This window comes from Medicago truncatula, chromosome 4 (genome assembly GCF_003473485.1).
Source record: "Medicago truncatula cultivar Jemalong A17 chromosome 4, MtrunA17r5.0-ANR, whole genome shotgun sequence".
Classification (NCBI taxonomy): domain Eukaryota; kingdom Viridiplantae; phylum Streptophyta; class Magnoliopsida; order Fabales; family Fabaceae; genus Medicago; species Medicago truncatula.
Genome location: NC_053045.1, coordinates 35,969,371 through 36,041,459, shown reverse-complemented (window position 1 = coordinate 36,041,459; position 72,089 = coordinate 35,969,371). Strand labels below are relative to the sequence as shown.

General features: G+C 34.2%; 7 protein-coding genes and 1 long non-coding RNA gene across 12 annotated transcripts in view; 6 read left to right on the top strand and 2 right to left on the bottom strand.

Moving 5' to 3' along the window:
- The first annotated feature begins 18,509 nt into the window (after positions 1–18,509).
- LOC25492796 (putative disease resistance RPP13-like protein 3) lies at positions 18,510–21,542 on the top strand. Its single transcript, XM_013601034.3, has one exon. The coding sequence runs from the start codon at positions 18,517–18,519 to the stop codon at positions 21,394–21,396; it is 2,880 nt and encodes a 959-aa protein (XP_013456488.2). The 5' UTR covers positions 18,510–18,516; the 3' UTR covers positions 21,397–21,542.
- A 2,288-nt stretch (positions 21,543–23,830) lies between these two features.
- LOC25492795 (uncharacterized) lies at positions 23,831–25,792 on the top strand. The gene has a single exon (XM_013601033.1). It carries the CDS (start codon positions 23,831–23,833, stop codon positions 25,790–25,792), a length of 1,962 nt encoding a protein of 653 aa, XP_013456487.1.
- Positions 25,793–30,378: 4,586 nt separating this feature from the next.
- On the top strand, positions 30,379–30,951 carry LOC25492793 (probable E3 ubiquitin-protein ligase ATL45). The gene is made up of 2 exons (XM_024780651.1): positions 30,379–30,396; positions 30,514–30,951. The coding sequence occupies exons 1-2, from the start codon at positions 30,379–30,381 to the stop codon at positions 30,949–30,951; spliced, it is 456 nt and encodes a 151-aa protein (XP_024636419.1).
- Positions 30,952–33,312: 2,361 nt separating this feature from the next.
- On the top strand, positions 33,313–36,443 carry LOC25492792 (V-type proton ATPase subunit E2). Its single transcript, XM_024780977.2, has 6 exons — positions 33,313–33,414; positions 33,676–33,776; positions 33,931–34,087; positions 35,260–35,462; positions 36,204–36,303; positions 36,420–36,443. Exons 1-6 carry the CDS (start codon positions 33,313–33,315, stop codon positions 36,441–36,443), a joined length of 687 nt encoding a protein of 228 aa, XP_024636745.1.
- A 491-nt stretch (positions 36,444–36,934) lies between these two features.
- On the bottom strand, positions 36,935–47,429 carry LOC112421290 (uncharacterized). 4 transcript variants are annotated; one of them, XR_005645836.1, is made up of 4 exons: positions 47,123–47,429; positions 46,963–47,010; positions 39,053–39,115; positions 38,427–38,828 (listed from the first exon to the last, which is right to left on the bottom strand). It is a non-coding gene; the product is annotated as an uncharacterized lncRNA (long non-coding RNA). The 4 variants fall into 4 exon arrangements; XR_005645837.1 differs by having other exon boundaries at positions 38,427–38,825; XR_005645835.1 differs by lacking the exons at positions 38,427–38,828; positions 39,053–39,115 and adding an exon at positions 36,935–37,348 and having other exon boundaries at positions 47,123–47,424.
- Positions 43,549–44,449, top strand: LOC112421289 (glycine-rich protein 2). Its single transcript, XM_024782405.2, has one exon. It carries the CDS (start codon positions 43,639–43,641, stop codon positions 44,263–44,265), a length of 627 nt encoding a protein of 208 aa, XP_024638173.1. The 5' UTR covers positions 43,549–43,638; the 3' UTR covers positions 44,266–44,449.
- A 5,824-nt stretch (positions 47,430–53,253) lies between the features above and the next one.
- On the bottom strand, positions 53,254–57,466 carry LOC25492791 (auxin transporter-like protein 5). The gene is made up of 8 exons (NM_001425028.1): positions 57,078–57,466; positions 56,795–56,980; positions 56,492–56,604; positions 56,060–56,243; positions 55,828–55,925; positions 54,501–54,708; positions 54,170–54,427; positions 53,254–53,807 (listed from the first exon to the last, which is right to left on the bottom strand). The coding sequence occupies exons 1-8, from the start codon at positions 57,240–57,242 to the stop codon at positions 53,547–53,549; spliced, it is 1,473 nt and encodes a 490-aa protein (NP_001411957.1). The 5' UTR covers positions 57,243–57,466; the 3' UTR covers positions 53,254–53,546.
- A 13,830-nt stretch (positions 57,467–71,296) lies between these two features.
- The window catches only part of LOC25492789 (thaumatin-like protein 1b), a 4,080-nt gene continuing 3,287 nt past the window's right edge, over positions 71,297–72,089 (top strand). For both annotated transcript variants that reach the window (XM_013601027.3, XM_013601026.3), the window contains exons 1-2: positions 71,297–71,540; positions 71,636–71,977. In XM_013601027.3, coding sequence (XP_013456481.1) covers positions 71,480–71,540; positions 71,636–71,977 — 403 coding nt within the window. In that variant the 5' untranslated portion in view covers positions 71,297–71,479. The remainder of the gene's footprint in view (positions 71,541–71,635; positions 71,978–72,089) is intronic.

Genomic DNA, 72,089 nt, shown 5'->3' with positions numbered 1-72,089 from the left:
ACTCCATATTGATCTTTTTGGTCCAGTTAACACTGCATCCTTATATGGAAGTAAATATGGATTAGTCATTGTTGATGATTACAGCAGATGGACTTGGGTAAAATTCATTAAAAGTAAAGACTATGCATGTGAAGTGTTTAGCAGCTTCTGCACTCAAATACAATCTGAAAAAGAATTGAAAATTTTGAAAGTCAGAAGTGATCATGGTGGAGAATTTGAAAATGAACCATTTGAACTTTTTTGTGAAAAACATGGGATTCTCCATGAGTTTTCTTCTCCTAGAACTCCACAACAAAATGGGGTTGTAGAAAGAAAGAACAGAACCTTACAAGAAATGGCCAGAACCATGATCCATGAAAACAACTTAGCTAAACATTTTTGGGCAGAAGCAGTCAATACTTCATGTTATATTCAAAATAGGATCTATATCAGACCTATGTTGGAGAAAACAACATATGAACTCTTTAAAGGAAGAAGACCCAATATCTCTTACTTTCATCAGTTTGGATGTACTTGTTACATCTTAAACACTAAAGACTATCTGAAGAAATTTGATGCCAAGGCTCAAAGAGGAATCTTTTTAGGTTACTCTGAAAGGTCAAAGGCATACAGAGTGTATAATTCAGAAACACAATGTGTTGAAGAATCTATGCATGTAAAATTTGATGATAGAGAGCCTGGAAGTAAAACTTCAGAGCAAAGTGAAAGTAATGCAGGTACAACTGATTCTGAAGATGCATCAGAATCTGATCAACCTTCTGATTATGAAAAGTATACAGAAGTTGAATCTAGTCCAGAAACTGAAATGACTCCAAAAGCTGAGTCTAATTCAGAAGCAGAACCTAGCTCAAAAGTACAGAATGAAATTGCTTCTGAGGACTTTCAAGATAACACTCAGCAGGTTATTCAACCTAAATTCAAGCACAAATCTTCACATCCTGAGGAGCTAATCATTGGAAGCAAAGATAGTCCTAGAAGAACAAGATCACATTTTAGACAAGAAGAGTCATTAATAGGACTGCTTTCAGTAATTGAGCCTAAAACTGTTGAAGAAGCTCTCACAGATGATGGATGGATATTAGCTATGCAAGAAGAGCTAAATCAATTCCAAAGGAATGATGTGTGGGATCTGGTACCCAAACCTTTTCAGAAGAACATTATTGGAACAAAATGGGTATTCAGAAACAAGCTGAATGAACAAGGAGAAGTAACCAGAAACAAAGCCAGACTTGTTGCTCAAGGCTACAGTCAACAAGAAGGCATTGATTACACTGAAACATTTGCTCCAGTTGCAAGATTGGAAGCAATCAGGTTACTTCTATCCTACGCAATTAATCATGGCATAATATTATATCAAATGGATGTCAAAAGTGCCTTTCTTAATGGTGTCATTGAAGAAGAAGTGTATGTTAAACAACCTCCTGGGTTTGAGGATCTTAAGCATCCTGACCATGTTTATAAACTTAAGAAATCACTATATGGCTTGAAACAAGCTCCCAGAGCTTGGTATGATAGACTAAGTAATTTCTTAATTAAAAATGATTTTGAAAGAGGACAAGTTGACACAACACTCTTCAGAAGGACTCTTAAGAAAGATATTTTGATTGTGCAAATATATGTTGATGATATAATATTTGGTTCTACTAATGCATCTCTTTGCAAAGAATTTTCTAAGTTAATGCAGGATGAATTTGAAATGAGTATGATGGGAGAATTGAAATTCTTTCTGGGAATTCAAATCAACCAAAGTAAAGAAGGAGTATATGTTCATCAAACAAAATATACAAAGGAGCTTCTGAAGAAGTTCAAGCTAGAAGAGTGTAAAGTGATGAACACTCCAATGCATCCAACCTGCACCTTAAGCAAAGAAGATACTGGAACAGTAGTAGACCAGAAGCTATACAGAGGTATGATTGGTTCTCTGTTATACCTCACTGCTTCTAGACCTGATATTTTATTCAGTGTATGCTTGTGTGCAAGATTTCAATCAGATCCTAGAGAATCTCATTTAACTGCAGTTAAGAGAATCTTCAGGTATCTGAAAGGAACAACTAATCTTGGACTCCTGTATAGGAAATCCCTAGATTATAAGTTGATTGGATTCTGTGATGCTGATTATGCTGGTGATAGGATTGAAAGAAAATCAACCAGTGGAAATTGTCAATTCCTGGGAGAGAATCTGATATCCTGGGCAAGCAAAAGACAAGCAACTATTGCTATGTCTACAGCAGAAGCAGAGTACATTTCAGCTGCAAGTTGTTGCACACAACTACTTTGGATGAAACATCAGTTGGAAGACTATCAGATCAATGCTAACAGTATTCCCATTTATTGTGATAATACTGCTGCTATTTGTTTGTCAAAGAATCCAATTCTACATTCAAGAGCCAAGCATATTGAAATCAAACACCATTTTATCAGAGACTATGTTCAAAAAGGAATTTTAGATATACAATTCATTGATACTGAACATCAATGGGCTGATATATTTACAAAACCTTTGTCTGTTGAAAGATTTGATTTTATTAAGAAAAATTTGAACATGCATTTTGTGTCTGATTGAAAAAATTGCTTGCCTCTGAATAAGAAGTTTGGTTCTGAAGTTTATTCAGGAGCATTTTGGTTCATCAGAAGCTCTTAACTGAGGTTCTGAGGAAAATGTGCTTCTGAAGATGACGTCAGCACTAAAACTTCAGAAGAGTTATTCTTTGCTTCTGAATAGCTTGGTTAGTGGGAACGTTGGTAGTTACTTTATGTAACAGCTGTCCCATTACCCAAAAAGTAGTTTTCTGAAGAGTCTCTGACGTGGTCTATTTGTATTGGAGTATAACAAAAAGGGCAATGATGTTTTTATTCGCTTTTTAACATACTTTCACGCGCCCCCAATTTGTCATTAATGCTGTGTTTGTTTGTCCCTTCTGAATTACAAACGTTTTAATAAAAACACTAAGTCATTTCACACACTTCTCACTTCACAACAAACACTTTCTAATTTCTTCTCAACCCTCTGTGTAAGTAAGCACATTCTCTCAACCTCTCAAAACACCTTAGAACCCTAATTCTACTTCAAATCAATGGCATCTTCAAGTTCTGCCGGTGGTTCTTCATCGAATATGGATATAGATACTCCTGCTTATGAAATCAAAGGAAGAACTATGTCTATTGAGGAATGGGAGCTTATCATTCAAGCGGAAAATCCTGTGGATTTCACTTCTCTAACTCACCATGGGTGCGACTTGGTAAGATTCTACAAGAAGCAGAAGCTAATGAGTTACTTCAGTCTTCTCAACGGTCCTACTTATGAAGTGCTTGTCAGACAATTCTGGGTAAGAGCTTCAGTGTTTGACAAAGTTGCTGCTAAACAGGAAGAAGCTCAGATGATTCTGGTTGATCCTACTTTGGAGGGAAAAACCAGAGAAGAAATGGGTCTACTCGCCTTCACTGGGACTGAGATTAGATCAAACGTCATGGGGATTCCTGTAACAATCAATGAGCAAGTGATTGCTCAAGCTATGAGGAGAGATGCTTCTGGGACATACGATGGAGAAGAGATTCCTAACCCCAGAACAAGCCCTTGGAAGGAAATAGTAAACAACACTATCTACGGATCAAAGGATGCTAAGCCTTACAGCACCTTAAGCATGGAAAAGAAAATGCTGCTGAAGATCCAGAATGAAAACATTTTTCCCAAAGGTGGAGGAAATGATCAACCTTCACTTGGTCACAAAGTCTTTCTGCATCACACCATCTCTCAGGAAACAACAATGAACGTTCCCAAGTATATGTTTAAATACATGATCAAGGAACTCAAGAAGAGCCAGATGGAGAACAGGAAGTTTGTTCCCTATGGAAGGCTGCTCTCCATAATCTTTCAAGAAGGAGGAATCCTAAGTGCCCTGAAAGACGTGGGTATTTATGATAATCAGAAGCTGGGAGCAGTCACAGGAAAAATAATCAATGGGGCAACTCTAGTCAAGATGAGGCTAATTTCAACATGCAGGAAACTAGATACAGATATGCATGAATCTGATGTCATATCTGATCTAGTCACTCATCACATCCCCATCTGCAAGAAAGATCCCCTGGATGTGCAGAGGGCCTACATCTTGGACTACTACAAGAGCTACAACAAGAAAATCAGCCTGAAAGATATCCCAGAAGAAATGTATGGTGGTGATCTGCCTGTGGCCAAAGGCAGAAAATCTAAAAAGAAGCAGATCACCAAGGAAGAATACCTTGCTGAAGATGCTACTGAGGTGGGTGCTCAGAAGCATAAGAAAGCCAAGAAGGAAAAATCTGCTATGTCCACCATTCTTGAGGAAGTGGAGGATTTGGATGATGTCCCTCTTATTAGTAAAAGGACAAGGAGTACTCAAGAAACAGCAGAACAGCCTGCTTCTGAACAAACTGGTTCTGAACAAGCTGCTTCTGATCAAGCTGCTTCTGAAAAGCCTTCAAGTCCCAAAAATAAAAGAGAAGCTGCTCTTCAGACCATCAAAAGGAAGAGGTCTAATTTAACAAGAAATCTGAAGACAGCTGAAGGAAGAAAGGAAGAAATGTTGAAAGAACTGGAAGAGAACTGGGATGAAGACTCAAGCCCCAAGAAGGCAAAAAGGACTGCAACTTCTGAGCCCATAGTCATGCCCAGTTTCGAAATGACTGAAGAAATGAGGCAGTATACTAGGGAGGTTTCTGCATCCAAGATAGCAGAAAAGAAAAGGATGAAGATTTTGTATGAAAAAGAAAGGGATGAGCGTCTCAAGGCTGCAGGGTATGTGCCTACTCCTGTCATTGCTGCTTTAGCTTCTGAGTTAGAGCAAGAAACTGTTCAGTATGGAGCAACTCTGCTTTCTCAAGCCTTGAAGAATAAGCAAGCTTCAGGAGCAACTTCATCAGAACCTGTTTCAAAAGCTCCAGAAGCTCAGTCCTCAGGTAATCCATCTAAAGCTCCAACTAATACTCAGTCTCTATCTCTACCCTCTTCACCCTCTTCATCATCCACAGAATCAGATGACCAACCCCTTAGCCAACATATAGACAAGCTTCTAAAAACCAAACCTACCAAACTAACAGAATTTGGAACACTTGACTATGAGAGTACTCAAATAGAATTTTCAAAAAATAGGATAAAACTGTGTGAGAAATTCAATTTGCCTACTACTCATCCACTATATCCAGATATTCCAGAGCCTGTTAGTGTACAACAACCTGAACCCAACCAAGAACCTAACCAAACTCCACAAAGAGCCTCTGAAGTAGTTTCAGATGCAACTACTTCAGAAACCCCCCAACACCAAGAATCCTCAACCCTTCATAACTTAGAAAAACATCTAGGTGGTGAAATGCAACCAACACCCACTAAGGCCTCTAAGACAGTTTCTGAAAAGACTGTCTTGGAAACCCAAACAGAAACCCAAACCATCCCTGAGCAAACTGTTCAGGAGCAAACTGCTTCTGAACAAGTTGCTCCTGACCAACAAGTACCTCCTGACCAAACAACTTCTGACCAACATATACCTTCTGACCAAACAACAGAACAACAACAACAACCAGATTCACCCACTATAATAGACTTAACCTCTGACCAACCTTCCACATCAAATACAACTCAAACTGAACCTTCACCCATCCCTGACCATATCCTGGAGTCTGAGTATATAGAGGAACAACTGATCAGACTTAGTGATGAGATTCAGGCACTGATTCTTCGCAGAACAGTTCCTGTACCTCCTATTCACTATTATGATCAGTGGATGGATCTACAGAAGAGCTTTGATGAGCTGCTGGATCAGCTTAGAACTAAATGTGTGTCATCTCACTCTGCTATGCTGAAGAAGCTTTTGGATGATATGCATGAAGCAGCTAAGGAGAAAGAGCTGAATTTTGTGCCTATGCTGGACATCACTCCTTTCTATCCAGAAGAAGAGTACATCACTAGGGCTGCTAGAATTCAGGCTGGATATAAAAGAAGAATGAGGGAAAAGGATGAGCTACTTCAGAAGAAGGATGATCAGATCAAGTATCTCTTAGAACAGTTGTATAAGCAAGCCCAACCTTAGTTGCACACCCAACTCTAGCTTGTTTTTTACTTTTGTTCTTAGTAGCTGTGTCTTTGTATCTTAATCTTTCTTTATATATATTATCATTGTTTCTGGATCTTGTGCTTTTTCACCTTCAATATGTTTTACAAGCTTTGACTCTGATGATATTTACTGTTTTTAATGCTGCTTGCTCTGATACTCTTTCTTTTGTTTCTATTCTTTTTGTTGATGACAAAAGGGGGAGTAAATGTATAGTATTTTTTTTAAGGCACTGAGCCCTACTATAACCACTTCTAAATTTCTTTTAAATACTTCTGATTTGATCTTATAAGTATTTTATTGAAATTTAATTAATAAGAATAGAACTTAGGGGGAGCTTACAAACCTCACCTTAAAGATCTATTAGACTCAGGGGGAGCTTACAAACCTCTGTCCCAGTAGTCAACTTATTAATTAGATCAACAACAATTGAACATTTTAAATACTATTGTTTGTCATCATCAAAAAGGGGGAGATTGTTGGAACAAAATGTGTTTCACAATGAACCTTATTAAGTTTTGATGATAACAAGTGTTATCATGGTTTTTGGGTGCCAAGCCATTAATTGGACTTGAACCTTTTGACCGTTGATATCTCTCTTTTTTCTTGGGAAGGGTAAAAGGAGAAAAACCTTAAAAAGTTCTAGATTCGGGGGTCATTTTCGCTACGGGAAGGTGTTAGGCACCCGGAACGATTATGGTATTCCATAAGAGCCGTTCTCCTAAGTTGATTTCTACGCTTTATTTTTATTGTCTACTTGTAGAAAAGAAGGTGTGATTAGTGAAGAATGGGGGTGAGAAGAAGTAGAATTTGATTTTATTTCGGCTTGGAGGGGTTAAAGTCCCTTGCCTACGTACCGTTTTACGGGATCAAAACCGGCGTAGTTCTTGCTAAAAAGACTTGTTGTTTTTTTGTTTTAATCGTTTGATTTTAAATTTTGAAAATGATTTTGAAGAAAGGGATTGAGAGGCTTCATGAGCATTAGAGTATGAAGAAGTGAGGGTTTGTTTAGTGATTTTGCAAAAAAAGTCTTAATGATTAGGTTTATTTGAGAATTTGATTAAGAAAATAAAAGGGAAAAATTGTTGGAGTTTTGACTCCATTTTTTATGAAAAATATTTGAAGTGAATTTGTTTGCATATTTTTTGGAAAAAATTGGATTTTCTCTAAGTGTTTAAACCTAAGCGTTTATCTAACCATGCAATCCTAGCCATACATCTACACATACAATCCTAGGCATACATCTAGGGTGAGTGTGTGCGTGCCGGTGCGTCATAGTGTCCATAGTCCATATTACAAAAATTGTCTAAATACATTCTATGGCCCCTTTGCCAAGCTACAAACCAATGATAACAAATTACACCACCAAATGAATTAAGACTTGCAAAAATAAATGCTAAGCTAAAGAAAGTGGAGGAGATAGTGAAATGCTATGAGTGAAGTCACATAAGGAACAAAATGTTAGTGAAACAAGGAAAAATATAATGGGAATGATGAAAAATGCACCAAATGAATATGCAATAAAAAGGGTTAAAACATGAGAATTTATCAATCACAATATGTAAAAATGCATCAAGAACATATATGGAATTTTAATGAGCAAAAATTAAAGAACAAAGTAAAGGAAATAAATGCAAAAATAAGCAAATAAATTCTAATACTTAGAGGAAAAATTAAAATGATGGGGAAATATTTTTAGAAATTTTTTTAGAAGCATAAAACACCAAAAAAAAGTGTAAAAAAGGTATTTAAAACACAATTAGAAAGCAACAAAAAAAACTCAGCAGGATTTAATCTGGACCGTTGGATGAATCCAGAGGTCCAGATCAAGCCCTCAAGATCACATCACAGCCATTTGATCAAAGATCAAAGGGTCCAGAAAAAAGCATAAAAGATAGTGTAAAATGCAGGAAGCACAGTGACCGTTAGATCAAAGATCTAACGGTTCAAACAGAAGATATACCATATTTCACACAAAAAGTCATGCACAGGATTCAAAATCAAACACACAGCAGCCATCAGATCTTGGAACAATCCAGATCTGATGGTTCACAGAGCGAGGGAACACAACAAGAGCACGCACGCGCGTGCGTGGGATCGGAGGGAGTATAAAAAGGATTTCTCTCACAAAAATCTCACAATTTCTTTCCTCTTCTCTCTCTAAGTTAAACTTAGAGAGAGAAGCTCTCCCTTCTCTCTAAAACCAACACGGCGGAGCTGATGGAGGAGGTGGCGGCCGGAGCTTTTTCCGGCGCGGTGGCCGGCCGGTTTCCGGCGGCGGCGCCACCGCGTCGGAATTTTTTCTTTTTTTTTTTTTCAAAATTTTTTTATACCAAAAGCTTCGTCTCCCCCTCCTCTACACAAATCCGGCACTAGTTTTAGCGAGAAAGGTTCGGTTCGGACTAGATCTACATTTTTCTTTGAAAATTTTTTCACACTTTTTTTGAAAAAAAACCACGGATCTAGATATCCTTTTTGCTCTAGTGTCCGAATCCGGCCTTAGAATTTTCAAAATCCGAACGTACAAGCCTAGATCTACAAATCTTGATTCGTAACAAACTTTTCACATGTGTATATGCGCGAAAACGAGGGGAAAAAGTGTTACCGTCGTCGTGAAACGGAGAAAAAAAAATCCGAGCCTCCTCTTCTCTCCGCCGCGCGCGCGCGGATTTGCTCCGGTGGTGCCGCTTTTGCTCGAAAATCCGGTACGGATTTGGTGTTGGTGTGGTGATTCGCGGTGGTTTTGAATGATTCCGGTTCGGATTTGTTGGTTTTGAGTGAATCCGGTTCGGATTTGTTGATTTTGTGAAGATTTGTTCTTGGAGAATTTTTGGTGATTTTCTGTTTTGGATCTAACTGATTTTGGAGAGAGAAAGAAATTTCTGTTTTTGTGATGTGACTGATTCTGATTTTTTTATTTGGATCTGACACATCTATTTATAGCCTGCCATGTGTATTTGTGGGCCAATGAGAAAATGCCATCTGGACTGGGACTGAAGTGTGCGAAAATTCTGAACAAAAATGCCCCTGGGACCTTTTCTGCAAAAAAAATAATAAAAAAGGACTGGACAGCAATTAAAAATGGACAAAAAATAAAAATTAAAAAGTTTTGGACTAAATTGTGATTTAAAAATAAAATTGAACTAAAAAAAGTAATTTTGACAAACGTAAAGTGAAACTAAAATTAAAATCAACAAAAGGACTAAAACGAACCAATTACAAAAATGAGGTATTTTAAAATACCTATCTGCCGAAATTTTGATAGGAAAAGACCAAAATGCCCCTAGGGACTAAACTGACTCAGACTGACTCAGATGCAATTTTTGAAATGATTTTTTTTTAAACAAAGGCTCAATAATGATTTGTACAGACAAATTGAAAAGACTCAGGGGCAAACACAGGGACTAAAATGGGTTCCACTGCAGGAAATGACCAAAATACCCTTTTTGCATGGTTTTTGAAATAAAATGCAAGAAAAGTAATGCGACGTTTCAGAAAGTTCTTAAATGACTTGTAATGCAAGAAAAGACAGACAGAGGCAGTAAAATACGTTTTAAAAAGAGAGTAAAGATTCAGAGAAAAATAACAGCGAACCGACAAGTATCAGTGTTTAGAAAAGAAATTTGAACGAGTATTTTTAGGTCCAAAATCAGGGTATAACAACAAGGTATTAAAAATTGTCAATTGGTTATTACTAATAATTGTTCAAGTGTACAGGACCAAAGGCTACTCAAGTTATTTCAATAGGTCTTGGAAGAACAATGGAAAGAAAAAGAAATTCTGAGCATCTGAAGAAAACTGCTCCTGAAGCTAAACTGCTCCTGAAGAGATGACGTCATCAGAAGCAGAAAGTCATCAGAAGCAATATCTTCACCAGAAGCTACATTTGATCCTTTAATCAAACTGAAGATTCAAAGTAGCTGATTCTCAATTCAGTCTTATCAAAGAAGAACGAAGAATTGAAAGGGAGGTATCAACGGATATATGGATAGCACTGAGCTCTTGTCTCTCGTTAATAGAGTTGACAAAGTACAAGTGTACAACCACTACCTCCACTACTCTGTTTTCTGTCTACGCTACAAGACAAAACAACAGCCATGCCTGCAGAGTTGTACACTCAAGATGGGAATGAATTTGAAGCTTATTCTTCAAAGGACTACACCCAAATCAGGCAAAGGATCACTGGTGGATAATCAAAGGATTTCAAACGACTCTTTAGACGTGCTGATTATCTCAACGTCTCTTTCACGCCTCTATATAAAGGAGTGAAGACTTGAAGATAAATAAGAGAGATACATAAGTTTAAAAGCGCCAAAACTCTGTCAATTTGATTCTACAAAGCACACTGAATTTCTGCACTGATTTGATACATCTTAGAAATTCAAAGTCTAGAGTCTTTTCTGTATTGTATTGTGAACACCACTGATTGTATATCAAGTGTTCAATTCAAACTCAATTCTCTGTATTTTTGTTTGATTAGAAGTCTCTCGCCTGCGTGCTTGAGCATTAGAAGTCTCTTGCTTAGTGCTTGAGCATTGGAAGACTCTTGCGTGTGTGCTTGAGCATAGTTTTGTGAAGTCTCATACTTAGAAAGTATTGAGCAGTTGTAATCTTGTGATTATAGTGAAATCTCCTTGGAAGTGCAAGGGGGACTGGACTACTTCCGTGTTGTGGAAGGAACCAGGATAACTGCCTGTGTCTTTGTCTTTCTTTTCTCTGCTCTGTTCTTTTCCGCTGCAATCTGACTCTGATCATTTCATCAGAAGCAATCAAACTGCTTCTGAAGTTTTATCAGAAGAAGTAATTTTTTAAGAGAAAAAGAAAACACAATTCAACCCCCCCCCCCCCCCCCCCCCCCCCCTTCTTGTGTTTTTCACCTTCAGAGAAGACAGGACAGACTTCAGAAGAACCAGGCGGCCACCAAGAGATAAGAACTTATTATTCCAGGACGACAATCTCTCCACAATACGATCCACCACTGGTTTCCAAAAACTAAGTTTCCCACTATCTCCTCCAATAGGCAACCCCAAATACACAAAAGGAATCGAACCCATTCTACAATTTAAGACACCAGCCGCCTCTGAAAGCCAAGATGTGGAAATATTAACACCCGTCAACATGCTTTTGTTGAAATTAACCTTCAACCCCGATACTTCCTCAAGGATAAGCAAAACAGCCCGAATCGTACGCACATTCAACCAGCTTTTCTCACCCATTATAAGAGTATCATCAGCAAATTGGAGATGAGAAAGCTTTTCCGCCCTTTGAGACCCCACACCATACGGTTGAAAAATAGAATTAGACACAGAAGCCTTCATAAGAACATCAAAACCCTCCGCCGCCAATAAGAACAAAAACGGCGACAAAGGATCCCCTTGACGAAGTCCCCTCTGGATAGGAAACTCCTCAGTCGGACACCCATTAACAAGGACAGCAGCGGTAGCAGTTCCAACACACTCCCTAATCCATTTTCTCCAAAGAGTAGGGAAATTCATATTCAACATCACCGATTGAAGATAACTATGATCAACCGAGTCGTATGCCTTTTCAAAATCAACCTTAAACAATAACAACTCCTTATGCATGCGTTTAGCCTCATCGACTACCTCGTTTGCAATGAGAATGCCATCAAGACTTTGTTTGCCACGGACAAAAGCAGACTGAGTGTCCGACACCACAAAATCCAGAACACTACGAAGACGATTAGCTAGAACCTTTGCCAACACTTTATATAATACCCCGACGAGGGATATCGGTCTGAAATCAGCTAGCCTTAGCGGACAGTTCACCTTCGGTATCAAAGCAATAAACGTCGAATTAATACCCTTAGTCAACTTTCCATTCCGATGAAAATCCCCAAAAAACCGCAGAAAATCATCTTTCAACTCAAGCCAAAAATCTTTAATGAACCCCATATTAATACCATCTGGTCCAGGACTCTTAAAACTATCACAGTCCCAAACCGCCTGTTTAATCTCATCCATCGAGAAGGGCCGCACCAAGTGAGCTGCTTGACCATAAGACAACTTCCTAAAATTAAGGCCATGAACATCCGGTCGCTCGATAACCCGAGCACGAAATAAACTAGCAAAATGATCATGGACAGCCATTCGAACATTCTGAACCCCCTCCACAATCGCCCCATTGACAGTTATGACATGTAAAGAATTTCTACGTTGTCTTTTGGACATCATATTATGAAAGAATTTTGAATTTGCATCACCTTCCTTTAGCCAACTCATCCTCGCCTTTTGCCAATTCATACTAGTAAAAATACGTGACATAGAGTGTAAATCAACCGACAACTCGCGAAGCTCCCGAGACTCATCCTCCAACAAAACATCTTCCTCACCTTTAGCATCAAGGAAAGAAAGTCTATCTTTAGCAACCGCTATCTTACCTTCAATATTCTTAGAATGTGTAAGATGCCAATCCTTGAGACAAGATTTAATCATTTTAAACTTCATCTTTAAAACATGGCCGCCCCAACCATCTATCATAAAAGCATTTAACTTTTCACGAACAAAATCTGCATAACCATCAAACTCAGACCAGCACTTCAACAAACGGAGGGGTCGAGGGCCCCAGTTCAAATCATCCACATAAAGAACAAGCGGGACATGATCAGATAGACCACGCTGAAGAGCCACTTGAATACTATTAGGCCACGAGTCATACCACTGAACTGACACAAGAAACCGATCAATCCTGCTCATGGAAATACCATCACCGCGGTACCAAGTGAATAATCTTCCACAAATAGGTAAGTCTAACAAAGAGCTACCCTCAATAAAATTATTGAAGTTATCTGCATCCGAGTGTCTAAGAAACCCATTACGACCTCTCCTCTCCTCCTCCGAACGAACAGAATTAAAGTCCCCACAAACACAAATATTTGCATTGCCAACATTATGAATAAAATTAGACAACCGCATCCATAAATCCTGTTTCGCATTAGAATCGCAGGGTGCATAAACATTAGCAATAATAAAATCCTGACCTGTGGCGATAAGCTTCCCTTTAATAATCAAAACATGACGGAAACTCATCGTACACCAAATGTCAACAACAGAAGGATCCCACATAGAAATTAACCCTCCAGAAGCACCCACAGACGCTTGATAGGAATACCCGCAGCAATCACTACCCCACAAAGACTGAATAGAAAACCCGTCAACCGTACGCAACTTAGATTCTTGCAAACACACCACAAAAGGTTTTTTATCTTGCACCAAACGCCTCACTTCCGCCCTTTTCTCAAAACCACCCAACCCCCTAACATTGTAAGAGATTATCTTCATCTCCACCACCCACCACCCCCACTCCCACCACCGCCAACGACCCTACAGCCCCTCCTTAACACTCCCACCGTCCACCTCCATACCCGCCTCCATCAAGCTCCCTCTTACCGCCCTCAACTCTTTTCGTCCCTCCTTGGTTAACAAACTCAAACCAATATTACTATCACCCTTAACATTAACACCCAACGTCTTACCTATATCCCTCACATCCTCCGCTACATTCTCCTTTTTATCATGAAGAACAATCCAATGCTCCCATTCTTTATTAACAGAGACATTAGAGGAATTTGAATTAGACAGCTGTATAGAATCCTGAGATCTCGCAAACTTCTTACGGTTCCTTTTCTTTAAGACCTTTAACACTTTCTTTCTATCTTTCAAAGGAAGCCGAGAAATTCTTTTAATAAAACCAGCAGTGTGTTTAAGGGCTATCGTCGCTTGCTTTTTCTTTTTAAAATTCGAAAAAGATCTAGAAACCGCTACTTGTTTCTTGCTGCCTTTACCTGCACCTGAACCGACACCACAAGACTTTGAATGAGACACCTGATTCACCTTAGAAATAACAAAGTTTCCATCGCCTAGCTTCTGCTGTAAAGGCTGTTCAGCTAGCTGCTCTAGCTTCTCAACCACGGCCTTGCTGTCTTTAACGGAACAGCTTGCTGCAGCTTGAAAAGAAGCTACATGATCTGAACACCCTTGCTGCCAATCAACATTAAGATCATCCACCAATGCATCAATATCATCTTGACAATTTTCCACCCCATCCAAATCACGAAAATTCAAAGAACTATGCTGCGGTGATACCCTTTCGTCGTCCAACAAAAACACATCCTCGCCTAGATAACATCCCCACTCTTCTACCAACTTGATCTCATGTAACACACCATCTATAGAGACCTCAATCAAAGAATTAATAATGTCCAAACTAGAAGTCGAAATAAGGACACGGGCAAAATCAAAGCGTTCCTTATCCACCGTACAAGAATCCGACCGAATAAATCTTCCATAGCCCGACACACATAGTTTGAAAAACAATTCATTCCAAGCATGTACTGGCGTACCATAGACCCTTAACCATGCTCCCCGTTCATAATTAACCTCGACTGGCGACCATTTATGCAAGTCTCCAAACAACATCCCAAAAAAGTGAATAGCCTCATTAAACACATTCCAAATATTCTCATCTCCTAAGCAATGAAGGAACACCCTGTCACTTCCCAACGGTGTTACCACCACATTCACGAAACCTGCATCTTCCACCCGTTGTTGTAATGAAAGAGAAGAATCACCCGACACAACTCTCGCCACCATGCCCCCAGCCGCCCATAAACAGTCCTCCGGATTCGAGGAATAGCATAATTGTTTTACACCGCCACTCTCCTCTGCCTTCCTCTCCTTAGGTTGCCACACCGAACCACCAGCCACAGTCTTCCTAAACTTCTCCTCCTTCCCCACTACTCCCTCATCGTCACACTTCTTTTCTTTTTTAATAATTTTCAACTCATTTTTTTCCTCCTTCTGTACTTCTATACCATCCATCACACCAACCTGCACTATTTTTTCTCCCTCATCTAACTTCTTCTCCACCGCCTCCTTCCTCACCTTCACATTCTGAATCCCCTTACGCAAAGTAACCACCACCGGCTGTGACACACCCCCCTTCACATCAATCCGATCCATCTTCCTAACAACCTTAACTCCCTTGTCAAAGTCCGCAAATCTGTCAAACCTAGCTTCCCTAGCCCAAACTCGGTAATCACCAATCCAAATGTTATTCAAAGCTACCCCTAACTTGGCTCTATTTTTCACATTCAAAAATCTAACAAAACCATAAACCTGTCCTCTTGCATTGAGACGTCTGGCTAAATAAACATCCGAAAGAATTCCACATACCTCAAAAAATTTGCGTAACCGAAACAGAGGCAAACGATCAGGAATGTTGGTGAAGTAGAAGGTAGCTTTAAGATTACTGAGTCCATCATCAGACAGAGCCAATGCTGAAGAGCCTGTGTCACGACGTGAAGAACCCAGTCTACCATGATCATGCAGACGTGAACCATTGGAAACGTTGGAAACCCTAGCTGGCGCGAATGAATTCCTGTGATAATCCCGGTCATCCGTTCTAGATACCTGACGTCCCAAACCCTTGCTCTGAACCCTGCCTCCAAACCGCTCTGAACCCCTTGACCTGTCCCGTCCTCGATCCTCCGGTTGTGTCGCTTTCCGTTTCCGAGACCTAACTACAGACCAATCTCCCCTATCCCCCCCAATATCTGCCTCCCAGGCTGGACCCCTATCCCCCCCCAATGTATCTCTCAGTCGGCGAAAAACTCCGGCGCGAATGCCACCGTGAATGGTCTTCGCGATGAAGCTCTCTCCGGTCGCTCTCTCTCCTGTCTCTCATTTTTTTTGTTTACAATTTATAGAGCTTAATCTTATTAAACACGATTCTTTTTTTTTTTTTTGGTAGATATTAAACACGATTCTTACCACACCAAAAACATATTTCATGAATTAATTTAAAATTCAATGCAATTAAATTTAATTGATTCTTTTTCTATTTGAAAAGTAAATATAGAATATCATCTTTAAATAGACAAAACGCATACTTTATTAATCATCTCTATCTCTATCACTATCTACATCTACAATCTATATCTATAATCTATATCTATAATATAAACAATTGAAACCTTTTTCATTCACAAGTACATGTGGCAATCTCTAGGATCATATACATTAATGTTAGGGTAATTAATGATAGGCTAATTTTTTTGAGCAAATAATGATAGGCTAATTAATCAATTAAAATCTGCATTACAATCAAATATACATAATTTGACTTTGAAGAGCCTATAAATGGTAGTTTAAAAATATCATGATTACAATCAAATATTTTTTTGAAAGACATATTATTTCAAATCTCCATTAAAATGATTTTTTTTTGAAGGATCCATTAAAATGATTGTAATTACCCATTATTATTTGGAATAAAATGCATTTACTCCATAACATAAAAAAATTGTACTACCTCTAACGTAAAAAAAATTGTATATCTATAAAAGGGACACTAGCCAAAATACATTATACACCAACAATCGATCTGAGTAATATTTTTTTCTCCTCTGTGTAATACCTCTGTTGTGCCATATCATTCTGAGTAATATTTTTTTTTCTCGTAATACCTATGTTGTGCCATGATTGAGTTTATTGGTTCTTTAGTTTGTTGACTTATACATTTGTGTATTCTTCTTAATTTATTTTAATTTAAAATTCAACCTACACCGGATAGAACTTGAAAATTAGAAGTGTAGAATTGGCATATCTAGGGGTGTTTATGGGTTGGGTCAACTTAAAAAAACTGTAAAATCCATCCAAAAAAACCAAAAAAGTGGGTTGGGTTGGGTGATTGGGTGAATATGGTTTTTAAAAATGATAAACCCACAAAAAATTACGGATTTTGGGTAAAACCATACCCAGACCCAATAAACCCACTTACCCAATAATGTTCATATTTTTATTTTTATTTTCACAGGGAGGAAGTAGAATAACAAAGGTTTTGGTTATAAACTTTCTTTAAAAAAAATGGTTATAAATCAAGTCTAATTTAAAAAATTGACACAACAAATCCTCTCTATATTGAAAATTAAAGTCTAATTTTTAAAATTGACACAACATATCCTCTATATTGAAAATCAAAACATGATATAATTGCAAATTATGATCTTGCACTTTTTAATTATTTTGATGTTAAAGCAATTTTACGTTATCCAACTTTAGTTTGTTGTAAGTATTTTATGATGAAATTTGTTATTTAATATTATAACTTATTATTCTATAATGCTAAAATTAGTGAAATAGGTTACACAATTTTTTTTTAAGAAAACAAAAAGTTGAGTAATTTTTATGAAAAAAATAATTCGGGTAACCCACAACCCAATCCAAACCAAATCGATAACTAGTGGGTTTGTCCAAACCTACCCATTAATATAATGGATGGACTTTTTACCGCATCAAAACCGGGGTATCTTATATAGTTCGGATCTTGGGTTTAGCCAAATAGAATCCAGACCCACCCACGAACACCCCGAGGCATATCTACACCGGATAGAATTCAGTCGTGAAGAAATCAGATTTTCATATACGAAAAGAAACATGAAACGGACTAACGTAAATGTTGGTACCTCGCAATGTACAACAGTAATATCACAACATAACCATTTGCTTGTATAACAAAATTTAGACAGAAACAAACAAACATTTATTCAACCAAAAACAACTTTTTAACTCGTTATGTCTCGGATTTTGCATGGTTTTTTTTTTTTTGCTAATGTTTATGCAAAAGCTGTCAAATTTCAGTTATACAAATAACATATCTGATAATTTTAGGATGAGAATCCGGAGGACTATATTTGTATTGTTATGAATAATTGTAACATGGATGTCCATTTCCTCTACGCCTTCAACATTTTTTTACAAGAATCTAGAACTTCCATTACTGAATGGTTAATGCATTTACATCTTGTGTTAATGTGATCATTCACATACTTGTAACTTGGTTAATTTTATAACAAGTTATCAATACTAGACTCTATTATGCGGGCGACAACATTGTCAATACTAGACTCTATGTAAAGAACACTTCTTCTTCCGCTCCTCCTCCTCTTCTTTGATATAATACTATAATTCATGATTATGTTCCTTCATATCATATGTTCCATTTAAGTCCCTCACAATTTTCTTGTGGGCCAATTCAGTTCATGACAAAAAACAATACTAAATTAGTTCCTCACATTATCATACGGAAGACAAATTAGTCCCTGTCTTAGTTTTACTTTTGCACTGCAGTGTCACCATGTATCAGAAAAGCAAAGGAAACTTCACTGATAAAGACATATTAATTAAAAAAACTAAAAAGTATTGATGAGATAATTAAGTGGATGGTGAACTTTATTGTTGTTTCCTAGTAGCTAGAAATCAACATGAGTCTCTACTTTAACCAAAGTCTGGACCCAAGTCTTCGTGAATTATTGAGGTGCAATTTTCTTCACACTTTCCTTACTATTTCCTGATTTCACACTATGTACAAAACACACACTCATAGGATGTTATATAACAGCTTTGTTTTCCTTAAAATGAGACAGAACAGAATTGTAAACAATCACCAAAACATCATTTTTCCTCTTACACATATGGCAGATAGCGTGGTAGCGTTCCTTTTGGAACATTTATCACAATTGTTGCAACACGAAGCTAATTTGCTGTGTGGAGTGCAAGACAGAATCATATCCCTCCGCAACGAACTCGAAATCATAAACGCATACCTGAAAACTTCCTCTAGAGGGAACAGGAACAACAACAAAGAAATAGAGCAAAAGGTTCTGAGTCAGATCAGAGATGTCGCTCATGTAGCTGAGGATGTCATCGACACATTCATCGCCAACATTGCCATGTACAAGAAGAGAAACATGCTGGGAAGAATGCTTCACAGCGTCGACCATGCAAAGTTGCTTCACGACGTAGCAGAGAAAATTGACAAGATCAAAACAACACTAAACGAGATACACGAAAACAGGATCAAATACTATCAAGAAAGCAGTGATCAATCATCGTCAGCAAGAGAAGAGGAAGAGAGGATACAATCACTGCACAGATTAAGAAGAAACGTCGAGGAGGAAAATGTAGTTGGCTTTGTCCATGAGTCTGAGGTAGTCATCAATAGACTCATAGTGGATGATTCCTCTTCACCGCGTCTCAAAGTTGTTTCAATCATTGGTATGGGTGGATTGGGGAAGACAACCCTTGCAAGAAAGATCTACAACAGTGAAGAGGTGAAGAACCACTTCGATTGCCGTGCATGGGTTTACGTTTCAAATGAGTGTAGATCACGAGAACTTTTGCTTGGACTTCTTCAAAATTTGATGCCCAACCATATTAATAATGATTGTAGAAGCAGCAGCAGCAACATCAAAAAGAAGGGTAAAAAGAAGCACAAGGAAGGTGTGAATAATTCTCAAGACATCTCTAGCTTAAGTAATGATGAGCTGAAGAAAAAAGTTTGGGAATGCTTCAAGTGGAAAAAGTATTTGCTGGTTCTTGATGACTTGTGGAAAATACAAGATTGGGATGAGGTAAAAGATGCTTTTCCTGATGGAAACAGAGGAAGCAGAATATTGATAACTAGTCGTTTGAAAGAAGTTGCCTCGCATACTGGCCGAGATCCTCCTTATTGTCTTCAATTTCTCACTGAAGAACACAGTTGGGAGCTCTTCTCCAAAAAAGTGTTTAGAGGAGAAAAGTACCCTTGTGATCTTGAATCTTTAGGTAAACAAATAGTTAAAAGTTGTGGCGGTTTGCCACTCTCAATCTTGGTGTTGGCAGGGCTTTTGGCAAATAAGGAAAAGTCACACAGGGAATGGTCGAAACTGCTGGGTCATGTCAATTGGTATCTTACTCGAGACGAGACTCAAGTCAAGGATATAGTACTTAAACTCAGTTTCAACGACTTGCCTTCAAGATTGAAACCATGCTTTCTGTATCTAGGGATATTTCCTGAAGATTATGAAATATGTGTAAGGCAATTGTTGCAACTATGGGTTGCTGAGGGATTTATTCAAGAAACGGGAAATAGAGATCCAAATGATGTTGCTGAAGACTACTTGTATGAGCTCATTGATCGTAGTTTGATCCAAGTAGCACAAGTGAAGGATAGTGGAGGAGTAAAAACATGTCGCATCCATGATCTTCTTAGAGATCTCTGCATATTAGAGAGCAAAGAGGACAAAATCTTTCAAATTTGTACAGATAGCAATATTTTAATCCCTACAAAACCTCGCAGATTGTCGGTCCATTCCACCATGTCTCACTATGTTTCTTCAAGCACCAACGATCATTCATGTGTTCGTTCTTTGTTTTGCTCTGACCCGAATTGCTTTGTGTATAGCGACGAGTGGAAATGGCTTACCAAAGGCTTCAAATTGGTTCGTGTGTTGGATCTCGATGGAAAGTATTGTTTTAAGATTCCTTCAAACTTAGGAAATTTTGTCCACTTGAGGTACTTAAGAATAGACTCGCATTATATTAGAAGTGTTCCGGATTCTATTTGCAGCCTTCAAAATCTACAAACATTATACTTAGGACCTTCAATCAGAGTCACCACAATTTCTTTCCCCTGTGGAATAACAAAGCTCAAGCATATAAGACATTTGTATACTTGTGGTCCTATCAAGCTACGTGGTGATTGTTCGGAATCAAATGGGGATGCTATGTGGAATCTGCAAACCATCTCTTCCATTGTACTCGATAAAAGAACAACATATCTCATAGAGAAAGGAAGTTTCCCCAAACTAAGAAAATTATGCTTGCAAATCTCCTCAAACTTTAAGGGCGATGTGCCCAAAATGTTGATAAGCCTACAACATTTGAGGCATTTGAATAAGCTAGAAATCTACTTTCAGGTGAAAGATTGGCCACACTCGCGATGGGAGATCAATTGTAAGGCCGAGGAAGTGTTACAAAGTCTGAAACATTTGCGACACCTAAGTATACTAAAAATTAGGAATGCCCTCGACCTTTTTACTTGTGTGGCCATGTTTCCTCCTAATATCACCAAGTTAACATTGTCATGCATTAGTTGCTTGAATGATGACGGGATAAATGCTATTGGAAATCTTACCAAACTCCAAATTTTGATCTTAACAGGAGACAATTGGTTTTTAGATTTTTGGCCTTCAGATTCACTGTTTGATATTAATTGTATTGAAGATGGGTTCCCACAATTGAAGGAGTTTCAGATGGGAAATTTGCCTGTTCGAAACTGGAAATTAGCCAATGGTTCGATGTCACGCCTTCAAATCCTTGTTATTCATCACTGTGATAAGTTTGATAGCTTGCCAAGTGAATTGTGGTCTTTGACTACCTTAAGAAAAGTCTGTGTTCGGAAACCCTCCGATGCAATGGCTGCAATGCTGCAAAATTTGGAAGTTAAGAATGGATGTGAGCTCATTGTAGAATAATTAGAAGTTAGAACTACTGCTTGTTTCATTCAAGTTTATAAGTTGTTAGCAAAACTTTCACAATTTTTTGTGTCTCTCTCGTAGTCAATGGTACAGCAGGTGTTAGTAAACTCTCCTAACAAATTTTTCAATGCATTGGTTTCACATATTATCATGTCCAATTATTCCAAACTCATTGAAAATTCAGTCATGTATATTAACATATCCATATTATCATCATCAAAATTTATGTTGAATAAGCAAGAACATGTGACCGTATATATGTTGTAATTGAAGTTTCACTTTGACACAAACCCATTTGATTCATTTCTAATTGGTAAAAATTTCACTATTTCCTTTTAAGTGTATGTTTGGATTGAATGCGAGTTTGATGAAATTGGTAAAAAAAACATAAGCATATAATTCTATTGACATGATGTGAACCGTGAATTGTACGTGCTTATTGGTTCGCGTTAATTATGTGAATTGGTTTGCACAAATTCCATTATAATTCGTGGAAATCGGCGAATCGATGAACCAATACAAATGTGTAGAGATCGAAGAAAGAGGAAGAAGAGGTTGAGTAGAAGATAAAAGATAAAAGATAAAAGAAAATATTTGGCGGAGGCGGCGAATTTTGCAAGAAAACGTCTGTGAAGTTTGAAGAAAAAGAATTTATCTTGCAAAATAACACTTAAAAAAAGAAAAAGAAAAGGTTAAAATTAAAAAGTGTTTTCTAAAAAAATTTATTGATAGCTTATTACTCTTTTTTTTTTATTAATACTTCGTTAACTTTTTTTTTAAGAAACTTCGTTAACTTTTCAAATTCACCACAATTTTTTTTATTTTTTTTTATTACAAAGAGGTCTTGCAAGGCAACCACAAAATCAATAAATTAATAACAATTTTCTTGTATACTATATTAATAACTTTTAGTGCACATTATCTTAGAAATTGTTCCAATTTATTTCTTAAAAAGTTGAAATTTAATTTTTCTCAATAAATATTTGCTATTTATGGAAACCTTAACATATGTCCTTAGGGTATACTCCCTTCCAATCACGTTTATAAGGAAAAAACATATATTTAAATCTTTAAATAATTAATATATGTAGTCTAGGTTAGCATGACCCGTAACCTTTTACTGTCTGTTTTTTGTGTCATATGTTACATGATCCCACTTATTTTACAATTTTTATGCATTGTCTCTCTACTCAACTCCTTAATTTTACCTAGCCATCAACATCTTTTAATTTCTAATAAACTTATTTTTTCCCTAAAAGAAAATTCCTAAATTTATATTATTCATTCCCCCTTATCTTCAAATTATAATGTTGCTCCCACTCTTATATTTTTATCCGTTAACAAAAGGAGAATTTATCCACTTGAGTGACACCAATCAAAATTATTGTCTTTCACTAAAAAAGATGAATGATATTTAAATAATAAAGATGAATGATATTTTTGTCCAAATAAAAATGGGAACTTCTACGGTACACCCACAAATTAAGGTGTACCGGTACTCTCGCTTACATTTTTATAAATTAACTATCATTTTTTTATGAAAGAAATAGGTTTTTGTTGAAATATATATTTTAGAAAATATCATTTTATAAGAAAAAACATCATTTTATTTTTTAGAAAAATCATACTAAATTTTCTACATTTTATTAGAAAAAATAATCAAAATTCTCTATTATGAGTAATAGGAATTCAGAAAAATCAAATTTTATTGTGTTGACGTTTTTGGTAAATAAGATTTAGTTATTATAATTATAGGTGATAGAAAATATTTTTTTTTCTACAAAAAGTAACTCATTTAACTATTAATTTAAGGATTTGGTGTACCAATACACTCAAATTGTTGGGTGCACCATAGAATTTGCCATAAAATATGTACTTTTGCTAACTTGGACATTCATGTTTTTTTTTTTGTTGGTTTAAGTTAGCAAACTCATATATATATAATAGATTGCATCTTTCAATTATATACACATCTTATGCTTAAATAATTTTTCAATATATTTATTTATTTGTCTTTTTAATCTTCAATCAAAGAAATAATTAAAAACTATATCCATGATACGCGAGTCTCCTCCGAAGGTACGTGCGTGTATTGCTTTCACCAACGTTTTTGGACCAACCAATTCTACCTCCTCTATACATAACCAAAACAACTCTATGACTCATTTTTTTCAACACAAAACTTGGAGAAAATTCTGTTAAACCATTCCCTCATAATTTCCTTTCACTCTCCCCTGCCGCCGCCACCACCACCACCCTGCTCCTCACCACCACTCCCATGTAGAATGCATACACATTCCCACCACCGCCCACAGCCAGAACCTCCTTGGCCCCACATACAACAAAACATTTACACATTACATTGCTTCCCTCAATACTAAAAGTTTGCATAAACAAAAGACAACAACAATAACAACGTATCACCGCCACCATGTCGAGCATCGTGAAGGAGATCCTGGCTCGGCCGATACAAATGGCTGACCAGGTATCTAAATCAGCGGACGAGGCACAAAATTTCAAACAAGAATGTCTAGAATTAAAAACCAAAACAGAAAAACTCGCAGGCCTTCTTCGACAAGCTGCAAGGAATAGCAATGACCTATATGAACGTCCCACAAGACGAATCATCGATGACACAGAACAAGTCCTCGACAAAGCCCTTGGATTAGTCATGAAATGTCGTGTAAACGGCATAAAACGTCTCTTCACCATCATTCCCACCACCGCCTTTCGCAAAACCTCAATGCAGTTAGAAAATTCCCTTGGAGATATTCAATGGTTGTTAAGAGTCTCGGCTTCTGCAGAAGAACGCGATGATGAATATCTTGGTCTTCCTCCTATAGCAGCTAATGAACCAATTCTCTGTCTCATTTGGGAACAAGTTGCAATTTTGCTTTCTGGTTGTTCAATAGATGAACGTTCTGATGCTGCAGCTTCATTGGTTTCATTGGCACGTGACAATGATCGTTACGGAAAACTAATTATAGAAGAAGGTGGTGTTCCACCTCTTCTTAAACTTCTTAAAGAAGGAAGACTTGATGGACAAGAAAACGCTGCAAGAGCAATTGGATTACTTGGTAGAGATCCAGAAAGTGTTGAACATATTGTGAATTGTGGTGTTTGTTCGGTTTTTGCGAAAGTACTCAAAGATGGTCACATGAAGGTTCAAATAGTTGTTGCTTGGGCTATTTCAGAACTTGCAGCACATCATCCAAAATGTCAAGATCATTTTGCTCAGAATAATGCTATTCGTTTGCTTGTTAGTCATCTTGCTTTTGAAACCATTCAAGAACATAGTAAGTATTCTATTACCAACAAACAAAACATGTCCTCCTTACATTCTCTTGTTATGGCTAGCAACACCAACACCAATGTCCCTAACAGAAGCGATAATAGCAAAGGTGCTCATGAAGATTATAAGCTTGTTGCTCACCCAGGTACTAATCAAACATCTAACCAAATGCATAATGTCATCTCTAACACAATAGCCATAAAGGGAAATAATAGTAAGGATTCTAAAGAAGATAATGCCAACGATGTTGAAAAGCACAACATCAACATCAACAGCCACAGCCACAATAACCACAATGTATCTATAGCGGGGACGAGTATCAAAGGGAGAGAATTTGAAGATCCTGAAACAAAGGCACAAATGAAAGCAATGGCAGCTAGAGCTTTATGGCAATTGTGTAGAAGAAATGTTACTATTTGTCATACAATTACAGAATCAAGAGCTCTTTTGTGTTTTGCGGTTTTGTTGGAAAAGGGTACTGATGATGTGCAACATTATTCAGCAATGGCTTTGATGGAAATAACATCTGTGGCAGCAGAACATGCAGAATTGAGACGTTCTGCTTTCAAACCAACTGCCCCTGCTGCAAAAGCTGTGGTGGAACAGTTTCTCAAAGTTGTTGAAAAAGGTGACTCCGAGGATTTGCTCATACCTTGTGTTAAAGCTATTGGTAACTTAGCAAGGACTTTTAGAGCAACTGAAACAAGATTCATTGCGCCATTGGTGAAGTTGCTCGATGAAACAGAACCGGTGATTTCTACGGAAGCATCAAAAGCTCTCATCAAATTTGCTGAGACTGATAACTATCTACATGAGACTCATTGCAATGCTATTATAGAAGCAGGTGGTGCTAAGCATCTCATTCAACTAGTTTACTTTGGGGAACAAATGGTGCAAATTCCTTCGTTGCTTCTTTTGTGTTTCGTTGCGCTACATGTTCCTAAAAATGAGACTCTTGGACAAGAGGAGGTGTTAATAGTACTTGAGTGGTGCACAAAGCAAACACATATAATGGCAGAAAAAAAAATTGAAGCAATTTTACCAGAAGCCAAAAGTAGGTTGGAACTTTATCAATCAAGAGGTACCAGAGGATTCCATTGATTTAATATATACTGGGGGGGGAGGAATCCATAGCACCCCTTTTTTTATCTTTTATGGGGGGTTTTGTACTTTTTTTTTTTTACAGTGTTGCATGAGTGTAGTTTGTATAGATTAAGCATAACATACTGAATCAACAAATGTTTTACTTGTTACATTCCAACGTTTTCTACAAAGGAATTTTACTGTCTTTTTGTATTAGAATGTTCACTTGTATGCCTGGAGTGAAACAGTACATGTCTTTGCTGGTGTTACAAAAAAATTATAACTTACATGTTATGTTAGAATCAATTAATTAAATCATAGAATAAAAACATAAAAGTAAACGTAGTGTTAAAATATTGTGGGGCATTTTTTGTTAATGTGGGAATTATATCAGCACCAAGTCCATCTTCCCATGTTAGAATTGATAGCATTTTTGGCTAAGCAGCCTAATCAAATTATCTTGTAATGCTTATTGCAATCAATAAATGATACAAGTTGACCTTCCTCCATAAAACTTTGCTGCTTTTATAGATAACTTCTTCTCTATATTTCACAAATACTTTCGATGTGCGACATTTGTTTGCAAGCACTATGGACTATGGTATACTATAGGCAGCGTATGTCTACCGAGAAGACTCATTCTTATAGCATTGGCCTTATTAATACTTGGGTATTTATCTAGGTGTGACTATGCTTCACCAATGAATTTACAACCAATCTTTCTCTTTTACCTTGGATAAGTGAGAAGTAAACTTACCACTTGGAAAGCTAACGTTCTGTTCAAGGGGGACCATCCACATCCAGACCAGAGCAACCGCATAAGTGAGAGAGACGCCACACTCTTACCTAAAACCTTAAAGCAATAAGTTTATGGGTTCTCTCACTTATAAAGTGTTCAACCTCCACTTTTCTATCCGATGCGGGACATATAATTCACACTTGCACACAACACAACATTCCAGTGTATGTTTTCCAATCTTCCTTGATTCATGTTTCGGTGTGTGATGAAGCATAAAAAGTTTATCGTGATTTCATTTGGGGATCCAACGCTTATAAGCATAAATGTCATTTGATTTCTTAGAAAAAGTTGCGTATGTGTCTTGAAGGATAATGACGGGCTTCATTTTAAGAACCTTCATATGCTTAAAATATTGTGTGGAGAGCTTTACGTCGTCCTCCGCGAGTCCTTATTTACAGAGGAGGTGGTGTATTTGCATGTGCTTCGATGCTTAAGTAGGGTTCAAGAGATAATGTGGCAAAAATGTGAGTAAGGTGGAGTCTCTTCTATTCATATGCAATCTAAATTATAAAGAGCGTATTTAGCTAAATAATAAGCAACTTTAGCTTCGGGCGCTAAAAAATTTAATTACGAAACAAACATTAAAACTAATACAATATTCAATAAGAGAGCCGACATAGGTGAGAGATTGTTGATGAGCATTACGTCACGACAATATAGAAGCATCTGATTCTGATATAAGATTCAGAAAACATGTCTTTTGCAAATTTTAAATCGTTTCGCATAGCTAAAGCTTCTCCAACTTCTGAAACTTTTAATGAAAAGATTTGTCAGCAACTAGCATCAACGACAACATCTTCATTATCTCTCACCACAACACCAATACCCATCTTGCCCCCCTCTATCTACATATACATTAAACTTATAAAACCACTAAAAGGAGGTGTCCAATTAACACTACAAATTAAATTAGAGTTTTGTATATAAAATTAAGTTTAGATTATTTTTAATTTATTAAATTATTCCTTTTCTATACATTCTAAATGAAGTTTTCTTATCTTCTACCGGACAGAAAAAAATAGTTCGTCTCTCCGAACGTCCCTTTTTTTTTTGGTAGATAGACGAAATGGCAAAGTCATTATAAACTCACACACACAAGTGGAGATACTGGGGTTCGAACCCCGGTCATGGCATCCGGCCTAACAATTTCGGCATTTTACCAGTTGAGCTAGGACTTTTAGATCCGAACGTCCCTCTTTAACCTCTCAAAAAACGTAGTTTTCTTTTTTTTTTTTGAGAAAAAATCTTATGCAGAAAGTATAGATTACATTTTTATTTCCTTTTATTAAAATTTGTTATATTCACTATCAGTTTCTTTTTTTAGAGAAATTTCCTTTTATTAAAATTTGTTATATTCACTATTAGTTTCCTTTTTTTAGGGAATATTCATTATTAGTTTCATTACCATCTACCCTCAGAACAAAAAATGTTTCATTGCCATCTTTATCTCCTATCACTGAATTTAGGCCCTGTTTAGATTGACTTATTTTGAGCTTATGTGGGCTTATCTACTCCCATAAGCCTTTTTAAAGGTGTTTGGGTAAATAAATAAAAATAGCTTATCATAGTGTCATAAGCTGCTTATGCCATATTTTAATAAGTCTAAATTTTCAGCTTACCCTCCGGCTTAACAAGGAGCTTATGAATTTATGTAACCTCCTTCGATTCTCTCTGGATCCACTTTTTCAAAACATATATTTTTATTTTATTTTTTTGTTTTTAGAAAAAAAAATACATATATTTTAATTACAATGTTAGTTATCTTTGGTTGTGCATGAGTAACAAAATTGCTATATACTTATCTTACTAAAGTAACAAACGTAACTAAGATTTTTTTTTAAGGATGATTTTTATTATTTTTTTATTACGTAACAAAATGAAACTGAATAAAAAAAACAAACTTAACTTGTCTTTTTTTGGTAACAAACTGTACATTAATATCTATATATATGGTAAGTTTACAATCATAATTTCTCAAGTTTATATTTATATTATTATACTTTTTTTTAAAAGAAAGCTTATCATATATTATTATACTTGTGTATAATGATGTCTAGACTATTTATTTACACCTCGAATGTTAATTTTGTCTTATATGAATATTGATTATACTATATATATAATTATAATTAATATATTATAATATTGTTTTTTACATCTTGATTAATTTTATAAAAAAAATCTTGATAATTGTGGTTCGATTCTTTGATTTTTTTGTTAAATTAAAAATATTTAAAATTTCGATAATCGCTTATGTAATGTCACATCCAAACACTTCAATTTATGTAAGTACTTTTTAGTGTACATATCCAAACATAAATAGCTTATCAAGTATAAGAGCTTATGATGTAAGCTCTTATGTTATAAGCTCGGATGCTATAAGCATCTATATAAGCTGTTTATCCAAACGGGGCCTTAATTTGTAAACTTTTTAGAATGATCTTTTCAGATTTTTTTTTTTTGGTAGTGGTCGGTGTAATTTGAACTCGGACCTTGCATATTTTATGCATTGTTCCAACCAACTGAGCTAAACTCACAATGACTTTTCAGATACTTCTTAATTATACTATAGACTCACTGGCTCGCTCAAATATTACTAATATTTTATAATACGTACAGATAAATAAATTGAATTAAGTTCCTCAAAAAAATAAATTGAATTAAGTTTTTTATACGTTCAATTGTTTTTATATTTTATTTTATAAGGAAAAACTTAATACATTTTATTTAAAATAAAAGTAGAGATACAAGATGAAATTTGAATGAAAATACGAAAACTAGCATGACATGGAGTTATCCTAGCTAAACTATGATCAACTTCATTGGTTTGACACTTAATAAACATACCATCAGAGGTTGCTAAATCAGAATTTTAAAGTAAGCGCTAACAATTATTAATAATTGACGCAAAATCCAAGACATATCGAGTGTACGACCATAGATATTGTCTACCAACACCTTTGAGTCCATATCAAAATCTATATTGTTCAGGTGAAGGGCACGTACCCACTGAAGAGCAGACAACAATCCAAGTGCCTCTCCCAAATCGACATACGATGATGGCAATTCCATTTTAACCAGCACAAAACGATCCTCATCATCCCGAATACACATACCAAGGTCGACTTTGTTTAACGCATGAGAGAAAGAGACATCCACATTATATTTACGGTCAGTCCACTATAGTTGCCAGACAACTGTCTCAAGGTGATGAGTATGATTAAGGACAAGGAACCCGATGAGTTGGGCATTGACCTAACCATTAAAAAGAGTGTCCGTCCGTTCAAAAATCATCGGAACATATTCAATGGTGTATGTATGGTTATTTGTTTACCAAAGATTTAGATATATTTGAATTACCGACGTTGAATTTAGGTATATCATATACAAAAGGATAAACCAAAAAAATAAGAAGATAAATATTTTTCCTTTAAAAAAATTCCTTAATAAAAAAGATTATGTATCTATATTTAGTCACATGAAAATAGATAAATTTGTTACAGTGTCATCGTGGTCCAGTCACAAAGAAGATAGTGCCATAGTAGTAGTTATCCATAAAGCTAAGAGAGCAATATATACGGATGAATAGGTCTCTATGCTAAACGGATAATTAGAAAATTAAGGAATCCTACTTTTGCTGAAATCCTTAACAAATTGGATTATCTTAAACGTTCAGATATAACCTAAGTGAGTAACTGTTCTTCTCTCCACTCTACTCGCTAACAAATTCTCTTCATTCTCAAAATTGCTCAGGTGAACCATTTAGGTCACTTTCTTTCATTCCTTCTTCTCTACGTATGTGACAATGGCAAATTGGGGTTGTGTATCGTTCACAATTATCATGCTACTCATTCCTGTGTCATTGTTGCCGCATGGCTCGCATACATTTATTTATTTGATTTGTATATTGGCTTTGATCTTTTTGTTAATATGTGTACAGTTCTTTAGAGAATATGGAAAAATGGATAATAGTTTTGTTGAGACGGTCCAAATACAACAGTTATATGAAAGGAGAGAATTTTTTGAATCTCTTGCACAAAATAATATTGCATTGTCTATGAGGGAAAATAGAAATAATGCATGGTCTATGAGGGAAAGGGGACATTACATAGTTGATTTACAGCAGATCAATATGTCTTTCGGCACGATTGCAGAGATTGCTAGGTGTGCAATAAGAGCATTGCCGCCGGTTAAAAGCTTTGATGGTGACAAAAACACTGATTGTCCTATTTGCGTGGATGAATTCACAAAAGGCGAGATGATTCAATCTTTTGGAGTGTGTGGCCATGAATTTCATACTGCGTGTCTCAACTCGTGGTTACTTGGAGGAAAAACTACTTGTCCAGTTTGTCGCCATGATTTGTTGTCTAACTATTAGGCATGTAAAAGTTAAGATCTCATTTTCTGTCCTTTTTTAATGTTTAATTAGATCTGTACATAGTGAACAGCTGAAAGATTAGTTTTAAACATGTCTTTTGGTTTGTGTTTTGTTTTTTATTTTCTATTTGATTAATGAAATCCCTCTGTCGAGAATTTTCATTTTCTCTTCAAGATTTATTGTTGTACATATTCTGATATACCTAACTTGCATGGACTTTCACGTTTCAACTTCACTCCATATTTATTTATCGGTACAAATATTATACTTTATGTATGTATTATAGTATTACGATGAAAAATCCGTTTAACTAACGTCATAAGAAAAATTATGATGGAGTCTCACAACTTTGGTTAACCAAAGAAAATAATACGATTGTACCTATAAGGCAATTTCATAAAATAGACTATATGTGGCTGTGTGTGAGGCAACTATTTGGTCTCAAGGAAATTTTCGTAGTCATATCGACAAGAAAAAACGCTTCTTATCAAGGAAATGGAATTTGTGAACTTTCCAGGATAGCTCCAAAAGTAAAGTCATTAAACCGGCCACTGCTTTATATCCACAAACAAACAAGTTTCTTATGCAATAAAAAAAACCTCATTTATATTTGTTGTAAAGCTCACTCACTATTAAAAATTATTAGGCTCACCCTGAAACATTCTTCCTAAAATAAAGTATCAAGAAAAAATTGTGTATCTAAACCTCTGAAAAATGGTTTAAAGGTAAATTTTTACCATTTGTATTAAAAGTTAAACTTTCTAATGATAAAAAAATGGAAAACAAACACAATATTTAAGAAAATTACACTGACCTCTCTTAAAATAATTTAGACCTTCATTAGTTTTAAACTAGGCATCCCTTAATTGTTCATAAGAGTAATGTTCCAAATCTATTACAATAACGAGACAATAAGAAGGAAAATTCCATGTCGTTTCTATTTAATTTTAATCAAAAAATTAATTAAATAATAGTTTAGCGAGAGAGAGAGAGAGAGAGATGGTAACCCAAGGCTTGGCCATGGGCAGCCGCGTTGGTGCTCACGTGTGACCAAGACATTGGTCTAACTATTTTGATCAAAAGTATTGAAAAGTAATCGATAGCATTGTATTCATAGTTTGTAGTTAATCAATTAATTGATGGAATGAAATCTAGCATGACCTAGTTAGCTGAAGCTAGACAATCCTCTTGGAAACAAACTCTTTTTATAAATATTATTACTTGACGACACACTAGTACTCCATGCTAGTCTTTTTGTTCGTCACCAACTTTCTTTGACAATATCGCCAAACTCGAGCTTAACACAATTCATGCATTCTCATACTTGAAATTACGATGAGCTCTAACTCTGATTATTATTTCAAGATTCAACAATATAGGATAGTGATCAGATGCAAGTGTTACTAAATTTTCCAATTGTGCATTTGGGAACACATCATGCCACCTGTCGTTCGCAAGCGCCCCGATCCGAACGTTCTTCAATTGCTCTGGAAGTGTCAATACTCATAAACCATGTGTATTATATTGGTAACCAATGATGGGAAAATTTGCTAATACAGAATCTGACATTGCTTGGCATCCTTCATAATTGTTTGATTGTCGAGCATATTTGACTTTAATTGTATTTACTTTATAAGTGATAAAAATAATTGTTTTTTTATTGATTCACAAAGTAATCTTTTTCAAGAAAGAAAGGTGTCTTATTTTCGGGTTAGAGTTAGAATAAGTGTAATATTAACTAAGACACAAAATTAACCACGTATACGGACACCTTATAAAAACACGTTCAATTTAAGTGTTGATGATTTGATTGCAAGTTAGAGAAAAATTAATAGGAAAAAAAAAAAACGTATAAATACAGTGTCAAATATGAACTTTGTGTTAAAAGTTAAACAAATTATTTGTAATTCATTTCTTTTGTCCATGATTTGCTTGTTCAATATTCCTAAAATAGGATATATTTGTTCAAGATCCAATTCCTCAACAGGCCGTAACAAAAGCACAAATGATGTATGCATGGATGTTGACTAAACAAGTGGATGAAGGATAATAATTAGCTCTATGTTTTCATTATTTTCTCATTTAAATTTCCCATTTTTGTTAATTATTACACAATACATATATCAATTTGAAACATAGTATCACATGTAAGTTTGTTGTGTCATTGTCTTAGAATCAAAATAGTAACACTTTTGTTGCAAGTAGCAAGTTTCGAGAAGGAAATTGATCGTAGGTGAAAATATAGGCTGGTTTTTCTTTTTGTCTTTCTCTTTTCAATTTGAGAAATTGATAATAAAATGGATAATGGGTTGTGTTTACATGTTTTCCTAGGTTCTTTGAATATCCAAGAGGAAAGAAAAGATGAAGGATGCAGATGTCTCAAAGCAAATTCAGCAGATGATTAGGTTCATCCGCCAAGAAGCTGAGGAGAAAGCTAATGAAATATCTGTTGCCGCAGAGGAAGTATGTTTAATTGATAACTTTTTTTTCATGAAAAATAATTAGACAAGTTAGGTCTTGATCGTAGGTTAACATCGGCAACAAGATTCAAGTCAGATTCTTATGAGATCTGAGTTGAATCCTTATCAATCGGACCAACGCTGATTTTTAATCAACGACTTACAAACTTATCATCATGCATTAATGTTATGAGTTGTAAAATGTTTAATAATTTGAATATCAATGGATTGGTGATTTCTTTATCCTTGTTGTGATTCATTTTAGGAATTCAATATTGAGAAGCTACAATTACTTGAAGCTGAAAAAAGGAAGATCAGACAAGAGTACGAGCGAAAAGCCAAACAGATTGATGTTCGTCGAAAAATGTGAGTGTATTAGTATTTCTATTTATTTTCAAAAGACTAATTAGTAAAAAAGTTAAACAGTAAACTTGCTTTAGAAACCTTCAAAATTACTACAATTTATTTCAATTAAAAATTAGGAAATTTTTGACGAAACTTTATTTATTTGCATGAATAGTGAATACTCGATGCAGCTGAATGCATCTCGTATAAAGGTACTCCAAGCACAGGATGAGGTGGTGAATTCTATGAAAGATGATGCTAAAAAGGCACTTTTACACATCTCAAATGATGAACAAGTATACAAGAAACTCATCAAAGAAATAATTGTTCAGGTATTTAAGTCATTTTTTTATACATCCAAATTTTGTCATTTTCATAAAACACAAATTGCCAACAACAATAAAAAAAACACAGGTTTTAATACTTAGTTAGGGTTAAGTAATTTGTGGAATTGTGTGAATCTTTGACACCTTGTTCGTTGTCTGATCTACTTAATATTTTTAATAGAACAAAAAAAATTATTGAATAAATTGAGTGGTGGCACTTGCCTCCAATGTAGTAGTATAAATAGATATGTGCATTCTTGGAATGTCCTCATAGTTGGGTTTTTGAAAGGTATTTATAGGTAATGGGTTCAAATCTTGAGTTTGACCAGTTTAAAATTGAGTTGAACAGACCATCGTGCCCATGTGTAGTCTGTCTTGCCACTAGAGCATTGTAATCCGTTTGTATAATTATTAGCATTGTTATTCATGTGTATAGTTGTTAATTTTCAATTTATATAATGTTCGATTTGTGCCTTATATTATAAATAGAAATATTTTCGGGCCCCAAAAATGGTGACTCCATGTGCCATAGCCCGACCTCAACGGTTATGGGCTGAAGTTGATTGTCAAGAAGCTTCACATAATTATTTTGGTTTTTTTTTTTTTAAATGAGTTTATTAATTTTCTACTAAAAGAGTGTTGTCGCTCCATTGCCAACCACCCGGACCAAATTGTTGCCAAGCTAGCTGCCCAATGCCAACCCTAAACCTCTACATATATCAATCATATACTTCTACCAAGTTGATCCTAACGGTCCATCCGCCCTAATACGACCACCTTCCATTCCATACATTGCGACTAAAATGTTATACCATAATCTCCTTTGATCGACATACATCATCCAACACCATTTATCCAACAACACCAAATTTAACTACCAAATTCTACGAATCCTCGACCCTCCATTCTCCTTGTCCAAACAAACAGTATCCAATTAACCCACAAAATTGTGTACGTGCCCGACTTGTACACCTTAATTTTTTTCTACATCCTTTAATACTCCATTTTCCCTCTATATCTCTATTCTTATCAAATCACTAATATATCACTTTCATAACATCACTCTCCTTTTCTTTTTCTCCCTAGTAGTAGATTGGTTTTTGGGTGTAAAATATTATTTTCCAATTGTTAATAATGCTAGCTGAGACAAAGTTAATTTATTGCATATGTGTTTGTAGGGTTTACTACGCCTGAGGGAACCATCTGTGCTACTACGATGTAGAGAGGGTGATAGTAAGCTTGTTGAGTCGTTGCTAGAGGATGTCAAAAAAGAATACTCAGAGAAAGCAAACGTGCAACCCCCTAAGATTGCCCTTGATGATCGTGTTTATCTCCCACCTCAACCAAAAGATGGCAATGTGGATACGCATGAACCTTTTTGGTATATCCTTCTATTTATCTTTGATTAAATTACCATGAACCCTTTGTACTTTATAATTGTTTGATTTGTCTAAGTTTATGTTTAAGTTTTATTTAAACCAACACAAATGTTGGTTTGCTTTGCTTATTAGAATCAGATACTTCCATACATCTTAATCGAACAACTATAAATTTAGTCGATAAACCTTAGAAATATACCAAGTAGTCCTTAAACTAAACAAAATCCATCAATTTTGTCTCTACTATTAAGTAGTAAGGGACTAAATTGACGGATTTTAATATTAATATACTTTAAGGACTGAATTGGTGAAATTTACATAGGTTAGGGGCTGGTTGGTTTATTTATATAGTTTAAGGATGGGTTTATTCCATCTTAATTACTTTTTTTCCGTTCATTATGACATTTTATATTATGACGAAAATTGACAAGTTCTAAGACAATAGATTATTCATTTTCTTGGGTATCATGCCAATTTGTTGTAAAAGTTTTCTTATCTTATCACCTCATTTTCAATAAAAAAAAATGGGATAGATGTATTAGACTAACACAAAAATTTAAACTTTGATTAAGTTACAAGTTTTGTATGCGTACTTATTCTTTTGTATGAAAACACCTTCAATGCTACTATAAAATATAAAATTAACGACAAAAATTAGCAACATACAAAATAAATCTCTCTCTAATTCATGATTAATAAATGATGTACTTTGTGTGTGCTTGTTAATTTATTTTTCTATGTAGTTCTGGAGGAGTAGTATTGGCCTCAGAGGATGGAAAGATAGTGTTGGAAAATACTCTTGACGCGCGACTTGATGTCATTTTTCGACAAAAGTTGCCCGAGGCATGTTCATTACCTTACACTCATTACATTGATTTCAATCAGAATCTCAAGTTTTACCTTAATTGTTAGTGAAAAAGTTAATTATTATTGATCAAAACTTATTTTTGCACTTGCAGATACGAAAGCGTTTGTTAGCGTAAAGTTGAACAAAGACGGTGCAATCTGAATTCTATATTGACATCTCTTGTGGAACTTGATCACAGCAAATGACAATCATTTTAACTTTATCTTTCATTTTGTTATAAGGTTATGTGTTGCATGTCTGCAATGTTTTGTATTGTTTTTAAAATTAGATGAGATACATAATAATTATTAAAAATAAACTGCATTTTATGTTTGATATCAACAAAAGAATAAGTTCAACTGTATTTCAATTTTGGCATAATTTCAATCTTAGGTATACCTTTCAAATGAGTTTGTTTTATTAACTCTATTCTTGAAACTACTAGACCTTGCACCCGTGCTGCCGCACGGGTCATGTTGATGGAAAACAAAACATTCAATTATATTGTAAATAATAATCTAATTAATCCAAAAACAATGTTAAAAATAAATACACATAAAAAAAGGGAACAATTGAAAAAGATACTAAAATGCAATTTATCAACTACTTATGCAACTTCAAAATTGTACGGAGACTATTAGTAGGATTTTTTTATTTTTTTTGACGATTGAGTATAAACATTCTGAAACATTTGTTATATGCTACATTAGTAGTCGTATTGATGCGATCACCGTACAATTTTTAACATTTTAGGCATATAGACTTTCTCCCCAATGTTGCTTCCTAATATCACCTTTTCTTCAAGAACATATCTACCCAACTTTGTAATTATCAACCGAATACCATTACATAGGCTAGCAATGAAGTCTAAATATCACATTAACATTATAGGAACTCACACCTTCAATTTTCTCAAGTTTGTGCAAAATATCACCTTTGATCTTGAGAAATGAAATAGAGGCCAATGTTGTGATTATTTGTTCCACATATGTTTAGTCTCAACAGCCCCTTCCTCCATGATTTTCCAGGTCTTCAATCTCACTGTAATCTCATGGAAAATAACTTATAAGCTTGCCTTAGAGCATTAAAGAATGGATCAATCATAAGGTGAATGGTATGATCACCTTTTCATGGAAATTTATTTAGTGTAAGCTTTGTTGTATGTTGAATGTGTAATTGAAGATGATTATGTGTAGTAAAGGTATTTAGAAACATGGTGTGAAGAATGATTATAAGCTAGGAGCATTGGTGTGAGAATTTAGGACTTAAAACCTGTAAGTTGTTTCTATAACTATTACAAGTGATTATTAAACATAACATGATGAAATTTCGTAGAAATGGGTTAGGAGATATGTATACATGTTTTCTTTGATTCTGGAAAATTAGAATAGAAATTGAATTGTTTAGGGTTTAGGGTTCGACATAGAAAAAATCACTCTTTAATAGGAAGCAGATTTCTTTAAAAAATCAAAGCAATAATAATAGTCACTGGATATCAAATTTACAAATCTTTTAAACTATACTTCTTGACCAGTGGGAATCAAATTAATTATTAAGAGGAACATTATTTATATTCATTTTTCATCAGACACCTTATTTATTGTGCATTAATTAGAAATCTGAAAGTTCATATGTTGGTTTAGCAACTGCAAGAAACCCCATCGGTTGCTTCAGCTTGGCTAACATTAGCCTTTGGCTTGAAATCCTTTAGTCACTCTGGATTCCTCGTAAACTTTCAAGTTTCTGATTTCATTCATGTAAAAATTATACTACATATAACTTGAAATCACTTAAACTACAACTTAATAATACATTAGTTTTTGGCTCAATCATTTGGTCACTCTGAATTTCTCATGAATTGATCATACATTAACTCCTAATCTCTAATAACAACAAATTATTTTCTAAAGAGTTGTATGTGGTAGGCTGCAAACAAATTATTTTGTATAAAAAAATAATCACATGTAACTTGAAATGTGACGAAAGCTCTATCTCAAAGTTGTTGGATTTTAATAAAGTTACAGACAACATGTGTATCATAAGCAACATTTAAGTGAAAATCAACACCCAAAGTATAAGTTAAGAATACATAATGTATAAAGCAATTTTACGGCAAATAAAACATTAATATGAAGTAGTATTTTAGGTAAAACTCATATGCCAATTATTTTTCCTCTGCCTCTGCTAGCGATGGAGCATACAAATAATAAATTGAAATGCAAATACTCAATAGCCAGCCTCTCTATGACAGTTTCTGCTAAAAAGTATCAGTTATTGGATCAATCCTACAAAGCTACTTCTAGTTGAATTCATATCAGCACCAATAAAACAAAATACATGGTAGGATTGATCTGCATCCAGTAAACTCTGTTTAGATCCATATTAATTCTTTCAAAGGGAAAATCCAGAACATTGTACATCTAAAAAAAGTTACCCAGATAAAGAAAATAAATTCAAGGTCCATATTTTATCTCTTCTCAATCTCTTGCATAGTAGTGCTGAAAGTTGAATTCAGAACCTACTGAATAAAAGAAAAGAATTCATTGAAGAATGTAACGGAAATTGAGACAATTCCAAAGCCTAAATCTAGAATTCACATTTGTAACCCAAGAAGAATGAGTTGTAAAAGTAAAATCCAATGAGGCATTCAATCAAACATGTAAAAGAAGAAGTAACTAAAGCTGAAAACTTAACAAAGAAGGTGATGAATTAATTATAAATGTATGGAAAAAGGAAACAACTCACCATAGATATGATTTGAAGATGAGTGAAATTTATTAATCTTCAGTCGCCCAATCCATACCACATCTTGAACAGAGGAAACAAAGAACATTAAGAAAGGGAAGATGAAAAAAATTCTGTGAATAGGAGAAGAAAGGGTAGAGGTGTGATGGTGGCAGGGAGAAGGAGGTGAGGAACGGTAGATGAAGAAGGGGAAAAGGTCATAAAAGGATCGGATGTGTAAAACATCGTGTAATCCCAAAGGTTTTTTTTTCCTTGGGATAATAAGAATGAAACTAAAGAGATTTGTGCCAAAATGAGAGAGAAGAGAGAGTTTATCTTTTTTTTGGAAATTGAACAAAAATAGGAGTGTGGCAGACAAACAACAAAATTTGTATTCCCTAGCAGTGAAATTTGAATTTCAAATTCGGCAATTAATGAGCATTTTCCCGCCCAATGCATTAGGGTTTAGAAAATGGGGTATGCATAATGTACCTTAGGATTAGATATTAAGATTATGATGATGTTGATGTGTGATCCATGAGTTATGGGATAATACTATGTGCAGGTTTGTAACTGATAAGAAACTAGATTCAGAATTGCATGTTGCGCGAGCGAACGTATAATTTTAAAATTTTCATTAAAATTTATAATAGGAAAATGCTAGTTTTAGCGAAAACAAGCTTCTCGAAAATTTCACGACCCTTATAAAACAACTCCTTGAATTGTGGTAACTGACAAGTATAATAAATGGAGCCGTTTTCTTTGTTATAAATGACCTCAAATGATGTGGACTGGATTGTAGAGTGAAGGTTTGTAATTTGTATTATACTAAGTGTGCAGTTTTTCAAGCACATACCACAGAGGTAAGTTTTCAAGCCTTTGTTAGCAGTCTTAGTTTGTCCATTGGACTGACGGTGGTAAGTTGTCGTTTTGATGAGGGGCACCCCTTGAAGGTTGAAGAATTCAGTCCGAAATTGGCTCAAAATAATAGGGTATCTATCACTTGTAATGGAACCCGACATACCATGCAACTTGAACATGTTGTCTAAAGAAAAAGTGCCCCAAAGTGAATCATGGTTAAGAGAACCATGGATGTTGGTGGTGTGTCATCGGGAAGGTGGAACTGGTCGCCCTTATAAAATCACATTCCAACATTTATTTGTCAAATTTGGGAAATTCAAACTTGGAAATACAAGTATCATAAGTGTTGTGGTTGTTCCCCGATATGAATTGACCATGGCGACAATCGTTAGAGTGAAATCATACTTCCCTCCGGTCATTTTTATAAGAAAAAGTTGACTTTTTAAATTTATTAAGTAATTAATGTATTTAGTATAGAATATAGACCAAATAAATCATTAATGTAATCAAAAAAGTAAAATATTTCTTATAAATAGAATCGGAGAGAGTATTACATAGAGATTCTAATTCATCTGCCATTTAAACTACCAGTCCATCGAATCTAGACAACGTGAAAAGCATAACAATCATCCTTCATTTTATTTTCAAATAAAAAATTGAACACCGTAAATAAGTAGATATAGTGGGATGACAAGGTGATATATCAATTGTAACACATAGATCTTTGGACATTAAGGACACACCATTAATACCATACTTCTAGACCATAAATCCAAAAATTGGGATAAAGGTTTTTTTTTATCTGAAGGGAAAAATGTGTTGGGTATTTGTATTGACTGCATTGTTGCTAAAATAAATAACCTTGATCTGTAAGTTGGAATCAAAGTTTCAACATGTGTTTAGGCGTCTCTGGAAGATGTTGGATGTGATGCTTCAACATCCTGGCACGGTTCAGTGTGAATGAGTTCTCACATGTTTGTTCGCGAGCCCTTTATTGTTTAAGGAAATAATATTTCTTTAACTTATTGATCAAGCAACGTGCATATCATCTAAGAATCAGCTATAAAATATTTCTAAAGTGTATTTTATATTTTAGGAAATATTTAATATTGTTTGGAACGATCCTATAAATGTTCCGACATTTTAGGACTTTTCAGATTTGTTTCTGATTCTTGTTTTGCAGATTAAGCTAAACCGATCTACATTGTTATTGAAGCCCAACGAATTATTTAGCCCAAGTTGCTTCAGTATATAAGGAAGACTTCAAGACCTAATTGTTTATTCAAGCCGTCATTCTAAAAGTTAGATTTTTAGGGTTTGAGTCTTCATGTATTCTGCTCTTGTCTCGTTTGTGATGCAAGTTTAGAATCTAGTGTGTGTTCTTCTTGTATCGTCTGTGATACTTGTTAAGACTGTTTTGTGAGTATTGATTACTCTTTGTACTACACCGAAGTTGTGAAACAAGGTGCTAGTTGTTTGTGTTGGAAGGTAACTTCTACTTTATTTTGGTTTAGGTCTGATAGGTCACTGGGGCAATAACTGACCATTAGGATAATGAGATGGGATCACAAATATAGGAGTTCCTAGGTTGAAGTCTATACGGGTATGTCCTAGGTCATATAGTGTAAACGAGGAGTTTGCTGAGAGCTATTGAATAAGGACTACACTAGTGGATTTCCTTCTTGGCTTGGTAGCCCCCAGAGCATGTGTGTTTGTCACCGAACTGGGTCAACAAACTCATTGTGTTATTTACTTTCCTGTCATTTACTTTTCTTCTTTTTTATTTCTGTTATCGCGTGATGTTGAAACATTAATCGTAACATTACAAACGTCATAACATTACAAACATCGTAACATCATACAGAACGTATTAAAACAAGTGGGCTAGAATTTCAAAATGTGTAGGTGGCAAGACGAGATATATTTTGAATAATCAAAGTGTGTATTATTTCTCCGATCTTTGGTACTAGATAGACCAGCTTGACACATTGATTCATCTAATCATTATCCAATCATTACAACTTATCGCTTATAGAATCATTATCCAATGATTACAGCTCATCACTTCTAGAATACCCAGGATAAAATGGAGAATTCCTTAAAAAAGTTCTAAAAAAAATATTTAATTAAGAATGATGTGAATAACTCAAAATATTTTATTATTTGGTAATAGTAAGAGCAAATAATCATCCACAAGTCCTAGTCCAACTCATAAAATGTCAAAATTGTTAGGTTAAATGTCATGGTCGAGTTTAGACCTCGAGTTCTCTAGTTTTGTGTGTGAATATTTAATGAATATTTGTAATTAACCTTGACAAAGAATGTCAAAATATCGAAATAGTAATTACGTGAATTAACCTCAACTCAAAATGTTAAAATATTGATTAACTTCGTCTCCACTTGTGTGTGTTTGTGAGTTTCTAACAACAACGTACAAATGATTTGGCATTTGTAATTCACATAATTACTCAGTAAAAACACTAAATAAAAAAAGTTCAGTCAATATGTTCCTGCCCGAGCCGAGGCCCAACCCAACATATGTTCTCAGAAGCTCTTTATACAATGCCCCATAAGAACCCTGATGGGCGTCACGCAGGACCACATGGGAATAATAACCTTTGGAAGCAATATGAACCATTTAGTCTGGATTCAAGGCCATGCTAACTTGATTTGTGCACAGTTGTATGAGGACTACAACTCTTAAAGTAAAGGTTCATGGACCAAAATCTTAAACATACTTTAAATACTAACTCATAGACATTGGATTGGGTCATGTACATTCACTCTTACCCTAAAAATAACTATCATTACATGACACTTACTAACTTGATCGTCGACGTGTGGCCTAATACACCACCCACATTTGTCCTGCTAAGAAGCCTGTTGCCGATGATATAATGCTCACCAAAGCCATTCAACATCAACAACCCATAATCTCAAGTCCGACAGGATCATCATCTAGAATGACATACTTAACTTATTTTTTTTCTCCTATATATCTAGTGTATTAATGTTTAAGCTTCTTAAATTGCTCTCACGCATCCAAAATTACCTTTAATACTCAAACGACAGTTAACTACACCTTCTTTTTTTCTTTAACATTCAGTTCATTAATGAACGATAATCAACTACCGTCAAAGATATCAAAATAATTTTCTCATAAGTTAGAGGAATCTTAAAAGATAAAGAGCAATTTTCAAACACCTAATCCACAAGACATGACATTATGAAGGATAACCCACACCGTAACCGTACGGTGGTATGGAGAGATAGATATTTTTCTAGAAAAGTGAGAATCAACAGACGTAATAAATTTTAATAATTTTCAAAAAAGTTCAAAGGGAAAAGGAAGCATCATTGACCACTCCACTATCAGTGATAGTAGTAGCAGGCTCACACAATCCAACGATGAACATTCAATACGTTGAACAAAACCAGCACCCCCAACCACAGGATCCGTTTCAGAATTCAAATCGGATTAGAACCATGACAAACCCGGGCCCACAGAATAAATTAAAAAAGCCCATTAAACTATTGAGTTTATCCAGAAACAATTCTAAACAGGAAAAAAATCTTCAAGAATAAACCACAGCCGTTGGATCTATCTCAATCGTAGGGTAAAAATATGGAGTAGAGGTTATATAAGAGAAGCTTCACTCTTCACCAGAGAGTGTGTTTTTTTAGGGTTAAAGCGCAGCTTTGAAAAGAGGGTTTTAGGGTTTGTGAAAAATTCAATTCAATTCATCATGAGTGGGTCAAAATTAACTGGGAAGGTGAAATGGTTCAATGATCAGAAGGGGTTTGGATTCATCACCCCTGATGATGGTAGTGAGGAGTTGTTTGTTCACCAATCTCAGATCCAGACTGATGGATTCCGTTCTCTTGCTGAAGGTGAATCTGTTGAGTATCAGATTGAGTCTGATAACGATGGAAGATCCAAGGCTGTTAGTGTGACTGGTCCTGATGGTGCTTCTGTTCAGGGATCGAGACGCGGTGGTGGCGGCGGTGGTGGTTATGAGCGTGGTGGAGGTGGTTATGGTGGAGGCGGTGGTGGTTATGGTGGTGGAGGTGGTGGTTATGGTGGAAGAGGAGGTGGTGGCTATGGTGGTGGTGGAGGTGGATATGGTGGAGGAGGTGGTGGTTATGGTGGTGGTGGAAGAGGTGGAGGCCGTGGAGGAGGCGGTGGTGGATGTTACAACTGTGGTGAGTCTGGCCACATGGCGAGGGAGTGTACCAGCGGTGGAGGTGGTGGTGGTGGAAGGTATGGTGGTGGTGGTGGTGGTGGAGGCGGTGGCGGTGGCGGTGGAAGCTGCTACAGCTGTGGTGAATCTGGTCACTTTGCAAGAGATTGTCCAACAGGCAGCGCTCGTTAGATCTGAGTAAAGTGGTGGTGATGGTGGTGGTTTAGTTGTTTCCGGAGTCGCTTTTTTGGTTTTGATTTTATCTTTTTTATAATTTGCAATAGTTTTGTAGGGTTTTATGCTGCTGGATCTATCTCTATTGTGCGAACTCTTGGTTGGTTTTTATAATGAATGAAATGTGGGGTTATTTTAATTTTGTTTGTTTGCTTGCTTGCTTATAGTTTTGGTTCTATTTAGTCATGAAATTATATCTCTTTATACATAATCTGCTCATAGCCTTTACACATTTTGTTAAGGTAGATTGTGTTCTTGCCATTTGAATATTTGTTGTGATGATGGTGTATGGTGCCATTTGTTGTTAAATTCAATTGCAGGTACTCAATTATTGGAAGAACTCATGCTTACTTTGATGATAAATTCATTAAGCCGATTGAGTTTTTTATACTTATTTGTAACATCAATCTCAGTAGTTTGTTAGATGGTCTTGTGGAAAGGCCAACAAATTATATTTCTTGTGTTTTGATGCCTTTGTTGTTTATTATGTTTTGAGTTTTCAACTGTTTATGCATGATCTAAGCAACAAGCTACAGACAATTCAGTGTGTGATTTGTGAGAAGTTTGAAAGTGTATTGTGATAAATGATTGCATATGTTGTTTGTCAATCTTCAAAAGTCGTCTACTGTTAAATGATTAGATGATTGGTTTAATTTGAAATTTGAAATGTTTTATGGGTCTGTTTGGACTGGTTTTGTAGCTTATGCAAATATATGAGGCTTTTATATATCATTCAGTTACTTTTGCAAACCTATTTTAAGAAACAATAGCTTATGAAGATACTTATGCACTTAATTTTTTGTTTAGTTTAGTAAGCTATTTCCAAATGGGTCTTAAATGGTATTGTAGATGTGAGGACTGTGTTAGGATCATGGTTCCAATATCATTAATGGTTGTGTTTAGTTTTTGAGTAAGCTATTTTTCATTACTTTAAAATTAAGTTCTCCCTAACGGTTCCTAAATGGTGTTGTGTATGTGTGGACTGTGTTAGGGCCAAGTTTCCAATTTTATTTTTATTTTTTTTTACAGATCCTTGGTTGTAAAATATAGTCGTATTTTGTTTAATTAATATTGTAGTGTAGGGAAGGTTGTAGAGATTGTTAACGATTTGGACAGTTCGTTTCAAATTGGTTATGAATTATACAGTGTGGAAACTGTAACTTTTCCAAAATGACATGATATGTCAGTGAAAGCTCAGCAACAATTTATCAAGCTACTCAACATGAAGTACCATTTTTTTTTTGTGTTATAACAGCACTCTTTTTGCAGAAAAATCGTAACTTGGTTCTATTTGTAGCCAAATCCTCTCGCTCCTTTACCTATAGCTATTGATATAGGAAATTGGGTACGTTGGAAATATACTTCAACTGTTAAATTAAACACTTAAAACATCTGTTATTAGTAATTTAGCCTAGGGTACAATTATTTTAATTGCGAGTATATTGTTTTAATTCATTCCACTCAAATATTTCATACTCTACTTGTCTTTTTGATGCAAGTAAACCAAACAATTTTAAAAAACCAAAATCAGATAATGAGAACATTTTGGCAACTATGTGAATAACACCGCAAAAACGTCCGTCCTTTGGTTTTTTTTAAGTAATGTTTTCCATCTCAAAAAATCCAAGAATTACAATTACAATCCTAAATTGCTAAATCCTCAAATCAAAATTGGAAGTCGTTTGAATTTGTGTATTGTGCAGATCTGTTAGTTTGACATGAGATCTTGTGAAATTAAGCACACAACAAAAGAGATCGTGCAAATTTATGTGTGTGGAGATATCCTACCGCTGTAAACGCACAATAGAGACTACAAATATGCGCTCATGATAAATAGATCATATAGAAACCTATGTAATTCTAGAGTTACTACGTGCAACAAACCCTTGACTTTTGGAAGGGGTGCAACAGAGAGGTCCTACAAATTGTGCCTGGGAGAAGAAGCCAAAATGTGGAGATGAGAGCTTATACTAGGAAATTAGAAGGAAAAAAAGGTGAGTGAATCCTTAGATGAGAGTGAGATTCTTTTGAATCGGGGTGTGCAAACTTTCAGTTAAAATGCAAATGAATATTGGTTAGTATGTGTAATTTTGAAATTAAATCCTTCAGTTGTGAAACAATAAGTCAACAGCTTTACGGTCTTTCTTGATGTTATTTTCTTGCACATTCAAATGTAATTTAAAAAATGCGAATGCAAGCAATTTTATACACGGACATGTATTGGCAGATGAATCAATAACTTTAGTTACAAGACATAAAGAGCAACAACTTAGAACTGACATATGCTGCATAAATTGCCAAAAATTTCACAAGGTTAACTTGATTGTAAGATCTTTGCTATTTGCAATTGCAACGATCTACAACACACAATTTGTCACTTTTACTTATGCCAGGAGAAATTTTTCAATGCAAAACAGCTTGATTAGGTGTGACAGTCTGGTTAATAACCAGTCTCCGGATATCGTGGAATTTTTTCCTGCCACACCAGATCGAGTAATTGTCTAAGATAAATGATACCGATAACATCAAGGAGAGCAAACATTTATATTTTTGGAACTAAAATATGGACTAATATTATCAGCGGTTACAATTGCAGACATATACATGCATTAAGAATACAATACAAGCACGAAATGTACCAGAGATGAGAATTACCATAGAAGAGGAGAGTTTTTCCAATTAGTTGGCCTAAGATCCTGACTCCTGAGAATAAGAAAAAATAAACAAAAGAGAACTATTAATGATTGTAGATTATATTAGAAATGGTTCAGAAAGAACAAATTGGAAAAGAATGAAACGTGGAAAAGAAGCTTACCAGCACTTGTATAGCAGAGATTTGCACTAAATCAGATAATAAGAAGAGAGTAGGCACAACAGTACTTGAGGTAGGTTTCCCATTTTAGTGTTTCTTTGAATTTTCTCACTCAATTTCAAGCACTGACTTCAAAATTTAAAAGTAGAGCGAATCTCGAGAGAAGAAAAAAATAACAGGATTGAAGAAAGATAAATGGGTAAAGAAAATGGTTTATAATAGGATTGGTTGGTGGAGAAAGAAAAGAAAGAGGAGTGTCGTCATGTAGAGGATATGGGAATAATCTCATGGTGTCGACATTGTTTCATCACCTCTATATCCCACGTTACTCTACCAATTACCATAATAGTAATAAATTCATAAGTAACAACGATATTATTGGGCCCAATTTCTATGGTACACTCAATAAAATTGAGAATTGAGTGTACCGATACACCCATATGTTAAAATAAATAGTTTAATGAGTTATTTTTTTTAAAAAAAATATATTTTCTATTGGTTACAATTATAATAATTATATTTTATTTCTCAAAAGTGTCGGCAAATCAAAATTCAATTTTTTTTTAATTTTTAATACCCATAATAGTGAATATTGATTATTTTTTTGGATATATAAAGGATGAAATGACGTTTTTTCTTATAAAATAATATTTTCTAGAATGTAAAAGTTGATAAATATCTCTTTATTACAGAAAAATGATCGATAACTTATTGATTTATGAAATAGGTGTACCGGTACACTTTAATTTAAGGGTGTACCATAGAAACTCCCATTTATTTATTTCATAAAAACTGAAATGTTTTTATAAGGCACTTGCTTATACGGTTTTGAAGGTGTTTGTGGTAGGGTTTCAACCAATTTTAAAGGAAGAATTCATCTGATCTAAATATAAAATTATTTTTGAAGGTTAATTTAAAATATTTGATCTGATTTAATTTGGACTAGTTTTTTTTTTTTTTTTTATTTCTAAATTACCGATTGTATTTTTTTCTTTATATAAATTTTGTAATTTATAAAGAAACTGTAAATAATAGATTTGATGCAAAATGTAGCATATAATATATTAAAAAATTAATATTATGAAATGACAATGATCATTTATGTTTAATATATGATCATAACAAAATAGATTAAAATAAAACTAATGACTAATTTAAAAAAATTAAAAATCAATGAATAATAAATTAATTCAATATATCATAATAGTAAAATAAAATAAGTATTAAAATATATTTATGCGGTTGTATTGGGTTTAGTTAAATTTATGAAATCAATCCAAAATTTAATCAAGCAGTTTTCACAAAAAGACCATTCACACATGTTCAATAGATCATTGAAACATGTTCAATAATATTCAAGTTTATGCAATTTTTAGATTTTTTTTAGATTGATTTTGATTTGAATCGGTTTGAATTTGAAAACTCCTATTCGTGTCAGCACGTGGGTTATACTGAATTTTAAGAAAATTTTAGACTTAAATTTTGAAACTTTCAAAGAATATCTTTTTTCACCCTACTCATCTCTCATGACCTCTCCAATTTATAATTCTACCTTCGAATTATATAATTTGCATCATTTTCTACTATTTTAGATTTTATAATTTCAATCTTGTAAAAACTCTGAAACGTCTACTAAATGATACAAAAGTTTATGTTGATCATAGTAATATCCCCACAAATACAACAAAACATAATTGTAAAGAATGAAAAAGGAAAATAAGAATGAAAAAGAGAGATGAGCTGGAATGAAAAACTGCAAAGAATGAAGGACTATTTATAATCACAATACAAGCATGTTACGATCTTCCTTCCTCCGCTTCTTGTATACAGATGTAGCTTTAGTTGTCAAACATGTTTGTAATTCAGTGCATGATGTTAATATAGTGTACAAATGCTTTAACTAATCTTAGATGTTGTTTGCATAACTTAGTTTTGTCATTTGGTACCGGCTAATCCATTGAGGGTTCATGCCCTTGATTTTGGTGTAGTTTTTCTCTTTCTTTGTGTTTAGCCTTCCTTGTAATAAAAAAACTAAGAAAGCAAATTAATTTCCACCTCATCATAAGTAACTACAAGTATGTTTATTTTTACTTAAAATAGCAAATTGTGTTAAAAAAGATCTAGAGGTTTAAAAGAAAGTGGTGTGCTATCTTGTTTGTTTGTAAGAATTTTATCACAGGTTTGGTGAAGATTCTTGTTGTAAAGATAGTGGGGTGCTATCTTGGTGTGTAAAGAAATATTGTTAGGGGGCCTTGGGATTAAGGTTGCTTTGTAACAAAGATTCTTTACATGGTAAAGTCCTTCGCGGGATGTGATGTGAGTGGATTGACCTTAAGATTTAGAGGGAAACCATTATAAATTGTCCTGTGTTCTTTTCTTCTTCCCTTACTCATTTATTTTTCCCTTATCAACAACGCTAAACTCTCAAAAATTAACCAATATTCCTAGAAACCGAATTCACCTTCCAAGATTATAATCCGAACTTACATGAATTTCGTTGATGCTCTGTCAAGAACTACACTTAAGTGTAGCTGAGCCAACTACAGTTGACAAATGATCAAACTATAGTGAACTAACATTGGAAAGACCGATCTGTAATTAATTAGAGTTGGGGTTCTAGGTGATTTTTAGCAGTTTTTTATGTGGGAAAGCTATTTTTATAGGTTTTTCTTTACTTCAAGGCCTTTCTGTTTTGACCCGAAGTCAAGTGGGCCTTTCTTGTAGGAAGTTTTTTGTTGGGTTCACATTTGTTTCATTGCATTTATAGGAAATTTCTTTTCCCAATCCTATTCTATTCTTATGCACCCTATTAAGATTATAAAATTTGAAATGTTTAACGTATTTTGAAGTGTTTTGTAGGGATTTACGTTCTTAAGATTATAAAAGTAAAAATTCATATGGTGCGTGAGAAATTAATAAGGTGAGAAAAGAAAATGCTAAATTTTATTATATGCAAATTTATCTTGTCAAATTTTTTTAGAGTTAAATAAGTTTTTGATCTCTCTAAAAATCCTAAATTTCATTTTTAGCTATCAAAATTATTTCAATAAATTTTAGTTTTTCAAATGTTTTCTATAATAGTTTTTTTGTCTCAATTAATTTTTGAGTAAACTTAATTGTATCATTTGAAATTTTGATTTTTTTTCCAGTTGTGTTAAACACATAATAGAAATATCTCTTGCAAAATTTTAATTTTATTTACAAAGGATGAATTAAATATGTGTTTTTAAGTTTTTATTGATTAAAAATTCGTATTTTGTTAAAAATTCTATATTTTTGTTAAAGAGATTTCTATAATATTCTAAACATCTTTGTAAAAATTCATTTTAGAAAATGGAGGGTACACATGAGTTGACTTAAAAATAGTGACAAAAAATATTTTGGAGAACTTGCTGAATTTTTTTCAGTGGGACTAAAAACAAAAATTGAAATTTTGTGGAGACTAAAATTTAACCTTTTTTAGACATCTATATTTTTCCTTAATTTAATTATGTACAATATATTATGAGCAGTGTTTTGTAAAAGTGTTATTTTACCTTTTATAAGTGTCTTAACTTATTTTAGAAAATTTTTAGAGACCAAGTTGTCTGGTTCAATCTAATTCAATACATATACAATCTAATCCAGAAGTCCTAGCTCAACTGGCAAAATGCCAAAATTGTTAGGCAGGATATCATGACCGGGGTTCGAACCCCGGTAACTCCACTTGTGTGTGTGAGTTTATAATGGCTTTGCCATTTCATCTATCTACCAAAAATAAAAATAAAAATTAGAAAAACAAGTCATGTTATTTCAAAGATTCTAAAATCTTGAAACCTTGTCGAGTTGATGACTGAGCAGATTTTCATAATATAAAACCCCCTTTATTTTTATATGTTGAGCTTTACCGTTAGTTAAATGACATATATAGAAACATGTATGGATGTGGTGTGTTAGAAACACTCGCGTTTTATTGAGTAAATTTCATGTGAGTCCCATATTTTGAAAATGAGTTAAATGTTTTTTTTAAGTATGTTTAGTCCTCCCTTAAAAAAAATGTTAGATCTCATATTGTATTTTTCTTTTGGCTTCAAAATATGTTGGACCTTAAAAAAAAATACACTCCAAAGTTTCAAATCTATCACCGGATCAACTCAAGCGGGTTAGAATTGATTCTACTTAAAATTAAGAATTGTAATTTTTAATTCTAAAATTGATTATTACAAACAAATTTATAATTCAACTCATTTTCATATAAATGAATCTAAAGACAAATCACTATAATCTCAACTAACTTTTAATCCAAATCAACTATAGAATTCTGATCAACTCGATCAAACATAAACTTTATTACTAACATATATATCTATGTACTAAATCCATTCGGTGGTGGTGACATTTTTTTATTTTATTTGAACAGTCACCTTTACATAAAAATCAAATTCATTGTAACTCTAAGGATATAGAGGAATGTAGTTGAGAATTACTAAAAGATAGCCAGATTGAAATTTGCTTAGTGTAGAACAATGACGTATAATTTATCTTCAATCAATGTTCCTAGTTCCAAGAAGAATGCCTCAGTTGTCTTACTCAACTCAATTCAATATCAAAAAATTTGACAAAGTTGACGTTGATGAATGAATAAATTGTGTTAATCAAAAACCGTTCTGTAGTTTAAGCTATGACGAACATGTCCCCAAAGTTGATAGCATGGCATTCTTTTCTTCACTTTAAGGGAAAAAAATGAAAGCAAGTTAAACCAAATAAAGGAGAACTGAAAAAGTATAGTAAAGTCTGAAATCTTTGTACTATATGGCTGTAATTATTTGTTCTTTTCCTTTTAACTATGTTCCTTCTTTCCCATTTTGCATGCCTGTTGTGTAATATAACAGTATAAGGTCTCAGAATTCGAATGAAAGGTCTGTCCAATATTTTAGATAGATCATAGATTGCATTGTCACTATTTATTCTTTTACCCTTTTCAGGGAGTGAGATAATAATTAGATTCCCCACCCAACTCTTCATATGTATGTGTTGTGTCAATTACTACTACAGTTTTTTTTACCTTTACCACAGCCTTATTATTTTTTGGCTAAGTTATTTGATTTGGTTTTCTGATGCTATTTGAATCAATGAAAAAGTCTGGGAAATATGCTGTAAAGAAAAAGATGCTCTCTGGAACTATAATTCCCTATATTCTTGTAGATGAATGTTATACCTTTATTTCATCTCTAATCATTTTCAAGCCAGCACATTTTTGTTGTATACAAAAAAAAGGTTGATGAGTTTAGTTTTGTGTCTTGCTTTTCCGAGGACATGGAAAACTAGAATTTCTTTTGCTTTTATCATCACATTCACACTACAATTTTGGGAACTTTTTGTTCTGGCTAAATTAGGATTCTATTTTGAAAAACTACACTTTAATTTTGTGTTATGATTTATAGAAACCTTCATACGTTTCTGTGAAGTTCAGAATATCTTCTTCGTATTCTTGTTCTCTCATTCAACCAATAATTACTTCAGCAGAGAGTGATGGATTATAGTAGGAATAGGTGTATGGAATTGATGTATTACTACATAACTGGATAATATAAAACTTTCATATCAAATATCTGCCATTATAATAATTCTACTGAATCCGAGTTCCAGAACTATATTGGAGCATCATGGGATATTATGATCCAAGTGTCTGTCCTTTAATACATTCTGATAGAGGATATAATTTGTTGCCTCTATACTATTGCTTCATTCTACTTAAAAGATTTTATTTTTCACATTAGAAATTTGGTTTCCACTTGCGGGAGTCTATGTTCGCATTACAAATGCAATATGAATTTTCACTTACAACCAATTAAGTAGTATATGTTTAGATTGACGATGAGATTGACAAAATCACATAAAGCTACCGTAAGTTACATTTTATATCTTGAACAATATCACGATGCTGTCATCGTGATTTTGCCATATTCATGGTCAATTTTAACATTTGTTAAGAGTTGTATGACGTGGTCAACCACTGTTTGACCAACCTAGATTTCAATTTTGATTTTACGGATGTGGAACCAAACATAGGCTAAAATGCTTCATTTGAGCAATATAGCAAGTCACTAGTAAGATAATAAAATAGCAAATATTTTTAACCAGATACTGTGCAATTTAATGAACATTTTTTTGTTTTTATTTTTCAATACTCTTCTTGTGAAATTAACCATGACAAAAAACTCAACTACCTTAAAGCTATAAATAGAAAGAAATTGAAGAAGGATTAATACATGGCTTATAATAAATTGATGACACAACCAATACATAAAAATGCAGGATGCGACTAAATCAAGTACTTTTTCTAATTTACCATTCTCCATATAGCAAGTAGAACACATACATCTCATCATCCATTAATCGATTCATCGAAGCCTCATCAAGATCGTACAATACAATGCTTGATATATCAGTGGTGGTGGTGATGCGGTGAAGGCGCGGTGGCGTTCATCTGGTGAGGTGGCATGGTTGGAACAGAAGGTGTTGGTGGAGGACATTGGTAACATTTTGTGAAGAGTCCAAATGTGTCAATTTGGTGTACAAAATTCACCATACTGGCCCACCCACCAAATCCAAATCCCACAATTAGGACCCACACCACTATAAATACGTTGATCACAAATGTTCCTACCCATCTTCCAACAAACTTGGGAGGTTGTTCCACAGCATTCTGCATCACACACATACCAGTTCAATTCAATAATAAAAATAAAATGTGCACTTATGATGATAAATGAATTAAACTACTATGATATTAATAATGCAGAAATTAATGTGGTAAGTAAAAAGTGTAAAAAGGATTGAATTTTTTTGGAGAAAGTTTCGGGTCTGGTCTGGTCTGCTAGACGGTGACAATACGCTAACACAGTTTTCGTTTCCATATACCTATTCTTTCTGTTGCCAAATTACTTTACTTAGAATAATAAATGGAATAAATTCTAACACTGTACTATGCTACTACTATATGTAAAAATGAATTATACGTGACAATAATATGTAACAAAATAAAGTATGCATGTAATATAATTATACCTGTCGAGCAGAGGATGATTTAAAGGTGAAGATGTGAGCAAGGGCTGGGATGATATAAACGGTGAAACTAACAAGTAGAGATCCAACGGTGGAATTGATGGGTCCAAAGAAAGGGAATATAATAGCTAAGAACCAAATTGGAATGACCACTGGCAATCTCACCAATGCACGTTTACATAAACTTTTGCACTCATGCATCCCTACTGTTTTCTCCCACACAAAGTATAATGGTGTGCATGCAAACCCAAATGTTATAAACTGCAATTCATAATTTTCAATTAATAACATGTTACATAACATAATTAATGTGTTGCTAGCTAGGGTTAGGTACCTGATGAATGAGCATTAAAATAACAGCCATGTCACGAAAGGGTGATTTTGGAAGAAGAGCAAAAGCATTTGAGTGATTAAGAAGCATGTCACCAAATGCCCAATAAACTGCTGTGGCCGATGGAATTGTCAGTGTCAGCACATAAAGGGTAGCCAGTAAATATATGGCCTTGAACTTTTGTGGCTTCCACATCGCATGCATTATTTCCCTGTACCAACCAACCAATACATTTATTTATCATCATCTCATTATTAATTTATTTAATTTCTTCATTTGGGCAATAACTCTTATACAACCATGTATGTTTTGCCTTAAAATCCAAAAAGGCACTTTAACATATCAAATGTCTCTATTGTATAACTAATTATCAACCAAATTTGGACAAAAATTGTTTTAATTTTAATCTTTTAATAAAGCAATATCTGGAACAAAGGAGCTGATGAAAATACCATTTTTGGGCTCTAAAATTATAGCACAAGAGAATGTGAATATTTTTGGCTCAAAGTTTGCTTTTCAACGAGATGTAGCATTATTCACTGTAAAAAGCTGGATGCCTGAATCTATGAGGGTCTTCTTCATAATAAAAAAGCATAAAAGCATGATAGAACCATTTCAAAGAAAGAACCTTGGCTTTCTAGCTAAATGCTAAAAGAAAACTCATGGATTTTAAGGAAAAAGGGACACTTTTTGCCTCCCACGCCTACCAAGGGTATTTTGGGGTTAAAAAATATATATTTCTCAATTAGTTATTTTTTGGAAATCTATTATATAATTGAACTGAAGTACAAGAAACTTGAAATTTTTTATAGGACGTGTGATTAGATATATCCATGTTCCGATTATGTCTAAAGAAGTTAAGGACTTAAGGTTAAGTCACTATAGATCTATGTTCAGATTATGTCTAGAGAAGTTAAGGTTGAGTCACAATCAAAATGACTTTAAGCCCCAACTGTTGCATGGTTATTTCGCTTTGCAATTTGGTATTGTACTACTTTAACTAATTAATTAAGCTCAACCAATTATTGCTGAGTTTATTTATGAGTCTTGTTAACGAGTGTATCCGAGGTACTCTTTAAACATACTAAAATAAGCAATTATCTTTTAAAAAAGTCAAATATTTTGATTTCTAATTTTATAATAATATGTATTTTCATAAATACTTACTACTTATAATTCTTAAAAAGTGTCCCTCGTTAACATTTCCATTTGTTTATAATGATACGTCCAAAGGCAAGTGAAATACCATGAGGGGTGAAAATAAAAAACACATGGGGAGTATATGTGAAAACGTAAAGGACACGAATATAAATATCTGATATTGTCTTACACAGTAACGGCATGTCCCCCGAATGTGTAGAGAATGTTTGTGGCCCCTGTAAAATATAGAATTATTTTATTTGGACCCGAATGCTTAACTCCTTCCACCTATACACCACAACAACATATAAACCAAAAGCATATAATTAATTAATTAATATTAACTATTAATTAATTATTTTAGACCGTCAACCTACTACCATTAAACTTTTATTTATTACGTATGAATTAAAATTAATTACCTGACCGTGAAGGACAGCGGCAATGGTAAGATACCAAGCAGTGTAAGTGGTCATAACAAGACCCAAAAAGGACCAGATTCTATAGTTGTGAAATGAAGGAATAAAAACAGTGGTGGCACAACAAGCTCCGAAAATGTAAGTCCAAGTCCTCTTGTCTAGATTATCATTTATGTAATATATGTTGCTGGAAATGGACAAAATTAATTAATTAGAACAATGTTTATATTCATGCACACCCTAATAAATATTGGTGTTGCAGGTAGTAGTTTATTCATTATAAGAGATGCATGTGATATTGCTTATTTTAATTTAGATAAAAAATTATAAGTAGTAAAACAGAGAATTGTTTTATCTATCTAGCTAGCTACAAGTAGTAAATAATGAAGAATCAAGAAAGAGTTAGAGAAAGAAGTCAGAGTAGGTAGTAGATACCTTGCACAAGCTATAAGTTGGATAACAGATCCAAACAGAAGAAATGTGCAATTAAATCCCAAGCCCACGTTTCTCCAGTGTTTCCCTAGGAGTCCGTCAAGAACCTCAAACCACTGCATATAAATAATCATAATTAATTTGTCCAACCCTCTATAATATAAGATGATAAAGTTTATGTTTGGTATCACGGTAGATGTATCAGAATTACGTCTAGTTGTCGTGATTCTGATATACTTACCGTGACACCGAACATATATATCAATTAAATTTAATGGAGTACTTGATTAGGGAGATGAGTGCTACCTGAATAACATGGCTTCTGAAATTAACTTTTTCTCTTTCTTTTCTTGTTCTGTATTCAACATAGAGTATGCTAATGAGGTAAGCAGTCCAGCTACCAAGTATACCATAGAAGAGTTGAAAAAGTATGCCAGAAAGCATTCCCAGCTGGGAAAATGAGTATGGTAACGTAAGCAGAACTTGAGCCACCTGAGTCACATATCATATAATGTAACATAATGTTAAATCTCATAATGAAAAACCATATAACAATATATAAAAACACATTAATTGATGAGAAACTAACCTGGTTGGAAGCACAGCTAAACCAAGCATCATAAGCAGAACCACCATGCCATAAGAAGTTTGATAACTTGGACTTTATGTCCTGTGGTGGTTTTCCTTCACTTTCCATTTCTACATAGTTCCCAACTATTACCGTTTCAGCAACTTTATCATTTGCCATTTCCATTATCTACTAGAAATATATATCTGTAATATCACTTCAACTTGCTTTCCACACTCTAATAAGGTCTTAACTCTTGTTTCCTTGTGGTGCCAAACTTGTTCTTATTCTCTATATTGGTAGTAGATTTCACACTCTCAATATAACTTGTTAGTGTTGTGGGGAAGAGAGGTTTGAGACTGGTAAAAGGAGTATTGGAGTGGAGGTATATATATACTAGACAGAACACAAAAGTGGTTCTCGAAGGCTGGTATGAAAGGTATTGTAGAGAACGGTTTCGGGAAACGAGTAGATTAAATTAAAATCACTTTTTCAATAAATAAATAACTCTCTAGAGGTGCTTTGACGATATCCCCTTGGTTTTGGAGTCCCTTTTCGTAATTACAATTTTTGGAATTTACCTTAGACTCTTGTATGTTTTAAATTGAGTGTGTTTGGTGTTACGGCGTATCACCGTGATCCTGACATACTCATCGATATCAAAGATGGAAAATTCTATGGTGAAGTCATGAGAATGACTTTTCTGGTGAAGTCAACACTATAGCATCAAAAGTGTAGTCAGTAGTACTCCACTGTTTGTACAGTGACATCAAAAGTTCAGTCATCATAGTATCATCAATTCATCGGATTAACAAGACTGCACTTAATCTAATTTTATCCTACCTTGTTTTAAGTGTAACACCCCAGAAAGTGTAACACTTAAAACTATCACATAATATCATCAACTATGTTTGCATGTTAAAGATGTCAACGATAAAATAGTACATGTAAGTCCAAGATGTTGCTAACATTACTAGATGAATTACTATTGATCATTAATCAACAATCAACAATTTAAAAATGAATCGAACATTAAGATCAAAATTAACTTTTTCAAAAAAGTCAGTTTCCTGACTGCAGTGTAGAAGCTCCCGTTTTGGCCATTTCACACGTATTAAGAAATGTAATTAATACTGCGTGGGGAAGAGAAATTATGAGTTGTTTTACAAAATTATCCCTAATAAATAGTATGGAAAAGATAAATGAAATAATTGAAAGAAGAGAGAGTAATTAATAGTTAAGGATATAATAGGAAAAGTAACATAAATATTTCATTGGTATTGTAAAACGACATATAATTTGGGACAAATTTTTTTTCCAAAGCAACATACAATTTGGGACGGAGGGAGTACAAATCAAGAAATTATTCCTTAAAAAGTTAAATATTTTAATTTTCAACGTATTAAATACACTTGCTAAAAAAATGCATTAAATACACAATCTTTCATAAAAACTTATATCATTCAATATTTATTATAAGATAAATTTCACTTTTTAAATTCATTCAACAAATGATGTATCTATCTTCTAATATATATATATGATCCGGTTGGACCAAAGAGGATGGTTGAACTGCTTGGATTTGTATTTTGTTTGGGTTGATCCATCAGTTTGTCCGTCGTCGCCCTGGATCTTTTAGGTTGTAGTGAGGAGATGAATTTGTTGGTGTTGATCGTCAGGCCCCGGTGAGACGGGGGGATTGTGTACTTGCACGTGCTCCAACGCCCAAATCAGTGTAGGGTTCAAGAGGAGAGGTCACAAGTTGTGGGTAAAAAGTGTCATATCTTACCCAAGGCTAGGGTTTAGGTATATACATGGGTTAGGTAGGGCTTGGCTGGCAAACCTTATCCTGAAAATCGTACATGTTGGTACGGACATGGGTAACCCTGGACCCTAGGGAGCTGCTTTCGACTAGCGTGAGCGTGGTCAACCCTTGGACATCGTGTGTAACCATCAGCCTGCACCGTAATCTAGTGGATTTTAGGGTGTGTCCATCGTATGGATTTGTCATCTTAGTGAACTCGGGTCGGACCCGAGTGGAGCTGGATTGGGCTTTAGGACAGTCTGAAACAAGATCACACACATCATTTATTAAATGAATCTAAAACATTAATTTTCTCTTTTAACAGAAATAGAAGTTGTATCATCTAAGATCCTTAAAAAACGTCCATTTAACATTCCTTAGCATTCCCCTTAAAAAAACTTGAGCGAGTTTCAATAAAGATAATCCACCTTATTCCATCAATCCAAATAAAATCTTAATGCTAACGAGTTGGTCTGGTTTTGGTAATGAGGGTTGATTCTATAATGGAAATGTAAAATAACATTTCTCTTATGTTATAAATAAACAAGTTTGTTTTCACTTTTGAATTAATAAGTTACATATCATATCTCACTTAATAAACTTGTGCATGGTTTAACATCAAATTCGTTTGTGCACCATATAACTAACCTGCCTGAGTACTAAGCATGTATTTATTTGTTAGGGTAAAAGGCTCTGAAATGACATAATATTCTACTAGTAACAACAACTAGCAACAATACTTAGAAGCGTGATGGCTTGTCCGCACGAGCGGGCCTCTCGCGTCCCAAGCTCATGATAATTTCAATTTGCAATGTTCTCTGTATTTTGCTGCATTTGCCATTTTGTGACTACTATTTAATTGGTGTCTGTAGGATCAGATAAATATCAATGGACACACTGCATGCATAGTTTATTATTAATCAATTTGTCTTTAATCGCTAGCACCAATATTCAATGTTCACCTCCGTAACTATTTGACGCTTCAATTTGAATAGTTTTATTACATTTGCCAAAGTTGAATCTAGCATGCTTGCTTAGTTGATAATTTTACATTTCCACAACTTTGTCTTGATATGAAAAATCTTATGGCACATATTTCATCCTTTAATTATTGGAATGTGGAAAACAGAACGGATAGATAACACGGCACATCAAAGTAAGTTTTTTTTTATTTTATTTTATTTATGAGAACAAGGTAAACATAGGAGCTATGAATTATAGATACGGACACGGACACCAGACACTCACTTGATACGCCGATACTGTTAATAATTTTAAAATAATCATATAATTCAGTGTAATTACAAGTGTCGGTGTCATGTCAAGTGTTGTTCACGACACGTGTCTGACACCGAGACACACCTAATCTGATGAGTGTCCGTGCTTCATGACATATGAGAGAATAAAAGGATGAAAAATGAATTAAGTGTATGAAATAATAACATAGTAGACCACATGATTGCAGCCAAACGGGCGTGGTCGCTTTGCAAGTCGAAAAAAAGCTGCTTTTATCACATGGCCAACTCTTTCTACACTCGAGAATCCCTTCCACCATGCTCATACCCCAATTTAAACTCCTTACTTCACATGCCTTTTTTTTTTTACTTGCATTTCCATATGTAGATATAATAATATAGTAGTTATATAATTGCATAGGGGATTATATTAAACTATATACTAGGACAACATTGGTAGAAATGTTAGATCATGTGCCCCTACCCAGCTGCACCTATAAATAGTTAATATTTATCATCATTTTCATTGGTACACTAATATTCTCCAATGTCTCCTTGAAAAAAAAATATATTAATATATGTTCTATGTATGTTATTTTAATCTTGTAGATTCTCTCGGTTTTTTACTCCTCCAAATTTAACTTCTACCACAATTTTATTCTTTTGTTCGCTCAAATAAAACAAACAAATAAAGCCAACATTTTTCAGTTGTGTCATATATTTATTGAGCAAATTTGAGCCATTAAAAGTTAGGAATACATCACATTTTTCATAGGTGGGTAAAATGGTTCATTTTTTCACCCCTCGTTTTCAATGTCTTGAAATATTAATCTGACAGTGGTCCAAAGTTTTACTAGCTTTCATTTTTGTCTTCTTTAAAATTTAAATGAGTGGGCTAAAGAGCCAACTGATTATTCTCCTTCCCTTCATGATGATAAACCATGATGAGTTTGTCTTTTTTATGAATTAAGATAAGAAAATCATTTACCTAGTGGTGGTGCTGCTTATCATACATAAGTTGGGGAAAATATATTCCTTCTTGTAACTGCTTTACGCACTTACATTTTTAAGTTGTATGATTCTAAATCAATGATCAAGATTGTGTCATATAAATCGTCTAATCATAAGTGAATAACATAGATTTATCTAATGTAATCACGTAATATTTGTATTTCATAGAATCCAAGTCTATAAGTTGGGGATTTTTTTAAAAATAAAAATAAAGAGAACTATGACTTAGGGTCCAAAAAGAATATTGTTTTTTTGGGCAGTAAAAACATTCAATTATTCATGAAGAATGTTGGAGACGCCCACATTCCACTTCTTGTGTTGTCACAATTTCAAGCATATGGGACCAGAAACATTCTCTGTGACCTATGTCTCCTTGACCACACCTCCATTTATTGGAGCATACATTCTAGTTTGTTTCAAATATAGTCTTAGCATAATAAGCATCCTTGTTTGTTCTCCATTCATACAAGGTATTGATGATGTATTAGTATTACTGGTGTAGGGGAATGTCCTTGTTATGTTTCCAATGTTGGATCAACTAAGATTAATATTGACCACTATTGTCAGATGAATTGGTTTGTTAACGTGGGTATCTACATAATTAGCATTTTCAGTATGTTGTGCACGTTTTGTAACAATTTCGAAGCAAAATGATGTTCATAGTAATTCTATTTTCTGATTCAATAATGAGTACTCTTTTCTAGCCCATTTCCAATAACATGAGTTTTATATTTTTGTTGTGTAAATTTTGCTTCATGTTTACGCTTGAATTTCATGCGTCATATATGACGAATTGTGGTGTCAAATACTAGTGAGTAGTGACCTTTTGAATGATTTTTGTTACAAATTGTTTTTGTACTAATTACATTCCTAAATTAAGGTAGGGGACCATGAATGAAAAGTTACATTGTTCAATCTCAATTTATATATCTTGAAACAGAAACAAGATTTCAAGATTTAATTGTTTGCTTTGTATTTGTCGGAACAACAAACAACTAACAATATCTATTATGCCTGCTAAAGTTGTGAAACTGATAGAGATTTTTGGAAGTCAAACCTATAAAGAGCAATGATTTTTCAACATTCTTGCTCAATTTAGTTAAAGGGTGGAAAGAACTGTGTTGATGCTAACCATTCAATTTACTTATATTAGTGCAAAATGTGATCATAACATAATCATCTATAAAATCCACTCCAAATTAATTTTAAGCATGTAGGTTAAGCTAGAACTATAAAATTGTAATGAAATCTTGAAACTATATTTTTAAGGATGAGAAAAATTGACAAGGATGAAGGATTGCTTACTTTATCTTTGTTCTATACATGATCATGCACTACAAATGATTAAAACTCTTAACACAGGTCCATACTCATACTTTTTGCCATCCATAATTTCATATCTCCTTTCTTGCTGTGTTAATTTTTGTGTGTCTCCCTCTTCCTATATTGACATTAGCACTTTTGGCTTTTTGGTAGGCATGCTATGGAATGGGATAGCAACTATGCATTGACTTAAAATTCAATTTCATAATGTGGGTCCTTAGTAATAGCATTACACAAAAACACCATTAGTGTTTGACTAATTCTCTTCTACAATGGTAGTCAACCTTATAAGCATAGATAGATCCATTGATGTATTAAAGGAGTTCGAATTTTTCTCAAAAACATATAGCTCAAAGGATGTACATATATATATATATATATATATTCGACAATCTGAAAATTTCGGATCCAATTCTCATATTGTCATCCTTAATCCGGCTCTGATAACTATGTTAAATGGGCTGAGATCCTGTTCTCAAAAGTTAGCCCAAACGATGAAAGTGCTCAGAGCCCCAGACACATATATACATCCAACAGTTTGGAAATCTCGACAATATAGGATTCAAATAAAACTTCAATAAAATGCATGTCTATGTTTACACTTTGCATATGCATGATAATTGTACGAAGTAATTTTTCCACAAACACCATCATGTCATCATATCTTTATTGCCTCCATGCTGGGACCTCCCTTGTGTCCAAAAGAATCCTATCATCAAACAATAACTTTTGCTTCACTTTAGTGCCTTCTTTTGCACTGTGAAGATCGAATAAATATTCTGGTATATTTGCCAACTACTTTGTCTTTGATAATTGATAGATTTTGCAATTTAATTGAATGTACAGCCGAAGGCATAGTCCTTCGATATTATTTCATAATTGATGATGTGCTGTTTATGGCTGAAGGAAAATAGTATTCATATTAAAAAGCATATTGAATCACCAGACATGAAAACAAAAGATCTTCATAGTTCAGATCACATTAGTATAAGACTATAACGCTGTTGATACAATAGTTTTGAATTAACAAAAAGGAAGTGGCCCCTAGCTGATTCCCATAAATACGTATGGTTGCTGCAGGCTTGCTTTACATTATTATATCTATTATTTTCAATAGATTGAGAAGGAAATAGTGGAAATAGATAGAACTTAGTTTGTTTAAAAAAAAACTTGGTTATTTTTACATTTTTTTTTTAAAATTAATTATTTAATTATGTAGTGAATTTGGACCCTTTGTCAAAATCAACAAAAACAAAGATGTGGATCAAGTATCTAATACAACCAACAATCAGATAGATATAGCAACTGTAATGCCCTATTTAATTATTTGATTATTTTATTGAGTTTAGAGTATATTTATATGATTTATGTGATTTAAATGATTATGTGATGTGTTGTTATTTTATTAAGTGGTTTTATTTTATTATTTAATAGAATAAAATTTGAAAATAAAATAATATTGAGATGAGGGGCAGTTTTGAGAATTTAGAGAGTTTAGTGGAATAAGTGGAAATAAGATAAAGAGGGTTGAGGAAATAAATAGGAGAAAATAGGTCAGAATAGTTTTTACGTGAAACAAGTTTTGGAGAAAAAGGGAGAAAACAAGAGAAGAGAAGAACCAAGAAGAGAGGCTGCCAATCGATTATCCTAAGGTAAGGGTGGGACTAACCTTCAATAATTCTGAGTATGTGATTCTGAAAATGAATTTAACATGGTTGTAGATTGTAGTTTTAGAATTTGGGAATTAGGGTTAAAAGTGATGAATTGATGATTAGATGATGGAAAACTGTTAAATTAATGTAGAAATTGTGTACAGACCTTAGATAATCCATATGAGGATAATTGGAATCAGTTTTAAGGTTAGAAACATGAGATTGGGTGATTTTTAGAGAAAATCTGCATTCTGTCCGAGATGACATTCATCGCTCGCCCCAGCGAGCAGCTAGTCTCGCCTCGCGAGTGATGAAGTTCATCGCTCGCCTAGCGAGTAGAAATTGTTGCTCGCCATAGCGAGTTGCCCAGTGAGTGAAACATGATTTTGTGAATTAATGTTGGAGGTCAAGTTTTAGATGGTTTTGAGTGCCTTAACCTGTTTAGGAATGATTAGACAAGTTTTTAGATTTAAATTGGACATATGGAAGTTAAAAATGGAATTTTGGGGTGAAAAAGGTCAAGTTCCCGAGAGCACCCAGTTTCTAGCTCGCCAAGGCGAGTAGCCTTTCTCCTGAACTCGCCATAGCGAGTAGAATGGCTCGCCTCGCGAGCTGCACAGTGACAGACAACCTTGTTTAGGGTTCTTGCAATCTTTGTCGCACAAAGAGTTATGAGTTGGTCCTTGGGGTAGAAACGAAGTTGTTTATAATATTAATGTTGTTCAGAGAGTCTGAAATTAAGATGATTAATGTTGTTAGTAATGTGATACAATTATATATGCATTATGTGGAATATGTATGATGTTGAAGTTGTTATTGTTTATTTATTGACGTTGTTATGCTGTGAGCTGTTTATGTGATGCCTCTGTTGTTGTTGAATATTAATTAAGTTGCAAGTGTTGGTCTAAGTTACAAAGTTGTAAGATGTTATTCCAAAGTATTGGAGTCATATAAGTTGTTGATGTTGTCCAAGTTGTAAGTTGTTGAGTCCATGCATACTCATTGATTTGAGGGCTTGATGCCCTGTGAGCCTTTGCTCCTTACGTTGAGGGCTTGATCCCCTGTGAGCTTTTGCTCTTATGTTGAGGGCTTGATGCCCTGTGAGTGTATTTATGCTCTTTATGTTGAGGGCTTGATGCCCTGGTTGGTACCACATGCATGATTAAGAAAATGTAGTTGCATAGTCAAGTTGAAGTCTTAGATGTTGCATTGTCGTTGTTGATAAGTTGTCGTCTATCCATGAGTTGTTAGTAAGATATTATATGAAGATTATTATGATCAATTGATGATGTCTATGTTGTTAAATGCATTTGATGAGTTATATGCTGATTATTATTGTTTGTGAAATCTCACCCCTTCTGCTTGGAAATGTTGCCCTTACAATAGGGTAACTTGCAGGTAACCAAGAATAGTTGCGGTCGTGAGTGGATTCTCTCACGTGTGTCTTAGGTGCTCTGATACGTAACGGGATGAGAATTTTGTTGTTGCTTTCTGTTCCTTACGTATTATTTTATGAAGTTTTATGAACATGTTGTTGGAATAATTTTATGAGATTTTACATTGAGGCCTTTGTGCCAAAGTTGTTTTAAACGTTGAAATAATTTCCGCTGCGAAGTAATAAATGATATGATGTTTAAGTTGGACAATAAATAGTGAATTTATTCCGTTTATGATTTTATGAAAAGAATTGTGACATTCCGTTTATGTTGAATTACTCTGATTTTTATGTGAAATTTTCAAGTTGAAAAAACGGGGTGTTACAGCAACAATATTCAGATCTAATCTAGCACCGTACTTGTAAAACAAATCCACAATCAAAGCAAGAACAAAAAAAAAAAGAGTAGATGAACAAATACACCAAAATTTGGTTACGAAATTTGGCTCCATAAAGACCTAGGTCGTCTGGGTGACAAAGTATCTATCTGATCTATTATCAATGAGTTTCTTACAAAGAGATTCAAAAAGGTTACAAGTTCTCCAAGAACAACCTAATTTCTACCATTTTTCCAATCACTTTACATGAACAAAATACTCAAAGATTTTCACTATGTTTACGGTGTTTACCAGCATATGAATCCCATCAAAGACACTCAATTCATAGCCTCTAAGTTTCCTAAAAGTTCTCTAATTTGATTTCATAAAATTACAAAACAAATAATTGAAGAATGCTTAGATAAATAATGGTGCTATATTTTCTAGATGTGTGCCTTACTACCCATCCAAAATAGCTTTGCATCCTGATGCAACAGCTTTGTGCCCTAGCTGCAAGACGTATTGTGCCACAGTGTGGGTGCCTTGAGGATTTGGCAACAAAAATAACCCCCAAATCAGATTTGCAATTCAACCTTGCGCCTCTATAGATACCCTTGCGGAATTGAGCTACTTTGCACCATATTTTCAACCTTCAACAATTTTCAAATGAGATTACTCTTCAAGACAATTGATCAAGTCAAAACCCCCACTTGAACCTTGATCTTGAATCGACCTCCACTTGAACCTTGATCTTGAATCGACCTCCACTTGCCTCAAATGACCCTTGCTGGTCCTACAAGTTTCATCCTTGCCTTGAAACCTCGTAATGCCTTCCGCTCTCTTGAAGATTTTTTGCCCAACTACCTAAGACTTTTTAGATAGCTTCAAAAGTTTCACCATAACCTTTTTAGCCAACAAAGTGATAATGTTCGTCATCCTAAAATCCTTTTACCTCCGATTACCCTTACATTTTGGGGTAATCTCATAAGTTGTATCACACCTTCTAACCCCTGAAATATCTTCCTTCTTCTTGAAGATTTTCTTACTCTCACTTAGAGAATAACACACAAGGTATCCATAGTCATACCGCTTTGGTGTACCACTATAAGTTGTCTTCTTCTAGTCCCACAAGTAAGTTTTAAAGTAATAGTTGTAGAATGGTTAAGTGAACTATTTAATCAAAAGTGAGTAGTGTCCGACAACTCGTTGGTAAACCAAAGAACACAAGGAGTACCTACTAATTAACTAGGAAATCCAAGATTCAAACATTGGAAACTAACTAAACCTATTAACAGGGGCGGATCTCTTTAGAGACCCCAAAGTGTCACTGCACCCCCAACTTTTATATAAATATCATATTAGGCATGATATTCACAGTATGTATTGTATATTATTTGAAACGTTTTAATATATATTCCACAAATATTTGGCACCCCCAAAAAATGATATCAAGATCCGCCACTGCCTATTAACATTTGTGTATAGAAAAATAAGGGTATTATTCAAAAAAGTGCAACATCAATGCGACATTTGGTTATTGATCATGGTTATCCTAACATTAATGAAATGGTTTTGAATCTTTGGTTATCCTATCATCCAAACTTAAAATACAATGCCTATAAAGCATGACAGGCGTTATGCTGCATGCTACAGTATGAAATTTGGTCAAGTTCTTCAATGCAAAGGTAACTCAATATACCATGCATTAAAGAATAAAAAATTTAATGATTTCTTTTTCGACAAGATTTCAATGGTTTTAATCAAATGAAGCTCACGTTGTTACAGGTAAGCCTAAAAAATGCTCTAACAGTTTTTTATGCTCAGAGTACTCCAAGTCATTTGGTGCAAGGAGTGCTCCATTTGAAATGAGGCACCCGTACTGTGTGCCTTTTTTTTCCGTTCGTTTTTTTAATGTTTTAACAATTAAAAGATAAATAAAAATTAAAGTAAAAATACTACTAATATTCATAAAAAAAATATCACAACCTAAATAATAAATAACATTGATCGATAAATAAAACGAAATAAAATACAATCAACGATGCTATTTATTGTGAAAAGTAATTTCATGGACCTATCGCGAGTGTGTATTCCACCAAGACATGCACGTTTTATGTTGACTTCAACATTTTCATAACTCTCCCTTAATTCCAGCAAATCCAACTAATGTTGATTAGTATTTGGACAATTTTTACAATAAAATGGCCGGTCAGGTAACACAATCTATATTTTCTTGACACTTTTTCGACAGCGTCCATTTATGTCCTACTGTGAGTAGTATTTGGACGTCCCTTTTCTACTCTTTGCATTGTCAAAATTTGGCAGATTGTATACCCTTGATATGGGAGTGCGCTAAATGATTTGGAGTACTCTAGTGAGTACTAAAATTGGTGCAGTTTGGTAAAAAAATGAAAATTCAAACCAGGGTGGTTTGATATATAAATCTCAAAACTAGATTATTTTGGTAAAAAAATTACTTGTTGGATCTAAAATAGCATGTTGATTCAGTGGGATTAACCCATTTTTCTACCCCTAGTACACAGAGTGAGGCTGATTTTCTTAATCCAATTCATTTGCAATATACATTACTGGATAATGTCAAACTTAATTACGATGGTATATTGAAAAATCCTTTAAACAGTGCTTCTTGTGGAGGTGCGCTTCGGGGTAGCAATGAAATGGTCTTGTTGGGTGGTTTCTAAAAGAATTATGTTCATTACCCAAATGGATTTGCTCATTTCTAAAATAAATGTCCAAAATACCCCTATGCATGTTAACTCACGCTAGTGTAATTCAACGTAATTTAACTCACGCTAGTGTAAATCTCTACATGAGTTAACTCGCGTTAGTTTTAATTTCTACGTGAGTTAAATCATGTAGAGATTTACACTAGCGTGAGTTAACATGCTTAGGGGCATTTCGGTCATTTACTTTGGGAATGAGCAAATCCATTTGAATAATGAGCATAATTGTTTCTAAAATATTGGATTGGATGACCCAAGATCCATTATATGATGCAAAATGCAAGAAAAAGATTGTGCAAGGTGTTGGGCCAGGCGCAATCCCGGGAGCTAGGTGGTGCCCCTCTTCACATCGTTTTTCTTGTGTAGATGTGTGTTCGTGTTGGTTATTTTATGTTCGTGTTGGTTATTCACTACCCTGTCCCGTATAACATCGTTGGTCTTACTGATGTGAAAGTATCGTTTAAGTTGAAGGGATAATTTTATCGAACATTAGTAAGACCAACGATGTTATACGGGACAGGGTGTTAGGCAGTGAATAACCAACACGAACATAAAATAAGTGTAGCAGAAATGAAGATGTTGTGTTGGATGTGTGGTAAGATTAGATGAGATAGAATTAAAAATAACGATATTAGAGAGAGACTTAAGTAAAGGCAATCAAGACACCATCATGCTTGAGCGGATCCACCATATAGCTTGGTGTGGTTATAGTCGGGCCAATTTTTTCTCAAAAAAAAAATAAAAAAAAGTTGCTTATAAGAATGAAATGTTAGAGGAAGTTTGCAACTTATTTTATTATACAAGCTCAAATAAAACTATTATAATTGTTATTTTATATTAAATAATATGTAATCTATAATTTCATTCGATAAAGTTTTTTAACATTATTATTTTAACCACACCGAAAAATTTGTCTTCATCCGCTCCAACCATCATGTCATCTTTATTGCCTCCAACATATCCTATCATAAGAGGATAATTTTTTACTGGGCCATCACAAGAGGGTTGCCACTAAAACAAGGTTTTTAGGCCTTTAAATTTTTAGGTTCCCTATTAGACCTCCGAATATTTTTTTACTTTAAATATACTTTCATATGTCAAATTCTTTAAACATTTTCGTCTCTATCTCGATTAGTAATGAAATAGAGAATTGTAAAATTTTAATTTATGTAGCAAATTTGATCACAAAGTAACTACTTTATTGGTTATATGTATGTTAAATTCTTTTTTCTTCAGATTTCTATGAATATGATGTTATTTGTTGAAAATATACTAAAATCAGTTGTATGCATCCAAAATATGCAAAAGTAAAAAAGTAATTTATATTTGTGTTAGAATTCAATATTATACTTGGCTATTTCAAGGTTTAAGAATAAGTAAATAATGTCTATATTAAGGCAAATTCTATGGTACACCTACTATATTTGAGTGTACCGGTACACTCATTCTTTAAATTCATAGTTAAATGAGTTGTTTTTTTGAAGAAAAATGTTATTTTTTTGTCATTTATAATTATAATAACTAAATCTTATTCATCAAAAGTGTCAACGAAATAATTTTTTATTTTTTTAAATTTTTATTACTCATAATTGAGAACATTCATTATTTTTTACGATAATATGTAAAATAAAGTTACTATGATTCTTATAAACAATTAAATGATGTTTTTTCTTATGAAATGTTGTTATATAAAATATAAATATTGACAAATAGCTATTTACTACATAAAAAATGATCGTTCATTTATAAAATTAAGAAGCAGGAGTACCGGTACACCTCATTTTGTGAGTGTATCGTAGAAGTTCCCCTATATTAAACTAAATTCTCACAACCTGATGAATCAATATTCAAATGTTGACTTTGAACGGTACCCCTATTTAGTGTTCTTACTTTTTATAAGCAAGATGCCTCAAATAAAAATACTCCCTCCGGGTCACATTTATAAGCAAAACACTACTTTTTAGGTTCATTGAATACTTTATGTACTTAGTCTATAGTATTATATACCAAATACATAGGGTATTCAATGAATCTAAAAACTAATTTTTTGCTTATAAATGTGACGGGAGGAAGTACACATTTAGTGTTCTTACTTTTTATGTTTTCATGTCAACACACTTAAAATAGCTTAATTTAAAGTTCGCATTAGGCCTACAAATATATTAGGCTAGCCCTGATTTTTGCTTTACTTTAGTTCCTTCTTTTACTTTTGAAGATCGATTAGTTCCTCTTGATTTTATGTTTTCATGTCAACACACTTAAAATGACTTAATTTAAAGTTACACAATCCCTAAAAAAAGGACTTAATTTAAAGTTCGTTTTAGGCTTACAAATACATTAGGTCGGCTCCGATTTTTCTTCACTTTAGTTCCTTCTTTTACTCTTAATCTCTTAAATATGCAAAGAAAATAGTTTTATCTAAGTAAAAAAAAAAACTCTTAAATTAAATAATATCAATTTGTTTGGTTTATTTATCAAAATATTTATTTTAAAAATATATTAAAATTCACAAAAGATATATAATCAACAAACTATTAAATATAGTAACAAAAAAAAAACTATTAAAGATTTAAAGTTGTGATTTTAAATCAGAAAAATAATAAAAAATAAATTATTACTTTATAAATTTCATTAGTTAATCTTATAATTTCATCAATTAAAATAGTAATTTAAGAAAAGGAAAGTAGATGATTTATTGGAGCAATGCAAGCAACACTGTGAAAAAGTGAGTCAGCTAGAAGTAGAACACAAAGAAGCAAAAGAAGCAGCCATTAAAGAAAAGCAAATGAAAAGAAGAAGAAGCTAACACACACACACCACTCATTCATCTTCAAACACAGAGTGAAGTTATTTGGTGTTTTGTGTATCTATCAATCTTTCCTCAAAGTTTTGTTCTTTACACATGGGTCGATTTCTTCTCTTTCTCATTTTTATCAGCTTCCTTACATTATCTTTTGTCTCAGGTAAACAAACTTCATAAACTCTCAATTTTCAAAAATTGCTCTAGTCTTTTCAATTTTAACTTCACTTTGCAATTTGGTCCTTGAAATCTTTTCAGAGGTACAAACAACGTCGTTCAAGATTGTAAACAAGTGCCGTTACACAATATGGCCAGGATTACTCTCCGGCGCTACTTCACCGCCGCTACCCACCACCGGATTCACTCTCAAGAGTGGAAATTCAAGGACTATACAAATCCCGAAAGCTTGGTCGGGTCGGATATGGGCACGAACACTCTGCGGTCAAGACTCTGACAGAAAGTTTTCATGTATCACTGCCGACTGTGGCTCCGGCAAAGTAGCCTGCGCCGGAGGTGGTGCCAAACCTCCGGCAACATTAGCAGAGTTCACCTTGAACGGAGCTGATGGGCTGGACTTCTACGACGTGAGTTTGGTTGACGGTAAGTGTGTTTGGTGTCTTAACACATGTCAGTGTCATTGAATTGTAATTTGTATATATAAGTACGGATTAGGCATGTCTGGTGTCATATACTTGTGGTGTCCGACACCGAC

Excerpts from the sequence above, each read along its gene's own strand:
- LOC25492796 (XM_013601034.3), top strand. The coding sequence starts at position 18,517 with ATGAGACAGAACAGAATTGTAAACAATCACCAAAACATCATTTTTCCT.
- LOC25492795 (XM_013601033.1), top strand. The coding sequence starts at position 23,831 with ATGTCGAGCATCGTGAAGGAGATCCTGGCTCGGCCGATACAAATGGCT.
- LOC25492792 (XM_024780977.2), top strand. The coding sequence starts at position 33,313 with ATGAAGGATGCAGATGTCTCAAAGCAAATTCAGCAGATGATTAGGTTC. Across the intron at positions 35,463-36,203 it reads GATACGCATGAACCTTTTTG|TTCTGGAGGAGTAGTATTGG; the intron begins GTATATCCTTCT and ends TTTTCTATGTAG. Across the intron at positions 36,304-36,419 it reads TTCGACAAAAGTTGCCCGAG|ATACGAAAGCGTTTGTTAGC; the intron begins GCATGTTCATTA and ends TTGCACTTGCAG.
- LOC112421289 (XM_024782405.2), top strand. The coding sequence starts at position 43,639 with ATGAGTGGGTCAAAATTAACTGGGAAGGTGAAATGGTTCAATGATCAG.
- LOC25492791 (NM_001425028.1), bottom strand. The coding sequence starts at position 57,242 with ATGGAAATGGCAAATGATAAAGTTGCTGAAACGGTAATAGTTGGGAAC. Across the intron at positions 56,605-56,794 it reads TCAGAAGCCATGTTATTCAG|TGGTTTGAGGTTCTTGACGG; the intron begins GTAGCACTCATC and ends ATTTATATGCAG. Across the intron at positions 54,428-54,500 it reads TTTTAATGCTCATTCATCAG|TTTATAACATTTGGGTTTGC; the intron begins GTACCTAACCCT and ends TATGAATTGCAG.